This window comes from Perna viridis, chromosome 11 (assembly GCF_037379345.1).
Source record: "Perna viridis isolate PV_CMFRI_1.1 ecotype Kerala chromosome 11, ASM3737934v1, whole genome shotgun sequence".
NCBI lineage: Eukaryota > Metazoa > Mollusca > Bivalvia > Mytilida > Mytilidae > Perna > Perna viridis.
Genome location: NC_142455.1, coordinates 16,485,281 through 16,554,629, shown reverse-complemented (window position 1 = coordinate 16,554,629; position 69,349 = coordinate 16,485,281). Strand labels below are relative to the sequence as shown.

At 33.7% G+C, this 69,349-nt stretch overlaps 1 protein-coding gene across 1 annotated transcript; it reads right to left on the bottom strand.

Annotated features, from left to right (window-relative positions):
- Positions 1 to 8,895: 8,895 nt before the first annotated feature.
- LOC148603136 (uncharacterized) lies at positions 8,896 to 61,285 on the bottom strand. The gene is made up of 8 exons (XM_088551501.1): positions 60,310 to 61,285; positions 21,905 to 22,159; positions 16,776 to 17,048; positions 15,587 to 15,949; positions 14,700 to 14,834; positions 12,733 to 12,795; positions 11,348 to 11,423; positions 8,896 to 9,964 (listed from the first exon to the last, which is right to left on the bottom strand). The coding sequence occupies exons 1-8, from the start codon at positions 60,371 to 60,373 to the stop codon at positions 8,998 to 9,000; spliced, it is 2,196 nt and encodes a 731-aa protein (XP_088407627.1). The 5' UTR covers positions 60,374 to 61,285; the 3' UTR covers positions 8,896 to 8,997.
- Between the last annotated feature and the right edge of the window lie 8,064 nt (positions 61,286 to 69,349).

Here is a 69,349-nt window from a genome sequence, read left to right as displayed (position 1 = left end):
AGCTCGGTGAAATCAGATTAATGCATTAAAGACAAGTCACACTATTGTTTATGCGCATTGTATGTCGCAAACTATTATATCGTCGTCAATTTGTGACGTCGCTTTTTGCGCGAAATTCGCGATTTATCTCCCTTTGACCGACCGTAGAGGCAATATGACATCGAGATTCAAGGGCCGCTTTGGAAAATCTTCCGTAAATGTCAGGCGTCCGTCCGTATGTACGTCTGACCTATACAAACTCACGACTACAATTTCACAACGGATTCCGAGGAAAATTCTACCAAATGTTACTAATACTTAGACTTTGAAAAAAGGATAATCAGCTCTTTTCTTGGAGAATGTGAGCTAGTTTTCTTAATCCCGAAAAGATGTTTAAATGAGGAATATTAAAGATAGTCCCGTATTACTGCAAATAAAACATAATTTGCTAGTACTTTTACTGAGGTAAAGATGTAGAAAAAAGTTTCATGCGGAGTATCTTATCCAGGCGCGGATTCAGAGGGGTGACTCCGGCGAATGCTCCTCCCTTGAAATTTGAGGATTGTTTTGTTTGAAAGCATGATTGATTGTCGTCCATTTGCAAAAACGTCTATGTAGTATCAGAGTAGAAACACTGGACAAATAATATAGCCTTACAATCAGGATGTATGTTTACCGACAAGAATGGCAGAAAATTTATTTTCTTTGATTTCAGGATCAATTTTCTGTCCTGCCTTTCTTTTAGCCCCATGCAGGTCCGGGTGTTAAAAGAATAGGCCTGCAGCAGCGCTAAGTTTGTCGTAAAAGGCGACTAAATAGTGCTCAGAACCCTAGCCGGGGGCTAAGGTGCTCTGCCCACAGAGCAACTGGGATGTGTGCCCCAGGTGGTGGAATGGGGTACCCCTGGCGTGTTACATGATGGGGTTGTCAGGCTATAATACGGAAAACCTGACTGCCAACCATAGTGGTGCACCGTGTTGGGAACAATTCCACGTTCCTCGCACGTTAAAGAACCCTACTGTGGTATCCTCCCGGAGTAGGAACCATAGGGCTCCGCCACAGGAGGCTAAATTGCCCGACGCTACCCACCTCTCCCTATTTCCAGTGGCAATCAAAATTTGTCGACCCTATTGTCCTTGTGTCCAATCCCTTTTTCATTTCATCATCGTTTCATGTTCATTTTATCATCAATTTCATGTTCATCGTCTGAATATAGCTGAAATATTGCTGATCGGACGTTAAACCCCAACAAACAAACATCTTCCGCATAGAGCGCCTAAATATTGTTTTAAGTAAACGAAAAATATAAGGGCAATAATAGATCATGCCTTTTTATTTCTTGAAAATTTCAATCCTGATTTTTGTATTTCAAATTTGACACAACGTACGCTACAAGAAGACAAAAACTCGTACAAGTATTTATGGTAGGTGCACTCTCTTACACGTAAAAATATTTCACCGGCGGTTGTTGTGCAATATTTTCGTCCTTTTGTTTAGTAAAAAATACTAACTGTTGACACGCCCCAAGTACATTTGTAAATATTGAACTTTAGATCCCGATAAGTCATTCGCTATTTAAGTATTATAAATAAACATTGTGGTACGTGTAACTTAAAATATGAAACGAATTGTAACATGTTCACGCGAAGAGACACGGTAATGCAACCAGAATAGTTTTATGTATATATCGCCTTTTGCCCAATTTTCTGTTCTCTTCAGTTGTAATTCTTTTTGTTTTCCGCTTATTTCTGCAGAGTCAAGTTTTTTATTGCCGTTTTAATATTTTATTTCTTCTAAAGACGTTCCGTAGCTGACTATGACGTAACGTCATCCAACATAACATTTGGAGTAGGAAACGTCCAATAACCAAATATAATTCTGCAGAAATGGTACACAAATGTGATTAACTTTCTTATTTGATCGATGACCCCCACTTTTTAAAGAGTATAAAACATCAGCTAATGGATACCTTTTCATACCGCAAGTTTGAAAAAAATCTTAACGTGAGAAGTATTTCAGTTTACTGTGATTATGGTTCAAAAGTTAGTTTTTCTTTTTGGCGGGAAACAGTAAAAGCTTCTTTTTAGGCGGATCAAACTCATTGTATTTTGTTTTTATTGTATTATGAATGACATACAATTTCCAATCTACTGGTGAATGGCATGTGTCATTCGTAAAAATATTGGCAAGATCAGAGATGTCTGAATTTAATTCGGAAAATGACAAAAACTCCCGATTTTAAGAATTTTTGAACTGCTATATCTTTGTTGAAAGCAAGGTGACCTATATTTGTAGAAGCTTATTTCACAGCCTTTATACTTGCGACCATTCCAGTAAAATTTCAGGAAATTCCTAACGTCAGAACTGGTTAGTGTGATTTATCTTTAATGCTAATGTTAATTCTAAATTCAAATAAACAACTGACTATTTAAAGAAACACCAAATTGAAACTGAAGCTTTAGGAAATATATGACATGTGAGACAGATGCAGTACGTTTGGTTTACAACTGTCCCCGTATATTATTGTATATGTCTGTAGTTAACCTGTGGATTTACTATCATAAACTCATGGATCGTTATGGTGTATTCATCTGCACCATGAAAACTGATTTATTCAAAGGGTCAGTTTTCCTTTCCTCGTTTGGCTACTCCAGACTTGACTTTTTATGAGCAACTCGGCGGGTGTTTCTAGAAAAAACAGGACGCTTACCCTACCGTGCACCTGGTTCATGCTCCCAGTTTTTAATGGAGTCCGAGTTGCTTATTTGCTTTTGTTACTTTGTATGTATGATTTTAGTTACTTTATGCTTTTTGTTGTGGATGTCTGTTTTCCATGTCTGGTCTTTGTCCCTGAATTACATTCTTTTGATTACCGCTATAACCTTGGTTCCCTTGATTACTCTTACCTTAGGGTTACAACAATAATTACGATAATTTTTGTCAATACTACAAATCTGCTCCAGTTTACCTGAACTATAAGGGGACAACTTTTTTTATTTTTATGGGGTTTGTTTGAAAATTTGGAAATGAATATTTTGAACTTAAAGATAGACGAAAAATATTTTAATCATTCCAAATTACTGTGATTTTGGACATATAATGCTTCTACACAATGAAAATAAATAATTTGTTACGATGTATGTTACAGATATACTTTTTAGCCGTTAAAATAGTGTAAAAGTATTATATATCAAATGAACACATCTTGTATAATGTACGGTAAAGTAAAATCATGTCCGATAAAACAAGCCTACAGAAAATAGCCGATGATATAATATAGTTTCTATAGATATGACAGATTACACCTTTAACATTATGCATGCTAATTGTTTAAACATTTATGTCTCTTATATTTGACACATGACAGAAATAGATCAATTCATTAACATTAAATCTTCCCGTGTCTTAAATTTCTTAAAATCTAATTATAAATCTAAGGTGTCCCAAATGAAAGGTCTTATTCGCTAAATATGAAATTAGGAAGTACGTTATTTTTCACATTATGAAAATTGACTGCCCTATCGTCAAACAACCAAAACAAATACTTGTGTCTTTTCCCTTAAGACTACTACAATTTATGGCTGAGGACATATGACCTAGGCCAAAACTTTATATATTCTAAGAAACAAATTCAATTAATACCTGTGAGCTTTATAATTGTTGTATTTCCAAACATATCGCCGATCTTCATAATGTCGCATGGTATTGAAAGAACCGACAAAGACAATATCAAAACTGATGGCAAAATACGGGACAGCTTTACAGCAGTAAGTTTCCCCTTGGCTGAAAATATCTGTGTTATGTAGTATGCGTTGGTAGCAATGGAACAAAGATACAGTAAACCTAATATCACAAACAGACAAGCCATCGTAAAAATAATTACTGAATCTTTAAACAACAACTTATCTTTTTTATAGAGTCTCAAGTATGACCTTTCCGACTGGGGTTGACGTAAGAGATTGCTCATCAGCCTCTTTAACACATTATAAAGGTAACAAACCATGGTGAAGGTCCATAAATATAGGTCAGAAATATCGAACAAAGCTTTCATTTTCAATTTCAAAAATCAATGGAGTTTTATTTCATCCCTTATTTTTTTTTGATATTTCGTATCTTATTCAATAAAATATTTAAACTACCACTACGACGTGATGCACACTTCATTCTAATATGACTTGCTTCAAAGGTGTTCAGACCACAGCCGTAGCAGATCTATGATTAGCATGTTATCACTGACGTAGTATAGTCTTATTTTCGACATCGAAATCAGTTTTACCCAGTTTAAAGGACACCAAAACAGCCAACCTTAACAGTCTCTGTTTTGTGCAATACATAGACGGCGTCTTTAAAGATATAAACGCCCAGCCCGTGGTACATGTAACACAATGATAAAGTAAAGTGTCCGAGATTTTTCTCTGAATTATTATCTCTATAACATGATGCAGACCGTTTTACTTAAGGGGACATAAACATAAAATATAGATAAAATCAAATCGCGTTTGAGCAATATGTCAACATTAATAGCTAGTCGAAAAGACAAAACAAAAGAAGTAAAATACAAAAAGTACCAGTTTTATATATTGTAAATTTCGATATGCTGTTCACGTGTTTCAAGGAGTAACCTCTCATCAGCAGCATGTAAATCAAATATGTAGGAAGATCATAATCAAAATATAGAAGTGACGACCAGTAAATATTTAACATAAATATAGTTTTCATTGGATTTCTTTAATAAGATACCATATTATCGCTTTTTTCAGTGAGTGGAAGTTTCTGTTAATTCGCCAAATGCTTTTCAGAACTAACTTCATCACGACTGAAAAGACAAGTTCGGATTTCTGATTGCATTCTGTAAATATGTTTTATTCCATTTATCTCTTTTTTTAAAATGTTTGACCAAATAAAAAATTGAATTAATATAACTTTCATTCCTTATCATAGTTCTTTCAAATTAAACTCTTAGAAAAATATATAATGGTACTAATGTGTGTATGTTCATACAATATTAATCATCTAAGTCCACTATAAATCATTTCAAGCAAAAATCTTGTTTAGTAGACTCCAGCTATACCGTCATATTGAGCTTACTCTTTTATGTAATGTTGTTGAACGCCTAAGAAATATCAAGGAGTTAAATATCGGTATACACTAAAAATCCTTGGATCTATACAAGCAAGGGGGATAGTCTCAGGTGTGAGCAAATGACGCGTTTAACTTTCGGAATAATATCAAAGCAGTTTAAACTCTTTGTAGGCGCTAAAAGTACCAGAATGCATATAAGAATAAGAATATGTCATCAATAGGATAGACGGTTTGTACGAATCCGACTTGAGCCGAAATTTAATTATTCAAGGGTTTTCAATGGATCCAGTTTCGAACGGTTATCAAAAAGAACATGATCTAACGATAACAACTTTACAAAGAAGCACATAGGAAAAAGAACATGAACTGAAAAATATAACACGCATATAGAAACAAAATTGACTGAACAACCCGGTCTCTACAACTAAGAGCATGGACCCGGTGTGTCGGTAGGGAATGCTTTTCTAGAACCACGTTGTGAGTTGCTCATAAAATGTCATATCCGGGGGAAGACGAAAGCGGATAGGAGAACTGAAAAGCAATATTACAGAAGTAACAATCCTAAGTTAAGCACGTTACCTTACTCGAGATGGAAGTGATTGGGTCGGAGATCGAACATACAACCCCATGCATTCGTGAAAGATCGTCGATGAAACACCCATAAAGTAATACAGTCTTTGGCACAGTATTCAAGGGAACCAAGGTTATAGCGGTAATCAAACAAATGTAATCCAGGGACAAAGACCAGACATGGAAAACAGACATACACAACAAAGAACATAAAGTAACTACAATCATACTCCTCTCAGTTTGTAACATACGGCTTAATCATGTTTTACAAAGAATGAAGAAGATTGTTGTAACTTTTCATAATCAAAATATTTATCAAGTGTGTACAGTCGACATATTTCTGAACAAATAGTTCGCCCATACCTCTAGTTTTTAGTTTCTTTGTATATTACTTTAGCTAATATGTGTGGTACTTTTTGTTTTTGTCTATTTCCTTGTTTTAGTTTCAGTTCCCGAATTGTGAATATCCTGTTCCACATTCTAAAAATTAAATCTCAGCTTTTATTTTAATTTCAAGTGGAAAATACAATTATAGGTACACGTTAAGTGCATTTCAGTCAAATTATCCAAACTATATGCGGTATAACTAGCTATCAGTCAAAATCTTCAAACTGATCCATCTTGCATTTTGCATGATGAATTAAACATTATACTCAACAATTACAATAACCAAAAATAGTAACTGTTGTTAATTAAATTTACTGCTTATCTCATAAAGTTTCGTAATCTTTTTCAATATCTCCGGTAGCGTTAATCACACATGGCTTAGATACAGCGCAGTCTCCTTTCCTTTTGCTAGGTTTTACAAGTTCATATCCTTTTCTTTCTAGTTGAATTATTTGCAAATAGATGTTAGTTCTTGCATTTTGTGCCTCTTACGCCCTAAATGCTATTTTAAGACTTTGATTATCACATCTTCAGTAACTAATAAAGGCATAAAGCGTTTAGTGATTCCTTTAAATAATTTACAACTAAATTGGATGTAAATATTCACAGTTAGATGTACAAACTGATGATATAATGTACACATTCTAAAAGAGGAGAATAACAAACCAACGATAAAAACAATTAAGGAGAAATATTGTTTATATTTTCGGTAATATACTAATGTAATATTTTAAGAAATACAGGTAACGAGACAGGAAGTAGGTAAATCTATATGGGCGCAAAAACCGACTGAAAAAGCAATTAATTATTTTATATTACAAAATTAATAAAATTAATAACTAATAAAGGAACAAAATACCAATAAAACAAAGACGATATAAAAATGAAATAATTAGGTAAAAGCATATTAATATATAAAGGTCAATTATGCATTGAGATTCCGGTTACAAATTATAATGGGATACGATGCCATGTCAAACACAGTGAAACTAGTACCACTATAAGAAAGAAACTGAATTTCAAAAACAAACACAACAATACAGAAATGGATAGATAATTAACAAAATTGAAAGGATGGAAAATGTAGAAGACAGTTGTCATGTTTAAGCTTACATTGAGTTAACATGTATGAACACATTTTATATCACACCTTGAGTCCGAGTTGCTTATTTGCTTTTGTTATTTTGTATGTATGATTTTCGTTACTTTATGTTCTTTGTTATGGATGTCTGTTTTCCATGTCTGGTCTTTATCCCTGGATTACATTATTTTGATTACCGCTATAACCTTGGTTCCCTTGATTACTCTTTGGTCCAATAATTTAAATGAAATTTTCCTACAAAGTGGCATGGAGACCAACACTTAGACCCCATGGATGTGACGTTAAATCATACCTTACTTCATAAAAGAACAATCATTCATAGCAAGCGTTCTTATCTTTCTTGGTACGTTTAATCATTCCATATACGTTCATGTCTTACTGATATGTTTTGAATAATGCTGAACTATAATAACTTTGCTTAGATACTGACATATTGACAACTTACAGTTGTGTTAATTTTTGTTGCTGCAGTTTTCTGTGCCATTCCATTCATTTTTTGCATTTTCCTAATTTTCTTATTATATATTTTTTTAAAATAAGGTGGTAAAAAGGAATATAGTACTTGAAAATGTGATATTTCTATGTGCAATAAACGAACACCCGGTAGCGTTTCATTTAAAGTCCTGAACCGTTTTTCGTTGGTTTTTCATCATTAACCACAATCCGCTTAAACGCCATAGAATGGGACGTTTGTAATTTTTGGATCAAATAAAAGGGAATTATTGTCAGTAAAGTCTCTGTAGTCGCAACAGCAACTTTTAACTTGACCCATATTAACCCCCTCTATCCCGTTATATTAAATACTTAACTCTAAAAAAAGTTTATTCTTCTCGTCTTGGCCTGATGATATCCACCATGATGCAACTTATTGCCATGCATTATATATTACATGTACCATACTACATTTTGTACATGTACTTCCCTTTCTCTTGTATATAAGGGGATTTAAAATCGAGATATTGGGATTGGGAAATACATTTCAACAAAATTGTATTTATATAAAAAAAATCAAATTTAATTGAAAATAGCATTTAAACAATGAACTTTCTAAAATCAACAGTTCAATGTTATAATGTAAATATTTGATATATTAAGTTAAATGAAATGAGGATCTTGAGGAGATGAGCATTTTCTGTAGGTAATGGATACATAATACTCTAAGAGGAACGGGGAAGGAGACAGCAGAAATGGGGAAAACGAATGGTGTGAATGGGAAGTTTATACCATTCAAGAGCTGTTTCTATACTCGATGTCAGTTAAATCCCATTTTCGATTTAATCATAGTTTTCTTCAGCCGTTCTTTTATCGAGGCAGAGTTGTCTTTCTTTTTATTCATTATGCGTTTCTCAGTTGATAAAAAAACAACATCAGTACTTATAATTGATATGAACAATAAAAAAATATAATTCCTTATCAGAAATTCCATTGTCATTCCGCCAATTTTGTTGCTAAGGGCCGATTGTTGACAATAATACTGATAATTGCTTTCGTTATTTTTTTAATGTTGAAAAAAATGTTTTTTCTCACGAATTTAAAAATAAACAATTATTTAGTAGAAACGATAACCTTCAGAAGAATTTTTGACACAATATAAGGCGGTAAATATTTGTTTTCGTCAAGCTGCCAACAACCGAAAATCGTCTTGATAACAATAACCACCGATTTGACAGTGTGAACATTGTGATCTGGATTTGAAATGTCTTCGGATTTGAACTATACACATTTTTCGGAGAAGCCGCGTTGAGAAAAGAATTAGCAAGACATTCGCAAAATTATTTACTGTTCACTCATGTTTAATGTAAGATAATAAAAGTTGTACAAAAGTATATAATTTACTCCACATAAATAAATAAATACTATTTAGTTAACACATATGACTAGTAATACTGTTCAGATCTCGCGTGACTATCTGGAGATTCTACATCGTATCCATGACCATTTACACGTGGTCGATGCATTTGAGCAGGAGGCGGAAAGTTATGGGGGTGGTTACCATCGCATTCTAGCATACAATGATGTTGTGGTAAGTATCCTGTTTGCTGTCGTTTAGACTGAGAAGGCTCTTCTAATTCGTGAATTTGAGCATTTTCAGAAAATGTCACTTCCGGATTATCGTTAGGAAGTGTTGTTCTATGCGTCACAGAGGCACTTGGTGGAACTTTTCCATACATTGGATTATGAGCTTGTTTTGGCTTTGGCATTACTTGGGGTTTTCTCTTTGGTTTTTGAACAATCGCATAATCGTCATCATTTATTGTGTAATGTTGAACATCCGGGTTACCGTTTTTAGCACCGTTTTGATATGCAATATTAAGACTAGTTGAACTACTACCCTGAGAATCATTTTGAGGAGGGGGAGAAGGAGGACGTTGATTTTCTAATAGTTCAGGTGGTGGAGGAGGGGGGAATTCATCCACAGTACATTTAGACAATACTGATGCAAGCATGTCACCATTCAGTGTATCAGATGTTTCTTCTTTGGGCTCATCAAAATCTAAACTATCATAAGATGCATATGGATTTTTTATATTTGGAGGTCTGAAACTTGAGGTCCTATTACCTGATACGTTATTGTCATCAACCGAAATTATGTTTTGTTCAGGGTGGTATGACGACTTATTTACGGATGCATAAGGGCCATCTGATGATATCGATGTGTACATCCGGGTGTTTCGTTTTTCTAGGTGATTGAAGCACGTCTCTCGATCGGGTGACTCTTCGATACCTTCTGAGAATGTCTGCATAGATGTCCCTCCTGGGTCAGTCCGACGTCCCGAGTGACCGGAGTCGGTATCCGACTGCATTGCAAGCTTGTATTCCCCTGTCTTACGTAGTTTACAGTACCTACAAAATTGTTGAAGCTTTAAGTATTAGTCTTTGTAGGAATCGTGCAAATTTTGTAAAATGCGATACAATAAAAAATGCTACATATTTTTTTTACTTTAGTTATAAAGTTGTTTTATAGGTCTACATGATGAAATGTATAGTAGTTATTCGTTCCAGTCTGTCTGCTCTTAGGAGATAATCCACATCAAAAAGCCAATAGTTTCTATCGTATTTTAGTGTCATTTACAGAGTTACCTCCCTAAATTTTGAATTCTACCGTACATTCTAAATGATTTTTATCTCCTATGAACATGGTTTATATGGACAGTCACATGTTACTTTCTGTTTACTATGACATTTTCAACAAAATATCAAAACTAAATATATGTATGCTTTACAACCATGAATCCCACTTTGCATGATTCTTATAAGGAGCACAAGTAAAATAAACACGTGCATGTGAATATATAACTCCAAGCAATATCTTTCACCAAGTTTTTCCTTGCAAAGTATTCATGTCTTTAAACCTACATTCTTTCGTTTCTCAATGTATCTTTATGGTTTAGATATTTTATAAGGAAGGGAGATATATACGTGTACTTTACAACAACATTAAAACTATATATTTCTTCTGCTTTAAGAACAAGTCAGACGTTGACTATGAAACTGTCTGTGTCATCTATACATTTTACCGCATCTACACTTTAATGATTTTCCATTTACAAAATCAGACACTGCTAATGGTAGGGGCGAGTCCTGGTGCAGAAAAAAATACACAAAAAACTATGCTTTTTTGATCTACATATGCCATATTTTACGTAACTGCATATCTACACAGAACTATAGGAGAAAACTATAACTCATCTCGCACTCAAAAAAAAAAAAAAAAAAAAAAAAACCACAAAACGACAATTCTTAAGAAATGCCAATTAATTTACAATCTATATAATTTTCATCTCAAAAGTGCAAGAGTAATCAAAGGAACCAAGGGTATAGCGGTAATCAAGAGAATGTAATCAAGAAACAAAGACCAGACATGGAAAACAGACATACACAACAAAGAGCATAAAGTGACTAAAATCACATATACAAAGTAACAAAAGCAAATGAGCAACTCGGACTCCACTAAAAACTGTGAGCATGGACCTGGTGCACCGGTAAGGTAAGCGTCCTTTGCGGATGGAAAACCGTTAAAATTGCAACAACAGAATGACAATCAATAATTAGTGGTCTGTAACTCTTTCTGAATTAACAATGTTTGGTGGCATTTGCCTTGCGCGAACCCCACCCCCTTTCCCCATTCTGATGTTTATAAAGACTGCTTCAAGAATCGCCTCTACAATTGGCAGTGTCACAGTTATATTACTTGTTAATACTAATTCATTGCATTGTATCACTTACCGACAACACACTATACAAATGCCTATAACCAACCAGTATGCAACCACAAACAGAAAAAAGTTTATTACCACGATTTCTGGAATGGCAAAAAAATTTAACTTATGATAGACCCTAAGCAGAAAAAACACAATTCATTTTATGTAATTTTTTACAATTGTTCTTTGGTATTTTTGTCTTTGCTTTTGTTGTTTTATCTGTCAAAATTGTATATGCGATGCTGTTTTAGTTCAAACACTTTTCATCTTAACAACTGAGGTCCGCTAGAAATATATAATTAAGTGTCAGTTTCTGTAAGAATCAGGCTGTGGGTGAAATATGGTACGAAAAAAAATATTTTGATAGTTTAATTTGACTATTTTCACCATCAGAATCACGGAAACCAGACTAAAGATTTTCCATATCATGCTGGACAATTGAGTTACAATTTCATTGAAATGCACTGAAAATGAACATTTCAAGGGAAAATAACTCTGCCAAAAACCTCATTTTTCTAAGATTTTATTGAACAAAATCTGAGCAAATCCAATTATACAGAGATCAAATAATTGTCTTTTCAAAGAGAGAAAACATTCTTGAGTGAAATTTTATGGGTGGGGTTTTGACATGCATGTTTCTAATTTTTCCCCATTTTGCCTGATTCTTACAAACACTTACACTTAAACACTCCACTTGGACAATTGAAGGTGCATAGTGTTAACCTGTGTAATGTATGGCAAACCAAAGTGGACAAAAATCAAAATTTTGTAATATTAGAAAATGACTTTGTAAACATTACAAAATCATTTTTTGATATCAGAAAAGATTTTTTAATATTAGAAATTCATTTTGTAATATCAAAAATTCATTTACTAATATTACAAATTATTACAAATCCTGATTTAGTAATATTATAAAACGTCACACATTTTGTAATATTTCAAATTGAATTTGTAATATTAGAAAATAAATTTGTCAGTCACATTTTTTTTATTTTACAAAATGATTTTCTAATATTAAAGATTGTAATTGAATACAACAAATCCATTTTCTAATATTAGAAAATCAATTTCTAACATAAAAAAATCGTTTTTTAATATTAGAAGTTCAATTGAATTTTTAATACTAACAATGTTTTTTTTAATATTAAAAAAGTGTTTTGTGATGTAAGAAATCTAATCTGTAATATTAGAAAATGAATTTGTAATATTAAAAAATCATTTTTAATATTAGAAAATACTCATTTTTGTCCACTTTGGCTTGCCATAGTAATGAAAACATTGATGTGATACAATAATCACATGTTTTCAAAATTAAGGTAAAAACCTTGATATCATAAACTATAGAAGGTAAAAAATAATTGTTTTCAGAGGACGTACCATTGCAAATATCTATGAGAATGAACTTACTAAATATAGAATCGAACTTATCCGGATCAAATGAGGAAATGATGGCCTGGTCGGTTTCATTATCTGCAAAGAAAATCGAGTTATCATGTTTTATAGATTTTGGAAATGCGAAAATACTTAGTGTTTGTGGGTGATCATTTACATTTACAGTTTATATTAACAGATAACCCCTTTTAAATGTTGGTACTCATATACATGTAATTCATTACTTTTGTTACCATGGGAAGTTGTTTGACGACAAACATTTGGAAAGAAAAAAATATCCCTTTGTAAACGGAACATCCTAAAAGTTGCAACTACTCTCATTACATGTATGTGCTCGGATTGCGGCGGATTCGACGGAGATTAGCCAACTGGGAAAGTGACCGCTTATCTGTTTTATTACCTTTTTTTGTTCAAAACACACATCAAGATTAATTGTAATATATTTAATAACTTACATGCTAAAAATTATTCAAATTGTTTGGTTTGATGAATTATAGGTATTCCACATGCCAAATAATTTACTAGTTAGCGCCTGTTTTGCATGGGGGAATAATTTCAAAATGTACGTCTCAACAGCAATTATCTCGTAAATGACCACGGAACACAAATTAAGAAGAGTAAAATAAGCAGCACATCAAATTAATTTGTTAAATTTAGTTCAAATTAACGGAAAGCCATCAATCATGTATCTTTATTTCAATCGGAATTGATAAAATGTATTAGGACATATGATGTCAAGCTATAGAAAATATCGGTCGTTACTTTCTACTGCTTAAGTAGTACTCCAGCTAAGAATCATGTAAAATGTGATTCATGGTTGGAAAGCCTACATATTTTTATCTTTTATATTTTGCTGAAAATATCACAGTAAACAGAAAGTAACATGTAGTTTTTCATACAACCCATGTTCATAGGAGATAACAATTATATAGATGCACTGCATATTTCAAATTAAGGGAGATAACTCTGTAAATGACACTCAAATACAATAGAATCTATTGGATTTTCAATGTTGATTATCTCCTAAGAGCAGGCAAATTTGAATGAATAATTACACATTTCACAATATAAACCCATCAAACAACTTAATTACAAAAATAAAAATATGTAGCCTTTTTAGGGTGTATCACATATTACAGAATTTGCATGATTCTTACAAAGACAGCTACTTAAATGCTTATGTAGGCTCGAGGAACCTCGGTTGCTAAATGCAGCGAATAATAATTCAAACGAATGTTTTATACTCGATTAATAGCTCGGTTTCAACTCACAAGAGATATATTACGACTTACACTGCATTCAAAATGTGAATGGAGAGTAGCTTTGGAATAACTTTAAATGAGACATAACCGTCCTAACGGTTCTTAATGTTTTCAGTCAGTAGAGTTAACTACTTTAAAACATTACATAGATGACAACTTTAATAAAAATGTTCCGTTATGTGTAGCTTAACATGACCGTAGAGTAATATTATGTCACATTCAGTACATTAAAGCAACTTACCAATGCAAAGATTAAGAAAATTGAAGATTCTTTCCCCTGTTAGTCCGAATAAACCAAACGTTTTATAGTATGGAATCTTGATGTAGATGTACAATTTCATAGAGAGATTTATACACTTATATCGGGCCAGTATTAGCGCTAAACTAATTGCACACTCTTTACCAAAATTATGCCAATCCTGAAATATTTTCGTCTTGCGCGAATTTGAACTATGTCTATCCTGAAATAATTGTGCACATCCGAAAGTAATTATAGTCATTAGGCTAATAACAATAGGCTATGTATAATTATTTGAGGCAAGACATAAGTTTATTTAAGGCGAAGAATATATATTTCCCACAAGGCATACATTGTAATTGTTCATTTTTTATCCCAATACAGAACACTTAAAAAAACCTTAAGCATGTGATACTTTAACCTAAAGCCTGTGTAATAACCCAGTAATATATGACTTACCAAGTCATATAGACTTCACTTACTTTTATTCCCGCCTGTTTGAGTCGTGTCATCTATGATGTATGGACCCGTTAGAGTCATATTATTCTGCGATGAGGACGAAAAGCATTGTGAGGTATACATGGCGTAAGATGGAAGAAGTGACCTATACTCTCGTACTGCAACACAAACAGATTATGCTATATACTAATATGAATCAATCTAATTAAAATTAGACCTATCAATTGTTCCATTCAGTCACTGCATGTAGGATCTAGCAACGCTACTTTCTGTTCTGATGACCTTTCTCACCAGCCAATGAGATTTCATCTTTCATGATTCTAAAAGCATTATTCCAAGGGAAAACCCTGAGGATTCAGAAAAGGTCATAGAACAGAAAATAGAATGGAGTGGTGTTAGATCCTACAGGCAGTGACTGAAAGAAACATTGATGGATCTGATTTTAATTAGATTGTAATATGAATATTACTTGCGAGCATAAAACGCTAATACTATACACATATTGCCTGCAGTAGTGGATGATACGTAATCTAACACACGAGGTAGGTATGTCACCCGACACGTAGTCGAGTGTGATATGCTTTCTGAGTATGTTACTCGGTGTATAACCCACTACATCACACTTTTATGCACGTATGCATAATCTTTCAGAAGTAACGGTGCTCCTGGTCCATGCTCCCAGTTTTTAGTGGAGTCCGAGTTGCTCATTTACTTTTGTTACTTTATGTTCTTTGTTGTGTATGTCTGTTTTCCATGTGTGGTCTTTGTCCCTGGATTACATTGTTTTGATTACCGCTATAATTTTGGTTCCCTTGATTACTCTTTCACTTTTTGCATACACTAAAAACCGAGTGATAAAAGATAACAGTATGCATAAGCGGTGTTTCTATCACACTACAAGCATATGTACCTTGGTATGATATTACAAAGCGGTTTCCATGTTGGTCACCTGGTCGGTATGATGCATGGCGGATGTATACAGCGCCGCATGATTCACGTACTTGGTTAGGTGTCGTTGTCAAGCAACAGTACTCTGTCTTTACCTTCATCGTCCGACAGTCGGTGTAGGTAATGCGTAAATAACTGACACTTTCTCTAGAGAACATCACGTGGACTTTTAGTTCCACTAACTGACTTTTCCCGGGTACAATAGCCCAGAAACAACCATTTGGGTTACCATAAGGGTTTTCGGGAAATCCCGGACTTTTGATTATTCCAAACAAGTTTGACATAGTTATCATTTCTCCTGTGCATAGATCATTTGACAGTGTCTCTAAAATATAATATAACTACGAATAAACAATTGTTCGTGAATGTTAAATAAAACATACATGTATGCAAAATACTAAGTCATACCAGTGTACCGGGTGTTTGTTCCAAAGATTTTCTTGTAATTTGAACTTGTCCACAGAGATATGGCGTCAATATTACCGAGAGCATTTATTTTTTTCTGTGGTGGTCATAGTTTTTCTTCTTTTTTTTAATTTTCTGTATCCTTCTCGGCATTAAGGAAAAATCTAAAGCGATATACATGTATAGCGGTCGCTTTCCCCACTAGTGACCTGACCTGAATCATGGTCCAAAGACCTCGTTCCTGGATTTTTTGCTCCAGGTTTACTTTTTTTAATTTCTAGCAAGTCAGATTTCATACATATGTAAGGAAAAACAAGTACTGATGACATACTAATTTTTTAGCCACTTTGCTCAAGAAATTGTATGCAAGGTAGGTACGTCTGTCTCATTGGTGCCCGATGGGCATCGTATCGAAAGTCATAGTTTTGGGTTATTCTGCCCTTGTGTCTATCTTTATATATGTATGTATGTAGTTGTGTCTGTCTGTCTGCGTTTTTATTGATAACACTTATGCCACCTTTCATTCGAAACTCTTCTTAATTATATCGTGACTTTATATGAAATAGGAGTTGATACACATTAATATAACCCCAGACAAAGGAGATTTATCTTATCGAGGTTTTTTTTTAAGTGCGCTGTGATTGCAAGTGGCAACTTTAAAAAAAAAGGTTTCCGGACTCGCTCAGTATATATAAAGTAAGAGGGACCAGACGTCTACAGTGGTGTTGAATAAGTAAACTACTTACCGGGAATACAAATATAATCCACAATTAAATTAGCATTTCTTTTTGAAGCATGAAGGCAAGTTGTATTTGGCATAAAAAGTCGCAACCCTGAGGCAAAGCAAACGGTCTTGCCTTCACATAGTATGTATAAAGTTTGTAGTATGCTCCAGCTGCACTCGGTGTCTGGGTCAGTACAGAAGGTCTTATATACATGTATTATATTGCCTGGTCTACAGAACAGACCCCCACTCTCGTCACTGCATAGGTTAGTTCTACACGGTACTGGAGCTATATCTTAAAAAGAATATTGAGAATGTTTATACATGTAAATGCAGTGAACATTTACACAGTAAGGACGTACGAAAAAAGGGTGGTACAACAAGATTAAATATATATATGTATATCCAAGTATAGATGGAACCATCAGACAAATTACAACGCATTAAATCTTTTTAGAACGTTGAACATTTCGCTTTGATACATTATGTATAATGTAAAAGAACTATTCAACCTTATATCAACAAATAGTTCGGGAAACATTGTATATGTACATATGAAGAGCGAGAATGATGGCCAAATCATAAAAGAAACATGAGCATTGCATTGACTTTGATCTGAATTATCACCAAAAGCACGATCTTTATATGAATTTTAATCTATGAAAAAAAGATTTATCCCTCGCATGCCAACAACTTGATCGACCGAAAATAGACAGGTAAAAGTTTGTTGGCATTCGAGGAAAAGTTGCAAGTAGTTATCACAACAAAAGTGCATGCATATCTAAACTGTGACACTAATTAAACAAATAGGTAAATTTACAAGTAGCTAAATCTAGTTAGTGGCAAATGGTATTTTTCTGTTACTGCTTGAACAATTGGATTCTTTTAGAATGAAACTTTTTAAAGTATTGCATCTTAACGTTAACTTGTAAATCATCAGGAATTCCAGTATATAAAAAATTCTACAATAGACTCTTTGGACTTGAATGTTTTTTTTTTAATATTTCTATAGTTGTGTGTGCTGCAATATCCTCCCAAATTACTTGATGGAATTTCTTGAAAGTTATATATATATTGTTTGGGTGTTTGTTATGTTCGCGACTCATCGGAATTCTAGTTACCCTATTTCATTGATTTTCTTGAAACTTTGTAGAGTTGTGGAACACAATGTATTATGATACTGTGCTTCTACTCATGCTCACCCAGTTTCCAGCTTATTCGAAATTATTAATTTCCTTAATTACATGTTATTATCTTTAAAGTTCAATGAATTGGTCTTCATATAAAACTTTCATTTCAATAAATTATTTAAAATTATATCGTTCGTTTTAAATTATAATAATAGTACTTCACTATACTTTCTATAATATTTCTAACATAATTTGCTAATTAACCTTTCCATTCCCAAAATATCTTTGTTAAAAATTTAATAGATTTTTAAAAATTTTATTTATTTAAATTTATAACGATTTTAACCCAAAATCTACTACTTTATCTCTTACAAAAAATTTAAAAAAATGTTGCTGTTTTATCAAGTTCCCTTATTATTTTAATTGTTAAATACTTATAAAATCATTTTAAAAACATCCATTGTCATTATCAAAACATCTATTGAAATCTTGTTGTTGGTGTTCGAGGAATAGGCAACATGTAAAAAAGAAATTGGCATTCGAGGAAGTCATAGACATAAAAAGAGTGTTTTGTCTCTATCAATTAATTACATGTATCTAATATGTATTTAGGTTCCATCAAGCTGAAAATGTATTCTAATATAATCCTGGTCTCGGCGATACCACGATATAGCTGAAAGTTACATGTGTAAAACCACAAAAACTTATAGCAAATAATGAATATTTCCTCATCGTATTAAGGTTTCGTTTTAAATTCAATTCTCTCATCACGACTCACTAGTTTTACATCACTTCGTGCACGTTAAATCAATTGCAATAGTTATTCAGTCGGAATATAACAACTATTGCTCACCATGCACGGCATGGTTAAAAAAAGAGTTGGTCTTTTAGGAGGGGATTACTTTGAGCCATGAGATACTACGAACTGCGTGGTTTTATACAGAACACTACAATTGTCTATACATATACATAAATTCATTCTCGGAGTTAAATCCAGACAATTAGCTAGGCACTGAACTCGGCTAACTGATTTTTTACATTTTATCTATATAACGTATATTATGTTAAAATCATTATTAACGTGAAGGACGTACGCGATTCATAACTTAGGGCACAAATGTAAATTTAGAAAACAAAACAAAGAACTATTTTAGAATAAGTTGTGAGATATTTTTGTGAAACAGATCGTAGTCACGTTTAAGTTCGGTAATTTTTAGAATAAGGAATCATGCAGTTAGGCCATAATTAAAATAATATTTCCCCTTACCAAACTACAGCTCCTGGCTTTGAGTAGGCAGGTAGGAAAAATATATTTTTTTTCTAAATTGTTCGTATGATTCTGTAAAAACTATGACCAAAGAAGTGAAAAAATGTTGCCTTGAAAATAAAAAAAATCTTGTCGGAGAATTGCAATATATCCTTTGGTTAGGGTCATTTTTTCTGGATAGGTATATTTAGTGTATTACTAAGGGAAAACAAACTTAATTTCAATTTTGCCCTTAGATGTAAATTTTAAAAAAAGTAGATGTTGTACGCATAACTTTGTATACAATTTGGCTTCTTCTATGCATCTTAAATAAGGAAGTATGGTGACTGATGTGCTATTTGATGAGAAAAAAAATCTGGTAGTATAATTGAGGTCTGGAACTGGCATGTTAGCAACTACTAGTAGTTATGTATTATTCTAATTGATATTATGCTTGTTTTTCATAAATCCAATATTATTAACTTGAATTAACTTTGCAACCTCTTTTGAAATGAGCATTGGTGTGCGTTAGTGTGCATTCTTCGTCTACATTTGATAGAGGGAGGAAATTGGTTCGGCTCCCATCAATCTAGATCATCTCCACCGCATCTTTGTGACTATCGTCAAGTCAAGAACCACAAACTTTAATTTTTTTGTATGCTTAATGTAAAGTGTGATGCCCAAGGCAAATGAAAAAAAAAGTAGACTTTCAGATAAAATATCTCATCGCTATAATATTTAACTTGTATTTATAGAACTCGGTATTTTCGAATTAATAATGCTCTACACATGATGAAGATAGTCTTACAGTATACCATCAATGGTTATAACAATTATAGAACCTTTACCCATGACAAGAGGAAAATAGTGATCAAGCTTTTTTGTCAGGAAACTCATACTTGAACAATAATTAGATTTCCTCTTCACCCCTAAAAGATGATATAATATATAGTACAGTCTAATTGTACGAGCGTCATCCTGCAATCTGATTCTGATTATCAACACTAACATCTATACACTCTTGTAAACGTGTGAATCAGAATGTCTTAAGTACCATTCTGTGTAAGAATCAGGCAATGGGTGGCACATCATATTTCTCCATTTGTTTTTTTTCCCTTAAATACATTCAATACATCTAGAAAACAACTGAATATCTGCTTACATTAAGTTTATCCTGAAGCATGGGGGATGTAGATATTTTTTGTCTGCTTATATAAGGAAAAAGTTCGGGAAAATATTCCCGCCATTTTTCCATAGCACATTTCAACTAAATTTGACTTATCAATATCTTAAAAAGGCAAACTTTTCAAACACTTCGACTGTAATTTTTTGGGGTTATACTTTGATTATGCAATAAATGTCCGTGTATTTTTTCTTCATGTGCCACACCTTATACATATTTTACCTGAATCTTAGACGGAGAAGTACTTAATTCTTAACTTATAGGTCTCTAAAAGGCACGGGACTGGTCTAGTGTTGGTAGAAAAAATCAACATCAGTGCTCAGCTTCGATAGGTTTTGTTCCCCAGTCATAAATAGAATTGTTACTTTACCTTAAAATAAGTTTGAGTTATGGCTAGCTTTGGATGATTGTCTGAAATGTATTAGCTTATCATCAGTCTTTAGTAATTATGCCAGAAGAGTGTATTTGCCTATATTATGTTTGTCATGCTTTATCTTAGTTTAAAGAAATAAAACTTTTAAACTGTTGCTGATATAAACTTAATTAGTCATGCAACATTACTCTTATACTAATCGTTTTGTTTATACTTCTGATATTTTAGCAATTAAATGCTTAATATTTATATTTTTATAGTTTTACTTCATAAGTAGGCCTATTCTACCGGTTCACGTGTTCCATGCTCCTAGTTTTTAGTGGAGTCCGGGTATCTCATTTCTTTTTTTATTTTTTTGTAAGTATTTTTGTTTGTTTGTTATGTTGTATATATATATATATATATATATATATATATATATATATATATATATATATATATATATATATATATATATATATATATATATATATGCTTATTGACCTTGCTCCCTTTTGCATTTAGAATACCATGATTATATATAAAGTTTTATCAGAATCCGTCAAACAGTTCAGGAGGGGTTGCGCGTACATGTGTTTTGTAAAAATAACATTGACGACCAGTTTGACGTACACACAGACAGACGGACCCACTTATTTAAAGCAAAACAAGTAATTTATCTCCCTTTCATTGAAATCATAGATTTTTAAACAGAACTTGGAGTGGTATTTCATGTAAAAGGGAACGGTTGATAATCTTACACCTGCCTTCAGTAGCAAACTATGCCGGGATATGAAGTGTGACAATCTAATCCATGCTGGCAGACTGACTTTTAATGTGGGACAAAAGTGTGAACAAATTAACACTGGTGTTTACGCAAAAAATAAATTAACACTGGTGTTCACGCAAAGACGGAAAACAAACCTTATCTATTCGTTAGAATCTGGTTGTCTGCATGGTTCATTTTGGAGAACTCAGTTAATCTTTTTAGACTTACTTTGGTACTAAGACGTCATTAAAGTAAAGTTTTTGTTAATAACAGATTGATATTTTTTTCATTCTGACTGGAATCCGTTTTTAAATCAAATGATAAATTATGAGTCTATGTAAAAGTCTTACGTGTTCAAAAATGAAGGACATCCATTCCTTGAATACTTTTTTATCGAAAGTCATCGCAAATAATACAAGTATATGTACGCACCTCTATCTGTGTCGACCCATCCTCTTATTTTAAACTTACCTCGAACACATCGGTATGAGATGAGCACCTGTTTGAAAGTAAACCCCTTGCAGTAGGACCAGACCTGGTTCCTTAGACCGACGGTGGAACACGAGTTCTGTCCGTCACAAAAATCTAGTATCCGATCTTTCTCTGGACAAGTGTAATTATTTGGAAGACATCTAACATCTGTTATTCTAAGAACTCTGCCTGACCCACAAAATAATTGTTTTCCGCTGTTTTTGCAAGCATTTGTAGTTAATTGTTCAGGTATATCTGCAATAGAAAACAGATCTAATTAGATGTAATCGGTCAATGATAGAGAAGTTTGAACTTCTATGTCAAACTAACTTGATATTTCTCGGTCAATGTTTATTTATTTATCTATTTTTTTTTGGTATATGATGATTGAAAAAAACCATGATATTATAGCACCCAATCTTTGTTTTTCAAATGACCATTGTTTAACCCCGTCTTAAAAAATATAGGCAAAAATAACCGCATTTATATGTCATGGTTTTTGTAGGTCACTTGTGAAAACCATGAATGTCTATAACATTGACATTGGCAAACCCCCTTTAAAGCACGTTATCGATACAAATTTACGTGTTATATCTAAAGGCCATTTCTAAACCTGTTGCACTGTTTGGTGTAATTTGTTAATTGACATTTCTAAAACACTACCTTTAACGAAATGACATATTCAATTTGGTTTTAAAAAGATTTAAAAAAAAAAAAAAGAATCTTCAATTTGGTATCATGTTCATTACCCTTTCCACACACAATTGTTTTCTACTTCAACTTCAATACCAGTTTAGATAACATTAATATAGGGCTTTAAAATCTGTAGGAGAACACAGATCTTCATAATTTAAAAAGATGGGATTGTTAGCTATGATTTTTTTTTTGGTCAGAGATACGAAACTAGTAAAAATTCTTGCCCAGGGTTACAAGTTAACTTTCTGTCAGTCTGAAATTGAAATTGGGCTCTCATTGTTTCTAAAGTCATATGTAAAATTCGTATTAATTCGTCCCCTATCATGAACAAATGTAGTTAAATTTATTTTTCACAAGTAAGCCCAATTTCCTCTGAGGGTTCTATACTTGAAATATTCCATATTTTACCGATATTAATGGATTATAAATGTCTGACGCATTAATTTCCTCTGACATTTGATAATAACAATACTTCCATGTTACTGTCTCTCAAGATACGTAATTTTCATTTATGATATCGTTTTGTCCGAGATAAAAAAAAATATAAAAAAAAATGACAAAACAACATATATTTCGCACAATACATTTAGTTTGGTTTTACAATGTAGCATGCCCTTTAAAAAGCATATTTGTTCGGAAATCAAACTCATGAACTGATAAATTCCAACATTAACCGCAAAACTTTACTAAAGGAATTAATCTGACCTCTTGTTAGTTTGTTTATAAAAATGATGACTTTGTGTCATTTAAATACTTAAACATTAATTGTTTTAAGTATTTTGGTTCAAGCCGATGCCTTCTGTATAGAAACTCAATAACAACTGAATCCGAGCATACTGCTCAACCTCTTCATAAAAATGTAGAGTTTAAGTGATGCCGAATGTGTCGTTAAGAGTTGAAGCCAACATTTTCTGGTATTTCAAAAATTAGGCAAATGAATTTTCTATAAATTGGTCAACATTTTTTTGTACGTTTTAAGTGCTATGTGAAATTACCAATTCATACATCAATTTTTCCAGATAGATCTGATACGTATGAACTAGAACACGATCACATGAAAAGGGCTAGCATTCTCCTAGAACACAGTTTTTATTTAAAGGGTGTGCTTAAGTAAATATCAAAATCAGGCCCAACAATTGTATAGTATTTCAATCACATTTCAGCTAGTTTACGGATTTTACGACAATCCTTTTACGTCAGTTAAAATACTCAAGACAAAAGTTAAAGTTTGTTTTTTTTTGTTTGTTTGTTGGGGTTTAACGTCCGAGCAGCAATATTTCAGCTATATTCAGACGATGAACATGAAATTGATGATAAAATGAACATGAAATGACGAAAGAAAAAGGGATGGAACACAAGAACAATGGGGTCGACAAATTTTGATTGCCACTGGAAATAGGGAGAGGTGGGTAGGGTCGGACAATTTAGCCTCTTGTGGTGGAGCCTATGGTTCCTACTCCGGGAGAATACCACAGTAGGGTTCTTTAACGTGCGAGGAACGTGGCATCTTTCCCAACACGGTGCACCACTATGGTTTGCGCCGCGGTCAGGTTTTCCGTATTATAGCCTGACAACCCCAGCATGTAACACACCAGGGGTACTCCATTCAACCACCTGGGGCACACATCCCAGTTGCTCTGTGGGCAAAGCGCCCTAGCCACTGGCTAGGGTTCTGAGCACTATTTAGTCGCCTTTTACGACAATCTTGGCGCTGCTACAGGCCTATTACCAGCCTTTATCGATATGTGGTAGACCATAATACTTTTTTTTCAGTGTAGTAAATATTATTTTATAGTTATTTAATTTCAAACGTAACCAACTGTCTGATTTGATAACAAATGCTATGCATCATCTCATAATCATTTGTTAAGTGACTGTGACGTCATCAATCCTTTTTGATGATTTACTCGTTAATTTTTTATACTAAAATTAAATTATATGGAATGACTTTTATATCTTTTCGGAATTTTTTTTAAATATTCTCAATGCCCGTTGCGCATACTTTATAGAACATGTTACGCAGGTTTTCTATTGTGATAACGCGATTGAGGTTATTTTTTTTCATAGACCAATATATATATATATATAACAGTCATTCCTTAGATAACATTTTTTTTGTGTTTCTTATAACTTTAAAACTATATATCCTTTAACTTGTTTTTTTCTTACAAAAGTAAAGTGTACTTGGTTAATGTGACCATCTACCTTTTTTGCGCGCATGCGTGTGTTTCGTTTTATTTAGCCTATCTACCTCCTCGAAATGTTATCTACAGTGTACATTGTATTCTACTTTTCATTATAACTGTATTATCATTCTCGACAAATTTATGGTAAAAACAAAGAAAGAAGATTTGTGGTAGGGTGATTAATGAATCTAAAATCTTAAGTGACGTGTTTCTTTGATTCTATGTATAATTTGATTTATTTTCAAACAAATAACACGGTTTCGACAGGTACAGGTCGTGTTGCATCTGTTCTATTATGTTCGTCTCGTTTTGGAGGTCTGTGTTGTATCCATTGTGAAAGTTAACATATAACAGTGCCATATTTCAGGTGAAAACAAAGTTATGTGATTTGTAGAAATCTTAGTATAAATTATAGATTTATAAACTATTCAAATTCATGATAGATGAACAAATTTACAGTAAATGAATTTTAATAATTAAGCAACATATATATACAAATAGTAAACACTTGCGAGTACTGGTTTATGTCGTTAAACAAAGATGGTCGAATATGTTGGCTACTTCAATGATGATTCAATTAAATCGTACCCCTTTCCTTCGAATTTTACATTAAGACTCGGAGGATTTCTCCGACGCAGTCGGTATAGTTTCGCTTTTTACCCTTTGACCTTAAAGACGCGCTTCTAAGGAAACGCAAGTCACCTGATCGCAATTCTGTTTCCCGATTGGACAAATACTGACAACTTAGTGGCGTTCGAAAAAAAATGTATTGAAAATTGAAATTGCGTGCCATGTGTTATTTTCTTGAATGAAATGTAGAAACTTATAAGTAAAAAGAACAAAATTTTACTGAGCCTGCTATCTTTTTTTTTAAGGTAGACATTGTTTTAATTCATAATCAGGCTCATTTTCAGAACATTATCATTTTAATACAGTAAAACCTGTCTAAGTCGTATCCCTTTTGGACTTTTGAATAGGTTAGGGTCAACTGGTGTTCGGTTTACCAAGGTTCAAAATACGTTGAACTGATATGATTGGTTGTTTACTATCGTCTGCTCTAGACGTATTTTATTTATTATTCAGGGTTCGGTTTAGACAGGTCTCACTGTATATGTTTTGACACCACCTTTGCAGCATATGCGTAGTCTGTTAAGCATTATGGGTTAATTTGTTCAAGAGAAATCAAGGGTTAGAACGGTTATCATAAAGAACATTATCACGACCAGATAAAGAAAATAGACAAACACACTCAACATAGAACAAGAAATAATAAAAATATTATATAGATAGCAATGATTTATCGAATGTTCCAAGTGTAAATATTTTCGATATTTCACACTGTAAAATAAATTCTGTAATTTCACTCTTTGGCTTTTTCAAGCCAAAACGTCATGACACCAATATCAATCCGCCGTTCAAAAATCTGAAATTTATGTTGAAAATTGCAACGAATATTTGAGGAAATCTATATAATAAGTAGGATAAACAATTAATAATCGTGAATAACCAAAATATCCACTCTTTCCAATTAATTATTCTATTAGTAATTGTGCGCAACCCGGACTCAACTTAAACTGGAAGCATGGACCAGGAGTACCGGTCAGGTAAATTTCCTCTGCTTTTCAACAAAAGCCCGCTTAGGTGCGCCTCAAATATCACATGCAAGGCAGACAACAGAGAAGGAAAGCACGGTGAACGGTTCTCATGGTGCAGATGGACACACCATAACAATCCACGATATTATAATGATGACTATAAACTTCTCTTACACTCTATCATAAACCTTAAATAGTCCTAATCTGGAAAATTAATCTTATACTTTTAATTGACAAGATCACGTCCTATAATTTATCATATTTCGGAAATAAGAGTGCTGCTTTTCGGATACTAGTACGTACAAGGAAAACATTGTATATCGAAGATTAGAGTATAAATATCATTGAAATTTTAATTGTGTTTTTTGTTTCAATCTATTTATGATACCGATTTGAAAACATAAACTAAGATTGTGCAGTGACATGTACAGAACTACAAACAGCCATGCAATACCAAGTCTAAACATGTACACATGTATCAAGCAATACGAACTTTGACTTTGGCCAGCATAGTTATCTTTTCTATAAAGAAAACTACACACAACCGATATAACTAGTTGATGAAACGTCAAGATTTGAACTAGGTAACCCCAGAATAAAAGGCGTTTTAAAACGAAATTTTGAAAATATCTGATACAGATTCTAACTAAAAACCTTTCCTGTACAACTGATACTGTGTACGACTGCGCATGGGTTTAAGCTACCGACACTACGATGGATTAATAAAATGTTACTTATGGCTACCTCTTTAAATGTTACAAACAGGTTAAATGTTCACCTTAAAGCATCTTATCAACAGTTTTGCCCTTCTTGAAAATGATCAGATAACGTGACAAACCAAGCCTGATAAATCACAAGAGTGATATAATTTCACAACAGAACATCGTAAACATTCTTGAAACAACCAATAATTAAATTAGAAAATATGTTCGATAAGACGCCAATGTTATCTTAGAAGTTTCAAAGATCCTTCACGTTACATCACAATAACAAAATATCAAAATAGATCATTTAAATATCATAATAGATAATTAAAAAAAAACCAACTAACATGAAGTAGCCTAAAACAAGCCCTTAAATTAAAGACAACATTGCTTTTATTAGTAATGCACGATGCAGCCATAACAGCAATTACAGCAATAATGTACAAAGGGTTGCCAAGAAATGTCTTCAAGTATGGGTGGGGTTAATGTTTTATACCGTTATAAATTTCCTTCGTTTGTCCTGCAATAAAGTTAAATTACATAAAATCCGAAATTTATTGCTTTTAGTTTTTCGGTTTAAGATTTGTTTCTTATATAAATAAAGTTTAAATTTTAATTAAAGAAATGAAAATATCAACACCTTTATATTTAGAAAAACATACGTCTCATGATAATTTCAATAGAATGTTTTTATGGATGTCAAATGTCAGTTCATTTTGGTTTATTTCTTTAGTTTGTTCCGTCACTATTCAAAGGGTTATTTGCATGTATTATTATACAAACAATATCTTCATAGAAGAATATGTAACAATATTTTATTTGTTTTTCGAGATTAATTATACAACAGTGATATATAAGAATTCTAACTGTTTAATCATCTTACAATATAATATAACTGGTCTGTTAATCAAGGGAACCAAGGTTATAGAATTAGCAATTCATCGGATTTGAATACATTACTAGAATGTAGTATATTACCAGTTTGTGGTCAAATTATACAACATAAAACATCAGTTTAATAAAAAGCTGGGTTAACTTTCACTGGTATATGCAAGATCAAATCAATTTGATATTCATTTTGAACAACAAATTCATCAAGGTTGCTACATGGCTAGAATATATCACTTACACAATTGTGGCACAACGACTGCAGCAGACTATAATACATCATCGCATCTAATCCTAATTGATAATTACTGCCACAGTGCACTGCAGCCAAAGTTTGATTTATTTTGTCACCAGTCTATCTATAAACATTTGCCTGAAAGTCGGTCTATATTGTAGATATTTATTGTCGAAAACGGATCGTTTCCTTTAATAACATTTTCAAAATAAGACAATTATTTATAAATTTGACACATATTGTAACAGTTGTTGTATCATTAGATTGATTTATTGATATTATTTACAGTATCATATATACTGGAATGAACTTTTAAGAAGTAAAATACAGTGAGTAGGATTTGGTAATTTTTGCCGTATTGTGAATTAGGCTTGTCCTTAAACCTAAAACACATTTTTTTTATAATCAGCTATTCATACATTTATCAAATTTTGTCAATAGTGCTGTAAGGTCCCTCATGACATCTTGGAAAACAATCAATTTCCTGGCTACAATTACCAAATTAGCTCTTAGCTATTTTTCTATTGACTTCTAATCAATTACCACTGAAATGGACAATAATTACTTTTTCTCAGTTATCACCAAAGCCTAGATTATAGGTGAGACATAGGATCTGCAACCGTATACAGATGCTGGTACACCAACTAAAAAACGTACAGTCAATCAGTCTAACAGCTCTTGCCTAAATCATTAAACTTATTGTAGGCAGTGATGATAAAATTATCTTATCAGAAACAGACATGGAATTCACCTTCAGCAGAGGAATTAACCAAATTTATTCTACCCCGGACTCGACTTTTTTTTTTTATGTCAGATGGAATTGTTAATACACTTAGAAATCGATGGTAAAGGAAAACTATTAACCAAACTTTGCGACAAACGTGATGACTTTTTATTCAAAATTGTCAACTTTCCTTTCATCTGTGGCAACATCCCTTCAGCACCTGCGTATGGTGGGTTCATGTCACAACTCATACGTTATGCAAGAGCTTGCCGAAACTACGCAGACTTTTTTGTATCACGCTAGAACTCTAACTAATAGGCTTCTGAAACTGTGTTATGTTGCTACAAGGTCATCACTAAAGACATTTTATGGTCATCATCATGAACTCGTGGATCGTTATGGTGTATCCATCTGCACCATGAAAACTGATTTATTCAACGGGTCTTAGTTTTCCTTTCCTCGTTTGTCTATCCCGGACTTGACTTTTTATGAGCAACTCGGCGGGTGTTTCTAGAAAAGCAGATGACGCTTATCCTACCGGTGCACCTGTCCCATGCTCCCAATTTTTAGTGGAGTCCGAGTTGCTCATTTGGTTTTGTTACTTTGTATGTATGATTTTAGTTACTTTATGTTCTTTGTTGTGTATGTCTGTTTTCCATGTCTGGTCTTCGTCCATGGATAGCATTTTTATGATTACGTTTTTGCTAAAATAAACTACATATAATTGTTTTCGTATTTAGACACGTATTTGACCCTGAGATTAGACAAATCTTAGAATCAATTTTAAGATCAAATCAAAGTAAAATTGAAACAAAACATATTGTTATCGAAATGGAAGACATAACTACTTATCTTAATGTACCGAAGATGTTTTCAAAATGCTGGAACTTTTCATCGACAACATAATTATCCAGTATGGTGGACGCATTAATCGACAAACGGCCGGCATTCCAATTGGAACAAATTGTGCTTCTGTACTTGCTGCCCTATTTCGTCACTTTTATGGGGCTGACTTTATAGCTGATTTGATCCAAAAGAAAGAGTATCGTTTAGTTATATCCTTTAATATATATAGCGTATTACCGTTGAACAATCGTAGTTTTGTGGATTTAAAAATTGCATCTACACCAAAGAAATTGAGATGAAGATACTACAGACACTGTGAAGTCAGCCTCATATCATGAACAACACTTAGAGATCGAAGTTAGGGAAAGCTATTGACACAATAATACCACACAATACGACTTTTCATACCGTATTGTCAAATTGCCTTCAGTGGCAACATCCCTTCAGTACCGGCGCCTAGTTCATACCACAACTAATAGGGTATGCCAGAGCTTGCCGTAGTTACGCAGACTTTTTGTATCGCACAAGACTTCTTAAAATTAAGCTTTTGAAACAGGATTATGTTGCTACAAGATTGAAGCCATCACTACAGACAGAAGTTTTATGGTCGTTATCATTATTTTGTGGATTATAACGGTGTATCCATCAGCAACATGAAAACTGATTTTTTAAACATGTCATGGTTTTCCTGACCTCTTTCGTCTACCCTGGACTTGACTTTTTATGAGCAACTTGGCGGGTGTCTCTAGAAAAAGCAGAGGACGCTTACCCAAGTCCATGCTCCCAGATTTTTGTGGAGTCCGAGTTGCTCATTCAATTTTGTTAGTTTGTATGTATTAGTTTGGTTCTTTTATGTTCATTGTTATGTGCGTCTGTTTTCCTTGTCTGGCATGTCTGATCTTTGTCCCTGGATCAATTTTGTTTCAATTTCCGCTAGAATCTTGGTTCCCTCGATCACTCTATCTACTTCATGTATGCCGCTCACAAATATTAGAATCCTCGATGAATCTGGTTTTCTCTTTTAGGTCTTCGATAATATCATACAACCTATCGTCAGTTATAGTTGGTTTTAATTGTTCCGTTTCCTTTCAATATTCACGCTAACAAATTTCAATTCAGCGCACACTTTTGTTTTAATAAATACGACACACGCCATAAACTCAAAGTCATACATACAAAAACCAAACGATCTGACGACGTTTTATCCACAAAAAGTGTACTGCTCTTTTGAAAATAAAAACATAGAAGAAATTTTAAAATACCTTAGCTTCTTTTAACTTATGATATAGATAGCAGTGGTTTATCGAATGTTCCCAGAGCAATAAATTTCGATAATTCACACTGAAATAAATTAGTTCACTCTCTGACATTATCCCGCCAAAACCAAAACTTTGATATCAATCCGCATATCACAGATTTTTAAATTCATGTTGAAAATATCGACAAATCATGAAAAAAATCTATATAATAAATATGATAATCAATTGGTTATCGTGAATATCCAAAGTTTGATCATTCGAGACAAGAACTCTTGAAGATTTGACTCATGCGCGGAACAAGTTCCGCACACACGTAAAATATAGGCCTTCTTCGGCACTCGTAACAATATTTTGGTTATTATTTTTTTCCTATTAATTATCCTATTAATATGTTTTGGATTCTAATAATCGATTGCACGGTGAGTTACAAGTTTACCAGTTTAAACGCTGTTTTGAGTACTTTCTAAGACATAAAGTGACTGGCGGAAAAAGATAAATATGCGAAAATAACAAATTAATGTTTATTCTGAGTAGATCAATTTGACCTTGTATTTTCTATTTTTGAACTTCTAATGATATTTGAGCACAATTGCAATGTTCTACAGCTGCAAATAAGTTCAAAGAAACAACTCTTGTTCATTTTTCAATTTGCAACAAGTATGTTTCACTGCTGTTATTACATAACATACAGTTTTATAATATAAATGAGAATAGCATACAGTTAAGATAAAAGATATGAGTGTTCACATCGTCATCCTTAAGTCCGATCAGCATCCTCATCTAACACAATTAGAGACAGATATTAATTAAATACGCAGCAAACTACACCTGGTTTGGCCTCTGTAATACTTGAATAATATGGTAGAATTTCAACCTATCATCAATACTAATGGTTTAAGTGTTCAGCAACACAATGAATAAATTTATATGATACTATGTTTCTCCACCCTACCGATGCACCTGGTCCATGCTCCCAGTTTTTAGTGGAGTCCGAGTTGCTCATTTGCTTTTGTTACTTTGTATGTATGATTTTAGTTACTTTATGTTCTTTGTTGTGTATGTCTGTTTTCCATGTCGGGTCTTTGTCCTTTGATTGCATTCTTTTGGTTACCGCTATAACTTTGGTTCCCTTGATTACTCTTTCCAAGTGAACAATATGTTGATATGGACGGAGTGTCATCGACGTTCTACATATGTATAATGTAAGACCAGAACAATACATTGCTAAAAGATATTCTGACGGAAATGACTAAATTTGTCGACACGGAAGTAGACAATTGCACAAGTGCGGATCGAGGCGCTATTTTGTCATTTAATACGGCATTAAGGTCCGTCCATCATGGGCATAGCTAAAAATGAAAACAAAATGTCATTCCTTGCAAGTCCAAAACCTAATAAGTACTCAAAGTTTGGACAACATGAAAACTAAAAGAACACACATGAAGACGTACATTTTGTAGCAACATTATATTCCATCAAAACCAGGTACATCTTAAATCTGTTGATATATAGCCAATACAATTACAAGAAATTTATCTTGATATTGAAAGGAAAAGCCATTGAAAAATTCAGTTTTACTTGCACTTACAATGTATCTTCTATATCATTACATAATATTGTTGAGTCATAATAAGATTTCAGAAACCAAATATAATCAACTTAATCAGTTGGCAAATAAAAAGAGAGAAAATATTAATAATACTTTGATAAATATTAATCGATTACATCTGTGTCTCTTGATACTTCTATTTAATGATTATTCTTCTCGTAGCCATTTGCCTTGATTTTTGTTTGCTTAGTAATGAACAATTTTCTGGCATCCTCATAGCATTCTCAAACAATTAATGGAAACAGCTGATAATATCTCACAATTATGCAATATGCTGAAATCGTCAGTTACATAACTACTCGTCATAGCAATTATTAATTAGAATGCACGTGTTTTGTTAAATCATTTTTATTCGCTGAATATATTGACATTGACAAGATGACATCTCATTACCACATGGAATCGAGTCAGGCTTCATCATCTGTATTTACATGCAATTGGACTGAGTGTGATTTAGATCAAAACGAAAAATAAAATGATTTAAATAATGAAAAGAATCCATCGACATGGAAACAATTTGACTGGATAGATGCTATGATGTCATTTATATCCATTGGTCCGCAGACTGCAAGCTAAATTACCAAAACCAAGTATCGTATAATTTATTTATTTGGGATGGAATCATTGAATCGACTGCCTTTGAAACTACATCACAAGTTAGGGAGTTTTGTTTTGAAACAGGTTATAAGTAATAACACAGCTTGGGGCAAATAACATTTTTATAAAAAACTCATATGTTCAGAGCGGTTTGAAAGTGTAAACTGTCTATAAATAGATAATTTCATACAATCTATTTTTTTTTTTAAATCGAAACATTCCTTCAATGGTCAACACAAGAACAATGCTGATGACTTCATCTTTGATAAAAAAGTAATCTAATTTCAGAATTAACATGCTTTTTGATTGGATAACACAAATTTCATCATCTCAAAGATCAAATTGTGTATGTATATGACTGCGACGTCATCAACCCTTTTCAATGGGAATTATGATACTAAAATTAAATTATAAGGAATAACTGCTTTTCTTGTGATATTTGAAATGACCACAATGCCCGTAGTGCACACTTAACAATAACTTGCCACGCAAGTAGTGCGCACACGTAGTTTGGGTTATTTCTTCATAGACATAAACAATACAAATATTATTCCATAAATGGACCGAAGCTTGTTTGTTTAACATTTGAAAAGATTTTTTACCACTATTTTATGTATAATGTTATTACGAATACCGACCATTTTTTGCTAATTGTCTTGAATAACGAAAAGAATTCCTTTTGTATCTGTTGTCATTGTTTACACATTTGTTATTTACTCTTTGGAAAAACTAAAGTGGTTTGAAATCGAAGGCATTCTTTAAAAACAATAATTGCAATTTTGCTTTGCATTGTTGTCGACTAAATGTTAACTTAACTTTTATTTTGGTAACGTTCGTTTTGTGGATATAAAATGTACTTTTTCTAAGTTCTTATTTTAATTTGGAACGCCGACGTCATCAATGTTTAAACGAAATTAGAAACTAGTGAACATCATCGATTCAGCTTCACCTTTAATCAAATTAAACATTCATTTTTCATGTATATTATCCAATTTTGACACATTATCGTTGTGACTTAACCAGACATTTTAGATCGATTATGTTAGCAGTAGTGAAGTCAAATTTGCACAATTTACATTTTGTGGAGCTACAATTCAAGAATAAGAAACATAAACAAACTGAGTCATTAATGAAACTATTGCAATGCACTATAGTGTGGTTCAATCATATTTTCAAAGAATCAGACATTATCTATTTGAGTGAGCTTAAGAAACATCGTTTAGCTAGATCCTTTAATCTGAGTTACCGCTATACATATGACGTGTTATCGTCAAACAATCCGGGGATTAAATACATCGCATCTACCCTAAAGAACTTGAGATAAAGGATACTACAGACACTGTGACGTCAGCCTCTTATCTTGAACTACACTTAGAGATCGATGGCGAAGGAAAACTATTGACCAAACTATCCATATTGTCAACTTTCCTTTCATCTATGGCAACATCCGTTCAGCACCTGCGTATGGAGTTTTCATATCACAATTCATATAATATGCCAGACTTGCCGAAACTACACAGACTTTTTGTATCGCGCTAGACCTTTTACAATTAGGCTCTGGAACAGGGTTATGTTGCTACAATTTTGAAGTCATCACTACAGAAGTCTTATGGTCGTCATCATGAACTCGTGAATCGTTACGATGTATCCACCTGCACCATGAAAACTGATTTGCTAAATGTGTCATAGATTTTCGACGACTAACCGGTCAATATATAACGATTTGACCCAAAGTACACAAATGTATTAGGAACTAATTGGTATACATATATTATACTTTTCTCTTGTAGTTTACTTAGGGGTGTCATTGTAGAGGAAAGGAGTAAAACATACTTCACTTTTTATAACATGACGTTATGTCCTTAATTTAAGAGCGAGGCTGTCCATATAGTAAACGTGCTATGATCAGACAGATATATCTACGAATGCAAAACAAATTAAAAATATTTTTTTAACCAAATGACAACTATTGTCATCATAAAAGTTCGTCATCAGTAAGGAACGAGGAAAAAGTTAAGACATAGGATACAGACTCAAAATAAACGTTTTCCATGTGTAAGCATTTCTTTACTTGATCAAATGTAGACATTGAAAGTAATTAAAATTTATTATTTGTTAACATTGAACACCTATACAATCTATTCAATGAATTCAAACATTTAGCCGGTGTGGAAGTGCAGAAATATGGTTTAAATTTGACCAGTAATGTAAAATTAGGATCGTAATCAACCGAATAATGCCGAAGCCTAGTTATCAAAATTTTAATAGTAAATTCAGAATGGTTGCGTATAATGTAGAATGCTTAGTTCAGAACCTTTGGCCAAACGGAAATACAAAAAATTATCATATGAACAAAGAAATTTATAAAAGATATAAAGGCGTCACAAGAAAATATTTTTCATTAATCTTATGATCATAATAATATTTTAGACGACTATAACTTAGTGACAAAAAAAATTAGCTTCGTCGGTATGGAAGGGATCAATCTGACACACATAGAAGTAATAAGCCCTGGCATAATTTTCGCATTGGTGGTTTTGCCTTATAAACACAATCCAATCTTATTGATTGCAGGTTTACATGGAGATGAATATCCTAACTATATATCACTTGTCATTTGGATTGGCACAAAAATATATGTTGTGCGTGTGAGGTTCTACCTTTTTACATCTTCCTAAATTAAAATATCTCCTTGCTATGCAAATTATCTCATATTGACATTGGCAGATTAAAATTTGTTGTGGTGGTTGTTAAAACTTAAACTGATGGTGGCAGAAATTCTAACAAAATATTTTCCAGAAAACAAATCATTTAAAGGTAGCGATGACGAGTCGTATTTTTTTTTAAATTACCCTCATTTCATTTCCAAGAAACGATTTCTTACAAAACAATAGTGGACATTTCAAAAACAAATTCTTTCCTTCACCTTTTTTTACCAGTTACTTCTGGAATAAACCGCCTTAATGAAACGGGATGGTAAATTCGCATCGAACATTGATTGGTGTGAAAATTAACACAATCACAGCAAAATATTTTAACAAATATTCCATGTGTGAAATGCTGGAAAGCCTTGAATAGACGGTCTGTCTGAAACCCGATACATTTACACCTGTAATACCTGTCGGGAGAAAAAAGTCAAAAAATAGCCCAGATATTTTGTAAGAGATAATTACCCTATTATTCAGTTTCCATACTTATCGTATTTTGTTAGCATCCAATTAAATGATTTTGCCACTTGTGAGAAAGTGTTGAGGACAATTTCTGGATAATAACATGTGGGATGCAAAAGTATTTATCATGAATTTGGCGCTTACGCGCATAGAGCAATTATGAACACGATTGATAAGTATTGTAACGTCACGTATGTATCTATGTAACGTCACGTTTGTATCTATGTAACGTCATTACTACACAGAAAACGTCTCCATCTTGAATAAACTTATTTGATACATCGGCGTGTTATCTCTGCATTCCCACGTACAAAACAGTATTAAACGCAGATTAACACATCTTTGCACATTGAATGTTTATGATAGTAAAATTGAGACGAAAGGGGAATTAATCATCTAAAAAATGGAAGTTTCACAAAAGTTTTATAACAAATTGCATTATCTTATTCCCCATCAACGACGATTCAGTTTGCAGTAGTGGACACTAATGGCCTCGGATGTTGGTCATTGTCATTCGATTAACTTTATTTCACGCATCAGATTCAAATGAAGTACGTTTTTGTTATCAAACGTGCTATAAAAAGGTTAATGATATTATTTTTCGTTTTGTTTTAATTTTGTATTATTTTATCATTGATATTATCACTATAGAAGAACATTTAAGTTTCAACATTTTTTCTCAAACCTGCGGGTGTCCTCGCCACTTCGATTGCTGGACTCAGACCACAGTGGCGTTAATACCTTCATGATTTTTACTTCATTTTTTCTATTTACACATGGTCCTCACATTCAATTATCGTCCAATGAACAAAAAAGTCGGACAATATCATTCATACTCTTGTTGGAAAATATTATTACGTATTGAAAGTAATCAGCACATAGAAATTTTCGATTCCGCCTGCTCTCTACATTTTGTTGTGATATTTGACATCATTACGATGGTCACATGTCCTGTAAATCAATGATTGATGACGGCCGACCCACCCAACTGCAAGCAATAAATGAAAAAAAACTCGACCCCTTTTTAATTGTATTATATTTATCAAAGTCTTTTTGTGAAAAGTCAATGTTCACCTAAATATCAAGAATTTACTTTTTCTTTAAACAGTATTTTGATTTAATGGCGATAAGTTCTATAAATTTACCTTACACCTTCCATTTCTTTATTTTCTAATCAGCTAGTGACCGATCACACCTTTGATGAATTTTCTTAGTATATACTTAGTATATAAAACACTCAGTAGTGGATCCAGCAATTCTTAAAGGGGGCAATGATTGGCCTAACGGGGCTCCATTGATATTTTTTTTCGAGAAAAGATTAAATAAATTAATTTGAGATAAATACTGTAATCTGATTAGTTAAAATAATTTTGTTATATCTCAATGGATAAAAATAAATATTGACACGCCCCTATTCAGTTAATTTCAGAGCTACTTTTTTCATGTTTAAAGATAAAAAATATGTTTTAAAATTGTCCATCACTTCGCGCAATAAACAATATGCACATGGAAAATGTATGTCATTTTTATCATGGCCAATTCTTAAATGATAATGCTATTGCTTTTTTTTCGTAACATTAGCCGAAACCTTCGATCTATTTATGTATATGACTGTTGATTATTTAAACCAAATATTTGTTTTTGTTTGTTTATTTGTTTTGTTTTTTATTTACAATTTCCTATAACTCAAATGATTCAATAATTAAGAAATTGAACGATAAATTATTGATAAGTAGAATTCGTGGAATGATTACAAAGAAATAGCAAACCGGTCAGTAATCAAAATAAGGGCTGCTCGATAATATTTATACGTCTCCCGTTGTATATACAGTGAAACTTTACTTTGCCTTTGCAATCATGGTAACGCACAGAAAGCTACGAAACAATTACAAAAACAAATATTAATCATAGGCGCTATATCTTGGACATATTGCTCTATCAGAAAATGTAATGTAGTCAATCAATCTGTCTATATTGGAGAAAATGACAAACTGAATATACTTTTTCTTCCATAGATTTATCAAATGCATGATGTACTTTGGTATTGGTTCCGTAGAATCAAACTCTTTTACCACTGAATAAAAAAAATCTTCTGTGTAGAGTTATATTTTAGTCAAGGGAATTTCACGAGATATCAATGCAGTAAAATTGGATAAGGTCTGTTGCAAAATATGCAAAATGTCGCAAAAACAAAACCTTGGCAATTTCCTGCTTTGAACAAAATTTGATAGAGACATCTCCCATTTTAAAACTTTTGAACGTTAACATTTTATAAAGTATGTAGACAGGAAGCATAGAACTACATCCGGGAAAAGTTGGTAAAGCAGCTTTAAAAGCAGATATGAAAAGTAAGTTAGATTTCAAGATGAAAATATTTAAATACTAGTAAAAAGAATAGCAGATATATATGGATGTTGTTCTGAGATGACTTTTTTGTCTTAAGTTGAGTTGAAAATCTTAAATGATAATGCTGTGTCGCTAGTTTCTTTATTTTCTAGTTCTGAAGTATAATTCAAGCCATTTTCCACAATTTAGGATAATAATTTGAGAGAACAACGTCTTTATATCGATATGTTAAATTGAACGATCTAGCTCTTCTGTAACCTTTTTGTCTTCGACTCATATGAAAAAGAAACAGGTCGGCTAGGAAAGGGGCAAAATAAGTGCCCATAGGAATGCCGATAATTTGCTAAAACTGTGTTCCTCCAAAAGTGTCAGGGAGAAACTCTAGCATACAGATTACAAAATAAATGTACCTGTTGCGCGGTATAACAGCTTTTATCTGTTAGGTTTGTAGCGCTAAAATATGCGGAATCGAAGCCTAAAACAACTAACATTGTTGCTGTTATATGATTTTGTTTAGAGCAGTTTTCAATTTATCATGGGGTAAGGCAAAATATTATGTTGAAAAGTCAAAAGTTTAATTTCTTTCAGAGGAGAGAGATTTAAGATTATCTATAGTATCATTTGATTGTTCGAGAATCCAATATAAATGATAATACATACCATTACCCTACTAACCAGGTTTCACACTATTTTAGTCCCCCCTCTTAAATTGAGGACAAAATCTTGGTCAGTCGTACAGATAAAGTTTTAGCTGAACAAGTAAATTATCTTGTTATGTATCTTTGTATTAATACTTATGGAGTTTTGGAATCCAATTCAAATAAGGTAAGATTTCAGACTTCTCATTTGAAGGATTTTTTAACTCGACCATAATAATGTAATAGCCGTTCTCCCCCGATTTCCCGTTGAGATAAACGTCCGTGTACATTTCGCAATGTAGTATCGATATTGAATCAATACTCATATCTATAAGAATTTCCGTCCCTAATGATTTGTTTATCCGGAGAGAAAGATACGAATTATTGACTAAGTTATTGCTAGTTTCCACACTTGAGAATATATGGATAAATGCTTTCTTTGAAACGTTTGATATTAACTTTTATTTGTTTGTTTGTTTGTTTGTTTTTTGTTGTTTTTCATTTCCTCATTCGCCATTTTAGGTGGCACAGAGTAAGGCATGGTCGCAACCGATTCGGGAGGGATCAAGGATCTCATTTCAATATTCATTTCCTTTTTAAACATTTATTTCTTATTATTTCTTTATTTATTTATTCGCCATTTTAGGTCGCATAGAGTTTGGAATGGTCGCAATCGACTCAAGAGGGGTAAGATATCTCATTTTACCATTCATTTCCTTTTTTGCAATTTTAGATCTCACAGAGTTGGGAATGGTAGCAATCGACCCGGGAGGGCTCAGACATTCATTTATTTATTCGCCATTTTCGGTCATTTCCTTTTTTTGTTTATTTAGTCATCGGGGTTTGCGAGTCAACATGCACCACCCCACTGATCAACACACGATGGTTTTCAGGTGCATTCATATGTCCCATTAGCGAATCAGTTGGTCATAATTGTATTACGTTTGGTCATACGTACGTCTTTCGAGTTATATGAAAAATACATATCCCTTCCCCACAAATAAATTCTAAAAAACGACACGTTTTAAACTTCTTGTGTATTTATGTGTCAGTATTACATTTTCTATGTTTACATAGTTGTTTTTCAAATTCTCAGACGAACATTTAATTGTGGTCAATAGAAAAGACGCCTTAAGATTAGGATGTGTGCAAACTTCCTATCCTATCAGGTATAGTAGCCTCTAAACAGAAATGCATTTTTTGTTTCTAATGTTCAGGAAACATGTATTTGTAATCAGTAGGAGGAACGTCTTAAGATTTGGATTTGTGCAAAGGTCCGCGTAGGTACATGTATAGTTCGTGAGTGCCAATTACCTCTGTGCCAACAATAAAGACATACCATTCTAGTACTTGTATCTGAGAGATGTACTTTCCCATCGTTCGTTTCTTTTAACAGAGTAAAGAAAAAATGCACGTCTGAAATTATTACTTATCTATAACAACACATATTGGTTAAATATATGGTGACTCAGTCAAAGCATTTCATAGTTCGGTATTAAATCGATGTAAAATAAAAAACTCACACTTAATCTTTTTGAATTGGCATTTGAGAAGTCTACTTTACATCCAACTTTATCTACTTTTAAAACATTAATAGGAAAGTTCAAGATTTAATTCAGTAGATAAAAAGGTCGGTTTGATGTTCGTGTGCAAGCAGAATATCAATTGTTTGTTTGTTTTTTTTTTCAAATCACTAGACACAAAACAAAATCAATTCGATACATGCAGTAAACCAACGCATTGTGAATTCAACTTACAATGATATTAATCCTGCTATTATAGGCTAATTCAAATATGAGTATAAGGCGTCAAATACGTTAAGGGTACATTCGTTAAGTAGATGAAAGTACCATACTGTTCTTCTATATCAATCCATGTCAATTAAATATTTAAAGCTGACTTATTATGTTTTGTTGGCAAAGCAGCAATCTATTGGACTATCGCAGGGGAAGCTTCACTGCTCAAGCAGCAGTCTTTATCGGGCAGTCAGGAAACTTCCCTGCTCAAGCAGCGGACTTTATCAGGCCATTGTAGGGGAAGCTTTCCTGCTCGAGCAGCTGTATGTTCTTCGCGACCGCAATCGATGTGTTTTCGGTGCGAAACAGGAGTAAAAGATGTTGATAGTGACAATCTTACTCGTTGGCATTTATCTGTCTTGCTTTTTTTTAATTAAAAAAGTGAAACCCTGTATGTTAATAAAGAGACGTGACGTCGTTCCTACTGTAGGAAAGCGTTTGCTCTTTAATCGGGTCAAAAGCTCTCATATTATTTTTTCTTAGACCGTCTCAGGATCCGTCTAATAGCACTGACCTAGATATACATTAAAATTGCCCTTTTAAACGGCAATAAATACAGACAGAAGCCAGGTTATATTTTTTACCCAAAAACTGTATTCCTCAGCTTATTTATGATTTCACTCCCGGTTTTTTTTGTTTTTGTTTTTGTTTTTGTTTTTGTTTTTTGTTTTTTGTTTTGCTAGTGCTTTAGTGTGGTGACCTGTTTCCCTTATCTTCAGTTTTCACTTGTAATCTTTTTTTGCGTTTTTGTAGATCGCCTTTGTTTCATCTGTTCATCTTGATGTTGTTTGATCTTACCCTACCGGTGCACCTGGTCCATGCTCCCAGTTTTTAGTGGAGTCCGAGTTGCTCATTTGCTTTTGTTACTTTGTATGTATGATTTAGTTACTTTATGTTCTTTGTTGTATCGCTGTTTTCCATGTCTAGTCTTTGTCCCTGGATTACTTTTATTTGATTACCGCTATAACCTTGGTTCCCTTGATCACTCTTTCATGTTCAGGCATGTTTTAGGATTTTGGCGTTTGATTTCATGTGCATTATATTTGGTTTCATTTGACCTTTTGCATTCTCTCCTATGAACTTGTCTTCTGATCATAAGTATCAACTTTCCAATCTCTGTAAGCCATGTTTCTGATTTTCTATGACAAAGCAATATCCGGTGATAACAATTCTTCTAAAATCCGTGTTTTCAACTCTTCGTCGAAAAGCCATCGGTATGTTGTCCTTAATCTTCATTGGCAAGCTCAACAAAATCCATTTATGGTTAATAACCATAAAACGAGTTTGTTATTGCCTCTGTTGTAACAACAGTCTAAGGAAAATGGAATGGCTTCCTTTATTGATAATCTTTATCTGCCTGATATATTGACATTGTAAACACTTCGCTCCGTGCCAAAAGTGGAAATTAATCAGTGTTCGATAACGGAGACGATTGCTTATTATATAATTGTGGAAAACGTTACTATTAAGCTTCTTACCCAGTTCACCGTCAATAACAACTCATTCGTTGAAGCATGCTAGAACCAAAGCTCATACTATGAATATATTTTGTAAAGTGCATGTTAATCAAAATAATCTGGTAAATCCAAGTCTTTTGGGGGTTATACTATTACGGAAAGTTGTCAACAGAATGAAAAATTCAAATAGCAAAAACTCTTAATATTCGTATCATCGCTTCATAGATCACACAGTCGAAGACTTGCACAGATAAAGGATAACACAATGTCTTGCCAACCGTATCAATTAGCTACGAATACAATTACAAAATGTTCTAAGATATAAACTCAACAAAACAGAAAGGCATTTCTCATTTCAAATAACTATTAAAATGAGTTGGTTATGTAATAAAAAGAGATAAATATAGATCATTTTGTGATAATTGTAGAGCATGCTCAATATACACTGTTGCGAGGAAAATTCTTTCGTCCCAGCCCTACCTCGCTGAAGTGACAAAGACCAGACATTGAAAACAGACATACACAACAAAAAACATAAAGTAACTAAAATACTACATAAAAAGTAACAAAAGCAAATGGGCAACTCGGACTCCACTAAAAACTGGGAGCATGGACCAGATGCACCGGTAGGGTAAGCGTCCTCTGCTTTTCTATAAACACCCGCCGGGTTGCTCATAAAAAGTAAAGTCCGGGGTAGACGAAAGAGGAAAGGAAAACTACGACACGTTGAACAAATCAATTTTCAGAAAGCAGAAGGATACACCGTAAGGATCCACGAGTTCATGATGACGACCATAATACTTCAGTAGAAGCCTACTTGTTATAAGTCTAGCGCGATACAAAAAGTCTGCGTAGTTTCGGCAAGATGTGGAATAGCATATGAACACTCCATACGCAGGTGCTGAAGGGATGTTGCCACAGATGAAAGTTGACAATTCTGAATGAAAAGTCATCACGTTTGTCGTAAAGTTTGGTCAATAGCTTTAACTTACCATCGATTTTTAAGCGTAGGTCAATGTAGGAGGCTGACTTCAAAGTGTCTGTAGTATCCTTTTAATTTATCTCAAACCCGTGCAGGTCCGGGTGTCAAAAGAATAGGCCTGCAGCAGCGCTAAGCATGTCGTAAAAGGCGACTGAATAGTGCTCATAACCTTAGGCGGGGGCTAGGGCGCTCTACCCAAAGACAACTGGGTTGTGTGCCCCATGTGGTGGAATGGGGTACCTCTGGTGTGTTACATGCTAGGGTTGTCAGGTTATAATACGGAAAACCTGACCGCAAACCATAATGATACATCGTGTTGGGAAAGATGCCACGTTCCATGCACGTTAAAAAACCCTACTGTGATATTCTCCCGGAGTAGGAACCATAGGGCTCCGCCACAGGAGGCTAAACTGTCCGACCCTACTCACCTCTCCCTATTTCCAGTGGCAATCAAAATTTGTCGACATAATTGTCCTTGTGTCCTATCCCTTTTTTTCATTCCATCATCATTTCATGTTCATTTTATCATCCACTTCATGTTCATCGCCTGAATATAGCTGACATATTACTGCTCGGGCGTTAAGCCGACCGTCGGTTGAAAAACGCGCCTACCACACTGGACAAATATGTTATCGATAAAAATTCCAGCATTTTATAAACATCTTACAAAGTATGAGGAATCTCTACCAAGAACTATATATCTGTATCGTAGTGTACCATCTTTTTTGGAAAACTAACTATTTATAATGTTTTAATTCGGGATTTTAACTGAGTATTGGGAAGACAAGTATACTGTGTTGAAAAACCATAAGTTTTAATGCTATTATATTCTGATAATAGTCTTGAGCTGATGGTTTCCAGAAGATTTTTCGAATTTTTTAGGATCCACATTGAATAAATACAACTACGGGAGTAACAAGTGTTGTGAAAGGACTGCAGACCCTCTTTGACGGCTGTGAGTATAGAAGTTAAAAGTTTTGAAAAAGGTTTGGTGTTATATTTTGCAGATCCAGCTATGTAACATTGTTTGTATTGATTGTTGTGGAGTTTATGAATCCAGTACATAGACGATAAATCACAATCATCGTCTTTGGTAGAGAGACCAAAAGAGGATAGCACAGATTTATGGTTTTCCACAATCTCTTCTTTGGACAGTGTGGTAACAGTATAGATCTTATCACTTCTAAAATTTTCTACGTCTACCTCAGATAATAAACATTGGGTGTAAAACATAAAACCATATTGTTTTGGGCTTTGTCTGCTGGTGCGATACCATATTTATCATGTATACTAGACAATGTTTCTGCTACATCGGGATCTTCGAAAACTGATGTAGCACTGGCACTCATTGACCTACTTAAAACTTTCATTCGTTTAAACATAAATGAACTCACGGCCTTTAACCTCTGATAGAGAATCAATGTCTTCTTGTGCTCGTTTTATCCATTTTCTTGCGTAGTCTTTCACGGCATCCATAAGAACTTTAAAATTCCAATTTATATAGCGTGGTTCACGGTACCTGGGACCTTTAGAAAGGATATTACGCAGAAAATCGTTTTCAATGTTGGTTAAATCTCACGTAACGACGTGACCAGAAGGACCATATTTGAATGGAGAGGTTTTGCAAGAACAGTCAGGCGGTTTAGCCTTGACGTCCTCAATCTCGAGGTTCTACAATAGACTTTTATAATTGAATATTTCGAATGCAATGGGTGAAGTATAGGAATATGAAATAATTGGTATTGATTTGTCTTTGAAATAGGGGGATTCTGTTGGCAACGTTTTTGTGATGGAGGATGTTAGCAAAATTAATTGCATTTATACCTTTGTTGACAAACGGTATTAGCAGAAATGATCGGTTTTTTTTTATCCTGACTTTTCACACAAACTGGTTAAAAGAGTCTGTGGAAACCAATATCCAAAATGATGGCAACAAGTCTGTATAATGATAAGGTAGGGTCAGAAACGAGAGTGTCAAGACTTGTTTTGTAAAGGGAGTGAGCGGTATAGATTATAGATTGGTTCGAATGTGATGAAGTCCAAGAGGTTTTTGTATGAAAGGAAGGAGACCATCTACGGAGACATCATGTAATTTAGGTGACGTATAGTGGCGACGGCCATGTATCCTTTCACATCTTGAATTTTTGTCAAATAAATTCGTCACTTTTATGCTATTGTTATACTGGCTTGAAAGGTTTCCTACACTTTTGATGTTCTCATTGCATCCGAAAGGTATTACCGTACCTAGTCTGCATATCCAGTACTCCTCTCTTTCCCTACCATAGTTTTTACTCAGAACGGGAGTGTTCGTCGGATGGTAATTTTTTTCTGAGTACAAACTTTCATAGAGAGGATAAACTGTCGGGAATTCGGTGGTATTGATTCCCGAACGATGACCGCACATTCGTTTGTTTGATCATTCTTCTGTTTCACCGACATATACTAGACAGAATAAGTTGCATTCTAATCCATATATAAAGTTTGTTGATTTGCAACTAAAGTCATCCATCGTGACTTCTTGTATAAAAGGTTTTGTTCGTAAGGAACTAGAGAAGCAAGAGTCGGTAACAAGAATGTTGCATGTTTTGTCATGGTTCTTCATCGTTGTAGTCAAATATATCATTTAAAGTGATGGAACATGGTTTGATTATCTTGAAATAGTCAGCGTTCTTGCACTGGAATACATGGTCTGTAAACTGAACGTGCGATTGAGTATTTTTTTGTTGAAATTGTCGGAACACTATCATTACCAGATGTGAGCGTGCTAATTTCACATCTGCGGACACCACACTCTTACAAGACAACAGTACTCGGACGTGTACATTAAGCATGCCAATAAACTTACCACTAAAGGGTCTATTCAATCATTTAACCAGTCTAAACATGAACACCTGGCGTCGATTTCACAAAAAGTCGTAAGTGTAAAGTTGATCGTAAGTTATGACGTCACAACCTAAAATAGCATTGTGACGTCATAATTTACGATCAATTTCACACTCACGACTTTTTGTGAAATCGACGCCAGCAGAAGAAATACAGTACAAGTCATAAATCTAAGCATTAGAAAACACAAATAAAAAGATCAAATCGAGTTAACTACAATGTATGGCAAAATTATGTATGGGATCAGGATTTTCTTGCGATAGAAATGGCAATAACGATAAGTGATTGTGAAAGTAGAGTGGTGTATAGGGATAAGATATTGTGTATCAAGTTGATAATGGTAAAATTACATATGGGATCAACAATATCTTGTGTAAGAAATGACGTTAACTATTAATGTACGATGCAGTGGAATTGCATAAGGGAATTAGATATGGTGAATCGAATTAATCATGGTGAAATAATGTATGGAATCAGAAATGTCTTGTGTAAGAAATGGCGCTAATGAGGCTGTGGAATAATATACGGGGATTTGGGATTGTGTATCAGGTTAATCGTGGTGAAATAATGAATGGGATCGGGAATGTCTTGTGTAAGAAATGACCCCAACTATGGATGTACGATGCTGTGGAATGGTACATGGGGATAGATATGGTGAATCGAATTAATTATGGTGAAATAATGTATGGTATGATTGGTATATGAGGCTGTGGGATGGTGTACGTGGATTAGGTATTGTGTCTCAGGTTAATTTTTGTGAAATAATGTGTGGTAACGGGAATGTCTTGTGTTAACAATGACGCTTACTATTGAGATATGAGGCTATTGAATGGTGTATTGGGATAGATATGGTGTATCGAATTAATTATGGGGAAATAATGTATGGAAAAATGAATGTCTTGTGTAAGAATTTGCGTTTATGACTGGTATATGAGGCTATGGAATGATGATCGGGGATTGGGTATTGTGTATCAAGTTAATTATGGTGAAATAATGTATTTAATCGGGAATGTCTTGAGTAAGAAATGACTCTAACTATTGATGTATGAGGCTGTGGAATGGTGTATTGGGATAGATATGGTGTATCGAATTAATTATGGTGAAAAAAAAATGTATGAAAAAAATGAATGTCTTGTGTAAGGGTGGTGCTAATGACTGGTATATTAGGCTGTGGAATGATGTTTGGGGATTAGATATTGTGTATCAAGTTGATGGTCAGGGATGGGAAATGCTTATACATGTAGCAGTAGAATATTATGTGACACTAAACCTGTGTGAGGCTGAGGAATGGTAAATGCAGACAGGTATTTAGTTTGGATTGAAGACTTATATTTGAGGCTACAGGATTGTGTTTGCTGTTATATGGTAAGGAATGGTATGTTGGATGAGGAATTTGGATCATATCTTTGAATGTGAGTATTTAGGCATCTTAAAACTTTTGCATTTTTGCTCATGCGATAAATCGAAATAAATATTTGAGGTACTCTTTCGCAATACCTGTGCATAATGATGTTTTCGGGTCATCTGCAGCCTGCCCTGTGGTGTGAGGGTTTTCCTCGTCGATCAATGAAGATCAATTGGGCTGTCATTTTCATCCCGGTAGGGTTGTTGTCTCTTTGATATATATACCATAACTATTCTCGTTATATTTATGATGTTAAATATGGAAAATAAGTCCATTTTCCTTGAACCTTTACTTGATACATTCGTATTAACAGAATTAAGATATTAACATGGTCGTTAGAGCTTGCATATTGAAAATATGAGAGTAGACAAAAATTACCAATCATTGCTGGAGACGAATCTATATATGAATGTGCAATTTCTGTTCATAGTTCTGTAGTCTCGGGTAGTATATAAATGATGATTTATTGTGATAATTTGAAATTAAATTTGCAGCATTTAAAAGCTATATGCACTAAGCTCTATCGATCTTATTCAGATTACTCCTTATGTATAGGACAGGTAAGTTGACCGACATAGTATTTGAAAAATATCAATATTTTAATTTTTCATCCTAATGTATGTCATACCATTCCCTTGTTATACATGTTTATAAACGTTACCTCCTGTGAAGCTATTAAACGGCTTTAATATTTGTTATCTCGCGTCAGTTAAGAAAAACACATTTAACAGGTTTCACTCATGATATATATAACTGGAATGACCATATATTTGAACTATTAAATAAATAGTACCAATAGTACCAATACAAGGAGTAACAATAAAACACCACTGAATTTCCATAAAACAATTTGACGGCTTAGATAGAAGCGTTGTCATAGCATCATGAAAGTTTTCCAGAGTTTACAATCTTGAAAGCATACAAGTGATCTAATTAACTTAAATATTAGTATTTATTGACACAATACAAAAGTTACCATTAACGGTAGATTGATCATAGGACTTATTTTCCCTCGCGAGAGACTGCCTATTTACTCATCGTGTTCTATCAACGATAGAATATCATTTGATGGTGGAGTTATAACAGACAGACTGCGTAATATAATAATGGCAATTGTCTGTGTTTTTTAACCATGATCGAAATGTTTTAAGACTGCAATGTAAGGAAGCGTTTTCCATAACTGAATACCATACAATTGTGAGGGGTACATAGGCCGGACCCGACTGGAAGTAAAACGGCTTGGTGAATGTCTGTCGGCGGAAAAAATGTTTCTGTAATATTTTTCTAACCAACTATAAATCACAGCCACTAGATAAGTGGTACGCAACTTCAGTGTGATGTCCCATATCATTGGATGCGATTTCAGGTCTACTTCCAGTTTGCGACAACCTGGCCATTTATTTTTTGACACAATTTTCTCCTTTGATTCGATTTGTGTGTGTTTTTTTTTTGAATGTATGAATTCTTGATTTTTTTATAAATTAGATTCCCAATTGGTTTTTGGATAAATCGCTCGGCCTTGAGTTCTATTTGCGTATTAACTTCACTTGTGATATCAGCTTGACATTCCCTCACATCCTTTGTTTTCTAAAATATGGGAATAACTTTTTAAAGTTCAATAGTAGGGTGGGAAGTCAATACAAAGCAAACCGTTTAAACTTTAAGGGTAAGGGAATACAATTTCGTCCTGGCTAAAATAGTAGATCTCATGGAGAAAAAAATGTTGACAAAACTATGCTTAAAATACTTATTCAACTTCAGTCCACGGGAAAACGCAAATATAGTTCTAATTCTAATATACCATCTATAAAAGATAGGAAAGAATAAACATGCGAATCGTTATTCGCACTTCATTTTGTGATTTTAATTTTTGTATAGAGTCTCAGTGCCTAAATTGAATCTTTTTGTACTATTTATGAATGTTCATAGTAAGAAGCTATGAAGTAAACCTTTTGGACATTTTAACGAATAAAAATTGTATTTTCCAATAAAAGTACGTAATCTGATGCTTTGCTGTGAAGTCTAATGTTTATCGGCCGATTTAAAATTTGGTCTATGGTTTAAATGTTTTTCAGGAGCACATGAATTAGACCTTCGATTGTCATTCACATCTGTCGTAGCGCTTAATCCTTATTTTATTCAACGGCTTGAGATAACACCTAAGCTCACGTATATAATACAAGTCGCCATTAGAAGCAGACAGATCTAGGAGAAATAATTATAACAATACATTATATCCATAAACATTTTGAAAGTTCTATCTAATTTGATGTGCTATCAAAATGTGATGAGTAGTAACCCAGTCTCTGTTCAGTACAAGAAAAAGTTTCGGCAGTGTTACCTTTGAAGTGATGTGTAAAATCAGTTTCTGTTCAGAAGAGAGACACTGAAAGCAATGTCAAATATGAAGTGTTGAGCAATTCAATTTCTGTTCAGTAGAGGGACATTCCAAAGAATGTCATATTTGAAGTGAAGTAAATCAGTTTCCGCTCTGTACCGAGACACTATAAAGTAAATATCACCTTTAAAGTGGTGTGGAAATCAGTATATGTTCATTCAGAGACGCTGTAGGCAATGTCACCTTTGAAGTTATGTGTATAACAATATCTGTTCATTACAGAGACACTGTAGGCAATGTCACCTTTGAAGTGGTTTGTAAATCAGTATCCGTTCATTCAGAGACATTGTAGGCAATATCACTTTTGAAGTGGTGTGTTTATCATTATCTGATCAGTACAGAGACTTTAGGCAATGTTACCTTTGAGGTGGTGTTTATCTGTTGAGTACAGAGACACTATAGTAACACAATAATCACATCATGGTCGTAGATCGCAGACAATGATATTGTAGTACTCTCGAAACGCATTAACAGTTAATCACCGTAAAATGATTCTGATTTCCTTTAAGTTTACCAGCATATATCAACTCTGATTAGGAATCTGATTTCGCACTTTGATCCTTCAGTAACGGAGTTCAATTAGTTCTTGTTATTCTGTGTAAGCTGGTAGTCAAGAGTGTCTCACAACCGATATGTATCGTTTTATCATTTGGATCCATGTACCGTTGGTAGCATCGTTGATTCCAATGCATCAAATATACTTTCGATTTTATATTGAGTGAAGCGTTGCTCAATGTAATCGATCACAATACTCTGTAGAATTATTTGCAACTGACTTACACGTACATTCACTATTCTTTGCCTTTTTACTTGATGAAGTACTTTTGATATAGACATATCAGTTATTGTATGCTTGATAGAAATGCAGGCTTCCAATGTACTATAAAACACAATACAGGCCTACATGTATATGATAAAGCAATGTTAAGCGTTCCTTGTTTTTTTTCAATTTGAAAAAAAAAATGCCATGGGGCAAATAATTGTTTAAGTTAGTGTTCGATCAATGATTCGTCGATCCCGTAGTGTGTTTGTCAACAAAATACGCTAACCAAATGAAAGTTGCAAAATATGACATGCCTAAAAACCTGAAAAAAGCAATTAATTAAGCGATTTTTAAGGATCAGCGATAAGGAGCATATCTTAGAAACTTGTTTGCATTGACAGCAATAGATTGTTTTTACAGAAGTTATTCATACTAGTATGAGTTCTATTATCATTTCATTTTTTTCATATCTGATTTATTTCCATTGGGATCACTCTCTAAGAAGTAAATTGCGTGCAATTTATAATACTAGCTTCATGTATGATTTCCCTAATTCTCATATTTTCAGGCAACTTGATAATGGTTTTTTTTTTTTCAATTTTGTTGTTTCTGCCCGGAAGTTTTTTTTTTCGTTTTACGAGGGGAAATAATCTGTCTTGTTCGTAAATTTCAGACCTTCAAGTATCATGGTAATGTGTCTTCCATCTAAATACAAGTCTTGTATGACACTCGATAGAAGTTTGAAATTAAACTGTGGCGGTATCAGAATACCTGAAAATCATATTCGAGCTGATGACTGTAAATAGTGCGTAGGGCTTATTTCAGCCGATTGTCTAATATGCCCTTTTAGTTTTAACTAAAGTCATATAATACTCAAATTCCATAATTCCACTGAAACTTAATCAATTTATGCATTTTCCGAGTAGATTTGATCCCTCATTACAACACTCGATTTTTCATTTATCGAATGCGTCATATTTCCTTGGGAAATCTCTGGAAGAATGTTTTGAAGAATTAACCCCAATTCAACTAGGAAATACATACAAACGAGGGGTTACCCTTTAACAATGACGGGAACACCAACAAGGACAATGAAAGAAAAATGAGTCGAACAACACAATAAATCTAAACATTAACAGAAAAATATGAACAGCATGAACGCCGCAAAAACAGCGGTGTGGAACTCAATTGCTCCAAAGGTTGGGGCTATTCTAGCTTCATTCAAGTCACCGCCATGCTGCATGTAGAAGATCGGATACTTAGAAAGAAGGATAATATCTACGGCAAATGTACAATCAATTAAATCATGGTGACGACCTGATTGAGTGGCGAATTTAATTGGCCAACTTTTCCTCGTTCAAGACTTTTGCCGGATATTAACTATGCTGAAACAAACGGTATAAAGTTCCTTAATTCCGCTCATACAGCAGCCATGTATATTTTGTCGATCTGATATATTTTTTCCCATTACAATTTGTGGTGAACAAATACTGTAAACGACTGTATTAAGTTAATGCGGAGGTCAATGATATAGCATATCCATTAAAAAGACGCTTTAATGGAAGATAACTCTCACTGCATTACATCTGTGTGTGATTCAAATTATTTCTGTTCATTTGATCTTGTTGAATAAGTCTTAAATTTGGCCCAAATACAGGATTAGATATGACATATAACATTACACCATCTTTATAACCATATGTCGCCATGTTTGTCCAATGATTACAATCTTATTTACAAGTTTCAATACGATCGGTATAACAAATATCGCATGGATTTTTTTATGAATTAACGATGATTAATATCAAGTATTTATATGATATGTGGTACACATGTAGTTAACATTATAATTAATGTTAAACTGAAAATATTTAATCTGATTTCTTTTTATTCAATGAATTTCGCGGTCCAATTACCACGGTGTATGCTGAGGACACCTTGTTTCGACTTCACGAATATCAAATGTAAAAATTATACAATATTTAATTATCCGATCCTATATTTTGTCATTAAAATGACATCTTGCATGTTAAAGGACAGTTAAAGAGTTTTGTTCAATCATATTATGCGTTTTAGCTTATAAAGCATCAGATTGGAAACCCTGGAAAGCTCAACGACCTTCTCGAATCTGGAAGTGAGAATTTAGGAGGAAAAGATGTATTAAGTATATTGTACCAGCATATATAAAAACCACGAACAAAAATAGGTTATAGTTTTCAAATAAACATAATTTTGAGATTTATCTACATAATTATAGGTGGAATCAATAAAAAATTACAGTTGAAGTGGATGCTCAAAGCACATCCGTCTAAATAGAACACATTTGGACTGTATATTGTATTGTTTAGACAATTGTTATGTTGACCCAGTTTAAAACATTTAAATTGATATGATGGGACTTTAAAACGTATCTGCTTTAGACAGGTTTTCGGTTAAGACGGGTTCTGTTTAGACATGTTTCGGTTTAGACAGGGTTCGATTTAGACAGGTTTGGCTTAAACATATTTCGGTTTAGACAGGTTTCGGTTTAGACGGTTTTCGGTTTAGATAGGTTTCGGTTTAGACGGGTTTCAGTTTAGATAGGTTTCTGTTTAGATGGGTTTCGGTTTAGACAGGTTTCGGTGTTCATTAAACTTATTGGTGTCTCTACATAGTAATAATAGCATTCAAATGCAAAAGAAAACCATATTCCGAAATTTGAAAATGGTAAGTTAGAGTGAATTCAAATCAGCAACTGGCAAGTTGGACCAACATCACAACCTGTCCATTGACACCAGACAAACCGCTTACTTCCTATAAGTAGGTACTGGAGAAATAATAAGATACAAGTATCTAGATAAAGCATGACCGCATGGATCTGTATCTGGATAAAATTTAAACGTGATAATCACGAACCCTAACTTTTACCAAAAGTGCCCTATGTAAATGGTCTTCATTTAACGATATGGCACATTAGTTCTTAATGCTGTAAACAAAAATCAATAGTCATTTTAAAAGCCCATAATTGCTTTACTATTGCTTACATATAGGATCAATATTCGTAGTATGTTAGTAAATTTCTCTATGAATATTCAAGTCTCCTGAGGTTTTTATCTATCAATAAAGATAGAAAAGAAATATCGATAATAATTCTAAATGCCCACACTTAAGGGAGGGTTTGATGGTACATGTCAATATTTGTAAATTTCTCAAAAGAAGTTTTTTTGTCGATTCCTAGGCTCGGTACTTTTTCTTGTATATATTGAATGTATTCTCAGTTTTCGGTTGAGAATTAATAATTTGCAGTAAATCAAAATTGAGTAAAATATTAAAACGGCTATCATATTTGTCCAACGACAGCAATACCTGTGATGGCTCCTTAAGAAAGCACAGACTGTAAGCTGTTTACGCTCATAAACCAGTTTGTTGGCTTTCACGTAAATTTTTTCCGTAATGTTTTAACAAATTAGAATTATGTCCAACATGTCAAATCGACAAAACAGAGGGTAACGTAGTCCTACGTTGAAAAGTATTGGGAGTTTACTACATCGGTTTAAAGGATCATGTTCACTTTCAGTCAATTTTTCTCAAATTTTCGGACTCCTCCGATTTTATCCATTTCATAGCGTTAATATTTTGCAAACATCGGTAAAGTCGACTTACGGTTACCATACTATATAAGACATTGAAATTACTCTATAAAACAATGGTGAAACCTGAAGAAACAGCCTGTGATTGACTCAGTTTTGATAGATGTACCGGTAAAGCTGTTTAGGCAGGTTAAGAGTATCTAAGATTCGGTTTAAACAGAACCCTGACTAATCAAAGACTTAAGTCTTCAAAGTCGCTAATCGTCAAATATTCACTGTCACTGATTTTCAACATCCGAAATGGTACAAATGCGATATGCTCTAAAATCGGGTGACTTCTGCTAAAATTTTGGTTCTCTTGATATTATTGCGGACTCTTTCGTAACCGTTATGACCCGAATGGCTATATATAGATATCGGTTTCCTGATAATATATATGACCTTTATATATATAATCGGAATCGTTTGAATCCGGAAACCGGGTAATATTACATAAACTCAATGCTTACCTATCATTATCTTTTAATGTAAACTTCCCGTTCTAATACAAGCTAAAAAAACACGCATAGACATGTGTATGATATGTTTAAAAAAGGTACATGTACGTTGTAGCGATGTTTGGGTCGCATTTGCTATTGACCACTGAACCAGATTATGAACCTGATAAAGCAGGTGGCAATGAATATTCATAAATATCGGGGCGTGCTAATGTATAATGCGACCTAAATTGTATATAGTCTTGTAACGAGCCTCAGCGCCTGAATCGGAAACTGGGTATTGTTCAAAGCTAACCGAACATTTCATGTCAGTTTCCCGTTCTCGTACAAGCAGGAAACACATGTAGAACACACGTGTATAAAACTTAAGAGGTACATTTTTATCTCGTATGGAGCTAGAACTATGACGCTATGGTGGTGAACACGGCGAGGATCTGCAGCATTTAGTGGCGTATAACTACCTATTTATGCAAATCATATGCAAATATTAAGTACAAATATTACGAGTGCAGGAAGTTGCTAACGATGCTAGCGACTTGAAAAGTATCGGACTTAACCATCCATCATAATCCAATAGCCCTTTTTTTTATATTCCCGACTTTTTTCAGATTTGAAGAAAAAGGGAAGTAACTTTCTACATTTTGTAATCCGACAGACTTGATTACAGTCAAAGTGGAGCAGATTTCACATTGAAATATTCAATTTATTACAGCCGAGGTAAGTGCTTGGATTCTTTTAAATAATTGATTTCAAACCATTCGGGTAGTTTTAAGTTTCCAAGAAAAATGTTTACTTTTTTCCCTTTCCCAAATGAGACCGCCAACCACGTTGTCAGGTGTTGGTCGGTAAAGCCCCTTTGAAAAAAAACTTGCTAAAATGACTTGCGTTCCGTAAAAATGAAAAAAAGACTATTCTGTTAAGTGTGTCAATACATGTATAATTCTATAACAGCATTTTTGGGGTAAAAATCAGGCTGGTCCTATAACAAAATTGACTTTCTGAAAAATATATGTAAGATTTATGTTCTTTATTTATTCCTCTTTTGGTTGTGTTTCAAAATGTTGGTTAATACAGACATAAATATTTACGTTTCCTATTCCTTCGTAATGCATTCTTTATAATATCTATCTTCTATGTCAGATCAATTTCTTAAAAAAACCATCAGGGTTTTTATTTATTGATTTTGTTTTGTTTTGTTTTTGTTTTTGTTTTTGTTTTTGTTTTGTTTTGTTTTTTGTTTTGGTTATCTTAATAATCCAAAACTGGAATTATAATATTTCTTTGATATGTTCCCACCACATCCCCTGCCCAGTTTTTTTATAAATAACTACATGTTTTCTTAACAATTAATTGTAAGCTCATTGTTACCGTAAGCTATTACGTTAAGATCGTTATGATTATGGTCCGTTCTCTTCTTGTATATAAATCTCATTTAAAATGTTACCTTAGGGTTTTAATCTTCTTTTTATAGTCGGAAGTTTATTTCAGAGGCCGTTAAAGCTGATTATATTGAAGAAAATACTGTTTGCTTCGTTTCAATTGTATTAATTCGTTTAAACTTCGATCTTCAGGGTACTGGAAGGGTACACAGAATATCCTCAAGGTTTAGAATAAAACCGTATCGAAGGTCAAGTAGTCGCCTTTTGTTGGATACTTATTATAAGGCTTTGCTTTGTCAATGCGGTTTTAACGTTCTGTATACAAAAATTGTATTAAATTCATGTCAAACGGAAGGGGTCGTGAATAAATTGACCAGTAACTGTACATATGTACAGGTGAGGATTATATATATATATATATATATATATATATATATATATATATACCACAGAAAGGAGAAAAGGGAAGGGGTAGGTGGCTATGTTTCAGTAAATATACATGTAGTAATTAGTCTACTACATGTAGCACTAAGACTACTACATATAGCAATGAGCTTACTCTACATGTACATGTAGCAACAAGACTACACAACAAGCAATAAGTCTACTACATGTAGCATTATGTCTACTACATGCAGCAATGGATCTACTCTTCAGTACAATAAGTTGTGTCGCCCCGTGCAGGTCCGGGTGTTAAAAGAATAGGCCTGCAGCAGCACTAAGCTTGTCGTATAAGGCGACTAAATAGTGCTCAGAAACCTAGCCGAGGGCTAGGCGCTCTGCCCACAGAGCAACTGGGATGTATGCTCCAGGTGGTGGAATGGGGTACCCCTGGCGTGTTACATGCTGGGGTTGTCAGGCTATAATACGGAAAACCTGACCGCAAACCATAGTGGTGCACCGTGTTGGGAAAGATGCCACGTTCCTTGCACGTTAAAGAACCCTGCTGTGGTATTCGATAGGAGTAGGAACCTTTGCGCTCCGCCACAGGAGGCTAAATTGCCCGACCTTACCCATCCCCCCTTTTTCCAGTGGCAATCAAAATTTGTCGACCCTATTGTCCTTGTGTCCCATCCTTTTTTTTTTTTTTTCATTTCATGTTCATTTTATCATCCATTTCATGTTCATCGCCTGAATATAGCTGAAATATTGCTGCTCGGGCGTTAAACCCCAACAAACAAACAAACATAAGTTGTGTCTGGTGGCAAAATTGATGAAACCACATCGGTTCTCGGGACGTTCTTTGCACTTGTATTAAATCATGTGTTTGGCCACAGTATCCCCCAATCATACTAGCGAATTTAAAATTACAAGTACATATAGCCTCTCAACTATGTGTGTAACCTTTACCCCTTGACCTGTAGTAGAAAGTTATTTTCTTGTAGTATGGATATTGTGTATGGATGTTTTCTTCTAGACCCTTAGCAGTCTAAGCAAGCATGTTGAATTCATAACCGTGCAAAGGGTATCTATCGTTAAAAAATAAGACAGCCTTCATTCGGGCAAATGCTCACCATTGTCATCTAAATATACATGTACAATTATTATGTGTTTAGTAGTACTCCAGATAAGAATCATACAAAATGTGATTCATGGTTTAAAAGCCTACATATTTTTATTTTTGATATTTTGTTTGAAATGTCATAGTAAACAGAAAATACTGTGTTTTTTTTTCATATAACCCGTGCTCTTAGGAGATAAGAATTATATAGAAACTGTAGATTTCAAAATTAAGGGAGATAACTCTGTAAATGACGCTCAAATACAATAGAATCTACTGGATTTCAATGTTGATTATATCCTAAGAGCAGGCAGACTTGAATGAATAATTACACAATTCATAGTGTAGACCCATAAAACAACTTAATTACAAAAATAAAAATATGTAGCCTTTTCTGGGGTGTATCACATTTTTCAGATTTTGCCTGATTCTTACAAAGACAGCTACTTAATACACGTAAATGAATAATCAAATGCTATTAAAAGGGATATAGTACCAACAATGCTCTACTATGCACGTGCATTTTATAGCCCTTTGTCCCTTCTAAAATTTGCATAAAACAGCTTATCCTCTCTTTTTTAATAATAAAACTCAGCTCATATGAAAAGACTATGCAACATTAATATTGTATTACGAGAAAAATAATACCTGGGACAGTGTGTGAAAATATCGACCAGGTGGAACAAAAATATTGACGAATTGTAATTTATGCACAACATAAAACATAAATCCTCCGGTTGTGATGGAAGAAAAGATTTCGTATTCAAACAACATCACAAAGAGACAAAATAAAAACATTCATAAATATTTATCGATACGCGGAATATGTAGTTTTAAAAGTAATAAAATTATTCAGTTATTGGCTACACATTTAGTTTGACGATAATAAAAAATAATATAAAAGTGTATTTGTCCATTTCTCGACCTTGGAGAGCAACTTTATTATCTGATACCATAGTATTTTTGCTCTTAATCCAAAATTTGTCTAAAATTCCAAAGTCCTTCGAACCGCAGTCCGGTCGGGAAAAGAGGGGATGTCCATAAAGAACCCAGGTTCTCCCTTCGAATCCTTCTGAATGCCTAAATCTTCTGTCATAAAGTGCAGTTACTCCCCACATTATGGAGCTTAACGAATGAGTATGAATCGAAGACAAATTTAAACTAACAAATACAACAAAAAGAAACATAAAATATGCAATCCAGATTTCTTTGTCAATCGTCAGCTCTACTGCACTGATTTTTTTCACGTATCCATATGCCAAAACTTCCAATGTTTACATAAAACCTGTCTGATTATTTCATTTAAGGGGTATGAGAAATTGACACCAAGATATATAAGCGTTCATATGCAATCCCTGTGTACATAAATGAAGCCGATTCCAATTTGATCTATAAAATATCAACGACTTCATAAAGCGTACGAGTAAAGTGTTCGTACATGTACGTGTATGAAATATAGACCAGAAACCCTGTCAAACTAATGGAAAATTCGAGTACATCCATATCAAATTCACCCCATAAAATACGAAGTAGATGTAATATGAACTGTCTATATCTATCCATGCAATGTCATCCTAGGAATGTTTAAAATAAGTCAGTTCTTTAAACTAATGTAAACATTTCAAAGGGTCATTTAATTCCACCTTTTATTTATTTTTCGTTATCTTAATTATATACGTGTATACATGTAAACTACAAAGTGTATTTACAAATGGCACTGTAAAGTCAACAAGAGGGATTAAAAGTATTCACAATATTGAAATATCTTTTTATTTTCCAATTACTACGAAGTGGTTGTTCCCACACCTTTCGCCATGTGACTTGAAGCATGATTCATTTTTTTTTATATTAAAAAACATGTACCTTAAAAGGGGCAGGTACATGTATTTAGAGTTTGACAAATTATGTACGGAATGTTTGGGAATCAAAACACAGTATGTGTTGGTTGATACGTTGGATTTTTTTTAATTATCGAAACTGTCTTCTCTCAACAAACCCTTGATGTTATTACAGCGATGATTTTATTCAGTCGCGTACAGTCCTCACTATACAAAGATTAAAATTAGACCAACCATGTTTCTTGTTATTCCGTAAACCTAATCATACATTATTTTACGGTACACCTGTAATATTTTGATCAATAGACACGTGGACATGTAAAGTACATGTATGTAAAGAAATAAGAGATAACGTACACTGTACATGTAACAGCGATTACATTGCATGTATTACATATATGAATAATAAGAAGACCCTTTTACTTGAATAAAAGGTGAACTTACCCTCTGATGAAATAGATAAAATCCACGTGAAAGATAAAGTTAGAAAAATCACGGTAAATTCCATTGGAGAATGTGTTTCAATTCTATATATTGGTATATCCTTGTGTTTACAAATGAAACAAGTTGTCTCTTTGACTATTCAATCGTCCCTTTAAACTTTGAGGCGTGTCGAGTACATACTGCATATTGAATTTAATATTTCATATTTCCTGTGTTTAATTGGTGCTGAGCATGTCGTAAAGTAACTGTACACATCTAAAAATAACATATAAACACACTCGAATAAATAGAAGACGTCAACTATACTTTTGAAAGAAGCAGTTATAGACTTTTGCGATCACTGAATCAGACGTCAACGTGAATTGTGGATAAATATGATAAAACTTATACAAGAAAATAGCCGAAATACCCAATAATTCCCTTTGAAAATATTCGGAACGTCAACAAAAGCTGTTAAGTGAAACATACGAGAAATAGTATTAATAAATTGAATCTCAATACATCCAGAGCCTTTTGTTCTCGCATCTAAGTAAACATACGCGAACTGCAGCTGATGGAAATGCTACTTCTCTTAGGAGCATAATTTCTATTTCAATACCAGCTCTATTTGCTTTCACTTTCTATCCATCTTAGAATAAATAAGCAAGTATGCAACAAATGAGGAAAGAATATTAATGTAATTTCTCTTTCAATACTACAACTGTTATTCTCCCGTCCTGAGCATCGTGGATTAACGATTAGTTCGTTTGTAGCTATTTGCAAGGACTAATAAACAGTCGAATTATGGATTTCTGTCAATAACTCGGCTTGAAAGAAGCTAAAGAATACCGTGTATGAAGGTCTATTAACTTGACACTACACAGTGATACTTGTCAGTTGTAATTTGATTCCATCGCTGATGTGAATTAGCAAAGTTGTATGTGTTATTTTTCTTCATTAATTTGTCGTGGTCGTTGAAAGTATGTTTTAACTTATTACCACTTTTATAAAAGTAACCATTAACTTTATAGCTGATTCTATAATACTTTTCGTACACACATTAGCTTAATTCTGCTTTAGATTAGATACACTAACTTAAAGTAAATATTTTCTACATCTTGTTACCTTTAAATTATTTTTCCATTGATAAAAATTTTGTTTTCTCCATTGATCAAGTCACTGTAAATAGAAGACAGATGTAAACTTCTTATAATAGACGAAACACGTTTCTATCACACGTGTTTCATATTTTTGAATTGATATCTTTTACCAAGGATGTAAGATTCATTCCACACTATACAGATCCAGTCGTATTATTGTTTGCTTTTGTTTTTAATTTTGTTTTGCTTTTCTTTGTTTTTGTTTTTGGTTTTTTTTCGTGTTTGCAACTGGTAGATGCAACCCAAACACGTACAGGTGAAACTGTATCATCTGTGAGTATATAATACGTTCTATCCCTTTGTTCTCAAAGTTCGTAAAACGTTATATTGTTGCATAATTTGAATAAAAAGTAATGACTTTCCAAGATGCTACATAGCCGTTAAATCGATTCTAATTCAGACTCCGGACCTGTTTAGATCGATGAAAGCAACACGTGTTTTTGGTTTATAATTTGCAAAAGGGCGCGCGCATTTGATTGACAAATTGTACTATAAGATTGATTTAACCTGCAGTGAATCATAAGCCGCATTAGATTTGGTGAAAATCGATAGCTTTACCGAATCAGCGGCATATTGTAAAACTATTTCTCAAACTGTAATTTTCCTCTGTTTTTCTTTTCTTTTTGGTGCTTTTTTGTGTTTAATTTTGTTTGCTTTGAGTTTTTCTTGTCGCTTTAGTTTTGCTTTTGCTTATTTGCTCATTTGCTTTTGTTACTTTGTATGTATGATTTTAGTTATTCTATATTCTTTGTTGTGTATGTCTGTTTTCCATGTCTGGTCTTTGTCCCAGGATTACATTCTTTTGATTACCGCTATAACCTTGGTCACTTGATTACTCTTGCAACAGGTTTATAGGAACCGGTGATTACAATGTGTCGTAACTAACTAATGGGCTTTTTAACGTCCTTTACTACCCTGTCGGGTCTCGAACAGACGGTCAATGTGTTGTATTTTTCTTTTTGGTGCACGAACTAATGCGTAAATTGATGTTAAAATTTCTAACTTTGCAAGGAGAACTAATCGTCGTTTTCTCTTTTAATTTATGCAAACATTATATGTTCAAGATAACTAGATATTCTCTTGTGCAATATTTTGTTAATCTGCACTCCTGTAAGGTCGATCGTAATACACAAAATTAACAATTTATTCGTTTAAAGATGGGTTTCCTACTCCTGAACCCGTCACTGTATTGTTAATTGTATAATGAGGAATCAACAAATTGTCGATCGACCTGTCGCGAAAAATATAGGTTGAAGGATTTTAAAACGTACAGAGACATTACAGTAATTGTGCTAACTGGGGTTAGTGGGCGAGCATTTTCCGCGAGGAAAAGTCTTTTGTTCTACCTCGCGGAAGTGTATATTGAGCATGCTCATTAACTTACCACAAAAGGGTATATAATTATATTTGAAGGCAGCACGAGTGATCATTTTATTTTTTTTATTTGCATGCTATGACGATAAATTTGCTGTTTACTCGACTGTCATGGACCGAGACTGAGCACGTGCAACGAACTATAAACATATTTTTAATTGTTATTTAATGAAATGAAATGTATACCTTTCTTCGTTCGGAAATTATAATAAACCTCTCTAATGACTTATCTATTTATAAAGTTAACTGTTCACCCGGATTACGAGTTAGTTTTCTCAGTTGTCCGGATGCAGAAGTTCGTTTCAATTTTCTGGAATTAAAGATTGAGTTCACCAGTCGAAGTGTTAGAAGTTGTCTTTGAATATGATACACGAAGTCACACTTTTAATCGAAAGTTTAATATAAATGCACAAAGATGGAAATAACAAGACAAAATCTTCATATTTTAATGAATCATGTAACCATTATTTGTCACATTTTCTGAATTTTTGCCCCGCTTTTAACACCGGACGTTTTAAGCCAGAACACACTTGAAGTATAGATAAGATATATGATATAATGAACATGACATGTCAAAATCTGTATCACATGTGGTATCAACCCTCGACCTATATCACCCCGCGGGCCGGTGGCCCTTGGGTAATATAGGAGACTCGGGCTGATACAATAGAAAACAACAAATATGGTGTAACGCAAAAAAAATCCACCATTGTATAACCTTTATAAAGTAATAAAAAATGTACAGAGATCACCAAAAGGTCTTTACAAAAACAAGAGTTTGGCCGATTGATATCAGCCCGTCCTCTATAGAGGAAAGTAAGGTTCTGATTATAAATCGAATTATTTGTTAATAAATGAAGAAATGATTTATAATGATGACGTAAAATATAGGTTCTACTTCAGTAATGAGTGGTTAATATTTTATCTCCATTCGAGATTTTTAATTTGCGAGCGTAAGCATGTTAAAATCTTATTTTTTCTAGAGGGTTAGAATGGGAGCAATGCATGTAGTCATTTACACATTTTTTGTTGTGATTCAAATACTTATGTAATAAAAAGATCGACATCGCTAAGATCGCGAGTAGAAAATCCCGAAAATTAATCGCAGGCAAAAAAATCATTGTGAAAGTAAATGGCAGTGAAATTAAGTTGGTTAATAAGTCGGTTTACCCATTCCATTCCTTCAATGGACATGCCGTCTTTTACAGTGTGTCATTATCAGACTGTTTTCAACAAGACTTTTGAACACCATGGTAATGAATTTATACATGAATCCCGGTTGTTTGACATTGTAGAGTAATTGAATGTTAATTACGTCCAATATCTAAGATAATTTTAGTTCCATTTGGTGTAAATAGTGTCATTAAAACGGTAATTTTCTGTAAAATTATCGTTAAGAGCCAATTGACGAAGTGTTCGATAACATTAAATGGTAGATAATTACATACCGAATTATTATTTATTGAACAAAAATGTGTATATTGTGAATGGTATCACAGATGGGAACATGTACTGTTAAATGCATGAGTAGTAGTCATTAAGCCAAAATAATGAATAGTAATGGTGAACGAATGTCTAAAAATATACACGGGAGCTTGTTTGGGGAATAAGAAGGTAAAAAATTAGTTTGTTTGTTTGTTTGTTGGGGTTTAACGTCCGAGCAGCAATATTTCAGCTATATTCAGACGACGAACATGAAATTGATGATAAAATGAATATGAAATGATGATGAAATGAAAAAGGGATGGGACACAAGGACAATGGGGTCGACAAATTTTGATTGCCACTGGAAATAGGGAGAGGCGGGTATGGTCGGGCAATTTAGCCTCCTGTGGCGGAGCCCTATGATTCCTACTCCGGGAGAATACCACAGTAGTAGTCTTTAACGTGCGAGGACCGTGGCATCTTTCCCAACACGGTGCACCATTATGGTTTGCGGTCAGGGTTTCCGTATTATAGCCTGACAACCACAGCATGTATTACGCCAGGGGGTACCCCATTCCACCACCTGGGGCACACATCCCAGTTGCTCTGTGGGCAGAGCGCCCTAGCCCCCGGCTAAGGTTCTGAGCACTATTTAGTCGCCTTTTACGACAGGCTTAGCGCTGTTGCAGGCCTATTCTTTTAACACCCGAACCTGCACGGGGTGTAAAACAACTTAGAGACATGACTTTTTAATGTACATCTTCTGTTAAAACGGACCCCGTGCAGGTCCGGGTGTTAAAAGAATAGGCCTGCAGCAGCGCTAAGCTTGTCGTAAAAGGCGACTAAATAGTGCTCATAACCCTAGCCGGGGGCTAGGGCGCTCTGCCCACAGAGCAACTGGGATGTGTGCCCCAGGTAGTGGAATGGGGTACCCCAGGCGTGTTACATGCTGGGGTTGTCAGGCTATAATACGGAAAACCTTACCGCAAACCATAGTGGTGCACCGTGTTGGGAAAGATGCCACGTTCCTTGCACGTTAAAGAGCCCTACTGTGGTATTCTCCCGGAGTAGGAACCATAGGGCTCCGCCACAGGAGGCTAAATTGCCCGACCATACCCGCCTCTCCCTATTTCCAGTGGCAATCAAAATTTGTCGATCCCATTGTCCTTGTGTCCCATCCCTTTTTCATATCATCATCATTTCATGTTCATTTTATCATCAATTTCATGTTCATCATCTGAATATAGCTGAAATATTGCTGCTCGGACGTTAAACCCCAACAAACAAACAAACAAACTGTTAAAACGGCATAACCAATTGCGACTTCATGTTAAAAACAATTCCCAAAGTCATTAGCACAAAGGCCTAAAATGGAATTAAATCAAAGTACTCATGTACTAAATCAAGTTACGCCTAAAAAAATCGTTAAATTGCAAAAAAAAAATTAGTATAAAATGAACGTACGGGAGTCGAATTCAAAAGTTTCTGAATATAAGGGTATTGTTGTAAATGGTCAATAATGCACTCTTTGATTTTTTTAAATTACTACATATTATTCTGGTTACGAATGACATTACAAAAACCACACACTAAATTTATAATGCATCGCAGCAGTGCGCCAGTTGGCATATTATTCAGGTTCGATGTCGGTTTACGTGGAACACGTAGATAAATGAACACAAAACTATCCGACATACTGCGTAATTGAACTACAAACTACTAGATGGTCTTTCCCTGTTTCTTTTTTTTTTTCAAGTCGAAATTCAATTTATCGACCCCAATGATCGAAAGAGTCTGTCAAATCATTCAAACTTAAGTCGCCACAATCATTGAAATAAACTATGTCCTTAGATACATGTACATGCCCCTCTCAATTAGCTACATTCCCCAGTTGATAATCTTTATAGCTCAAAAGCTACAGGTTATCATTTATGCACTATATGCCATTTGTAAAAAGTACTTAGAATATAATTTCAACCATTATGTCTGGTGCAGACAATGTTAGCCCCTGGAGCACCTGCAGCTTTAGTATTATCTTTACACATGGCCAAAATAGCCCAATAAAATGTTTATTTATTTAGAAAAAAGCAGTATCACCAGACCACGGACTGATACACGTACCATTCCCGAGAAACGCATTATCGAAAGTCCTATGCCATCGTCTAAGCAAAAGTTCATCTTTATATGCCATCTCCGGACTTCCAATGTAACGAGGCGGTAACCGTAATAAAATACACGATACAGTGAGCTACACATCGGGATGATTTCAGGCTACCCTTTTAAGATAAAATTGCCAAAAAATGAGTGTAAACTGGTAGCATGGAACCCATTTCTTTATGCAAGTTTCTTGATGAGATCCACTGCCCCTTTTTTGTAAATATTTGCAGCCAGGGCCTGCAGGGTTTTCATACCTATATAAACATCGAATGGTTTATTAAGCGTCTAAAAATGTACAGACAACTTGAATTTATCGGCAGTAAACGACTGATTGCATATATAGAAATAAACAGGTACTGATAAGGGTAGGAGGACAACTATTTTTAATTGGATCGTTGTTAATACAAATTGAATCTAATTAGTCAGCATATTTAGTTGTTCATTGGCTTTGTTTATTGGCATGAATAACATAGAATTAAATTTGATATATTACATATCATTGAATTCTTTTACTTTGTATGTATTATTTTATTTACTTTTTGTTCTTTGTTGTGTTTGTCTGTTTTCAATTTCTGGTCTTTGTCCCTGGATTACATTCTTTTTATTTCTGCTAGAATTTTGGTTCCTTTGATTACTCTTATATATACCTATAGAATGAACCTATTTGCATTTGAACCTAAATGGGGTTTGCCAATGGGACTATTTAACTGAGTTAAAAAAAACTGTGTTTGATAATTGCAGATGCTATCAGGCTTTACAAATCTAAAGGCTCTGAGTGATCTTATCCAAAAGAAGGAACATAAGACACTATGTAGTCAGCCTCATATCGTGATTTACTCTTAGAGATTGATTGAAAGTGAATAATCATCATTAAAATAAACACCAAACGAAATGACCTCTTGTGTATGGTGTTTTATATAGCAACTCATACATGATGGCAGAGCTTGATGATACTACTCGAACTTGTATGCCATGCTAGGTTTCAGAAAATTATGGATCTGGAACAGGGTTATGTTCCTACTAGGTTAAAGTCATCAATGCAAAAGCTTTATAGTTGTCACAATGAATTGTTGTAATGGTGTATTCATCTAATCTGTTACGCTGTGTCACAGTTTTCCTCTTTCGTCAACCCCAGACGTGGCATTTTATTAGCAACTCGGTAGGTTTTTTTTCTAGAAAAGAAGAGGACTCTTTCTCTTTCTGTGGAGTATGTTATTTTTTTAATTACTGTTCGCATCCTTGTTCCCTTAATTTCCCTTCCAATTTTTGCCTGAGTTAATTCCTCATAAATGGCCACAAATTTTATATCTTTAAAAATGACAATGGAAAAAAAAGAAACTTAATATTAAAATATCGCCCAACTTTTATTTTGGACGACAAATTATTTTTAAACAATACATATATAATAGAAAGAGGGCGAGAATTACATGTAACTGTTGCAAACGTTCTCAGTCGTTTCATTAAAAGCCTTGTTTTAATGCGCATTAATTGATGAAAGAAAAAAAAAACCACTTGAACAAAACGATAGACGTTTATATAAAGCATCTATATTGCTACAACAGAAGCAAATGAAAGTGCTCTTTTTTATTGGTAAATTTTAGACTCTATATGTTAATAAGATTATTCCTTAAAAAGAAGGAGGAACGTAATTTTGATCTTTTCAGGGGTTGAATATGGATTTATTTTGCATAATTATGTAAAGTGCCGTTTGCTAGTAGCTAATTGGATTACCACCAATCTGGTCTTCATGATTCATCGCTGTACGTTGCCTGACCAATTTAGTCCTGCAGAGGAAGCAAGAAACCACAATTTTACCAATTTAAATATATTTGGACATAATTGTGTTCATAGTTTCTGGTGAAGCCATTTCGCAAAAAAGTCAAAAAAGTCGAACATAATGTTTAAATAAGTTTGAAATAATTATTCACGATTAGTCACTCTCGTTTATCGGAAAATGTGCCCTAACTCTTAGTATTATGTTTGTGATAGCTAGTTTAGTCCAAACTTATTTTACGATGAATCACTGTCACACATTTGGAAAATACTTTTGGTATCATTACATTGTTAAGAAACAATGAGTGCAGTCTAATACAAACCACTTTTGGACTTCAAAAATGTTCGGTTTAGACAGATGTTCGGTTATCCAGGGATTTAAAAAGCAGTCTTTGTAAGAATCATGCAAATTCTGTAAAATATAATACACTTAAAAAAGGCTAATATTTTTATTTCTGTTATAAAGTTGCTTTATAGGTCTATATGATGAAATGTATAATTATTCATTTCAATCTGTCTGCTCTTCGTAGATAATCCATATTGAAAATCACACAGTTTCTTTTGTATTTTAGTGTAATTTACAGAGTTATCTCCCTTAATTTTGAAGTCTACAGTTCATTCTATATAATTTTTATCTCCTAAGGGCACTGGTTAAAAGAAAAGCCACATGTTAATTTCTGTTTTCTATAACATTTTAAACAAAATATCAAAAATAATAATATGTAGGATTTTCACCCATGAATCACACTTTGCATGATTGTTAGCTGGAGTGTTACTTAAGTGTTAGTATCTGTAAGAATCAGGCAATGGGTTGAACATGGTATGAAAAAACCCCACCATTTTGATAGTGTAATTTGACTATTTTTACCATCAGAATCAAGGAAAACAGACAATATTTTCCATATCGCACTGGACCATTGAGTAACAATTTCATTGAAATGCACTGAAAATGAACATTTCAAGGGCAGATAACACTGAAGTTTCTGACTGAATCCAATGATGCAGAGATCAAATAATGGTCTATTCAAATAAAGAAAACATTCTTGAATAAAATCACATTGTCAGGTCGGTGGGGTTTTGATATGCATGTTTCTGATTTTTTTTTCCATTTTGCCAGATTCTTACAAATACTTACACTGGGAAGGTTTTCGGATAATTCAGGGTTCGGTCAA

What these genes read in the sequence shown, in the direction of transcription:
- LOC148603136 (XM_088551501.1), bottom strand. Translation starts at nt 60,373, where the DNA reads ATGGAATTTACCGTGATTTTTCTAACTTTATCTTTCACGTGGATTTTA. An exon ending in CTTTGTAATATCATACCAAG is followed by an intron (nt 14,835 to 15,586) that starts GTACATATGCTT and finishes TTTGTGTTGCAG; the next exon opens with TACGAGAGTATAGGTCACTT. An exon ending in TAAGTTCGATTCTATATTTA is followed by an intron (nt 11,424 to 12,732) that starts GTAAGTTCATTC and finishes TTGCCATTCCAG; the next exon opens with AAATCGTGGTAATAAACTTT.